This window comes from Lontra canadensis, unplaced genomic scaffold (assembly GCF_010015895.1).
Source record: "Lontra canadensis isolate GAN:19392208 unplaced genomic scaffold, GSC_riverotter_1.0 scaffold48, whole genome shotgun sequence".
In the NCBI taxonomy this organism is placed as follows: domain Eukaryota; kingdom Metazoa; phylum Chordata; class Mammalia; order Carnivora; family Mustelidae; genus Lontra; species Lontra canadensis.
The window spans coordinates 1,864,546-1,936,634 of NW_022631042.1; the positions used below are offsets into that span (position 1 = coordinate 1,864,546).

General features: G+C 33.5%; 1 protein-coding gene across 1 annotated transcript; it reads left to right on the forward strand.

Annotated features, from left to right (window-relative positions):
* Positions 1 to 37,695: 37,695 nt before the first annotated feature.
* LOC116876856 (transmembrane protein 126A-like) lies at positions 37,696 to 38,497 on the forward strand. The gene has a single exon (XM_032873227.1). The coding sequence runs from the start codon at positions 37,851 to 37,853 to the stop codon at positions 38,385 to 38,387; it is 537 nt and encodes a 178-aa protein (XP_032729118.1). The 5' UTR covers positions 37,696 to 37,850; the 3' UTR covers positions 38,388 to 38,497.
* The last annotated feature ends 33,592 nt before the right edge of the window (positions 38,498 to 72,089 follow it).

Below are 72,089 nucleotides of genomic sequence, written 5' to 3' on the forward strand. Positions count from 1 at the left end.
AACATGTTCTGATCTTCTTCATTTGTATGTTAACATTGGAGAGCTCCAGGGCTTAGACCAGTTTGCAAAATTGAAGTTCCTGTATCAAAAGATATTTTAAGGGTTATTGAGCATGTTTTCAGCCATATCAAGCAAAATTAAATCTCTGATCTAATTTTTGCACACAGTATCATAGAAATAGCCAATACTCCTGTCATGCCTCTGGGTTATTTTAGACAAGTTACTTAAACTTTCAGTTTCCTTGTTTTAATATTAGAGGAATATAATCTCTGTCATACAAGTGGAATAAGGTAATAAATTTAAGACATTAATTGTAGAAGTACAAAATTAAAAAAGAATTATAAGCATTAATTAACCATATAAAAAACTTTAGCTAAAATTCACCAGCTGTAAATTCGATTCCTCCAAAAAAGCTCTTTTTCAGTATCTTATGTAACACATAGCTTTCATATTTCTGAGCTAGTTCCTGTTACTAATAATCTGAGTAGTTGATGAGAAATAAAAATAGTTCTGGAACATCCATGTGGAAGGTCAAATTCTGAGTTCTTAAGAGAAGTGGTATGTAAAATTATTATACTTCAAAATAATCATATCCAAATGTGCCTTGTTTAAAATTTTCCCCATCTTAAAGAGGTTTACTTAAAACCAAGCTATTTCCATAATAGAAATGTACATATATTTTCATGTATTTCTAGATGCTATCAACCAAGAATAGAATTAATGCCTGATAGAATACATAGGAAGAATATAATCTCACTGGTGCTTAGTTTGAGCAATTTCATCAAAGGCAGTATAGCTAATACTTTTGGGTGACAATGAAATATTAAATGTATGTATTTTTAGTGTATTCAGTGGAACTTATCAGATAAAGGCAGAAATATTGTTAATAAGTAATCTTCCATGACTTAAGTATTATTAATGGGATTTGGAGACCTTGAAGACAAGTATAATTCTGTATTTGAGATCTGTTCTTTTCAGCTACTCAGGTTGGATTCCCTATGTGTGTTTTGGCATTCTGTGCCGGAAGACATGTCACAGATTTCAGTTCCAGCTCATCTCTACTTATTATCACTAGACTTGTCAACCATATGAAATGACCCCCTAATGCATACCATGTAACATAAGAGAGGAATGTATGGGGGAAGCTCAAAAGCTACCACCTCAAAGAGCTGGTTTCTATTTCTACTCAACTTTTTCTGCTACAAGCCTACATTAAAACTTCTCTGAGCCTATTGCCTTAATGTACTCAGTACATGATCCATTTCTGTTTCTCATGGGTCATTTGGAGGGATGTGTTCTACTGTGGAATATGCCTTTCATTCTTTAGTTAGCTAGCTGTCAACACTTCAATCCTCTTCCTGCTGTCTTACACACAATAGGAAGCAAGTGGAGTTTTAAACTTGAATTAATGCACGGAATACTAAATGCAGTTTTATGTCATTCTTATATTTCTCTAATTTTGCTAAGTGTTTACATTTTACTTTAAGGTTAAGAAATTACAGATTCAGTACAACATTCTCTATTTTATTACTAGTCTTATTTTTACCTTATGTTAAGGAGGGAAGTTCTTTGCTTGTTAAAACAAAACATAGAACCTCCAGGATTTAAAGGAGTGGAACCTTCAGGTATGGTGAAGTAGCTAATCAGGCAGCTAAATACTTGATTTGTTGCTTCACCAAATCTGCAGGATTCCTTTCTTTCTCCAAAATCTTGAGGGTTCTATATTTTGTTTTAATGAAACTGACTTTTGCTATAGATTCATTAGCAAATCTACAGGCCCAACCTTTAAAACATATCTACTAAATATAGGCTACATGAAATGCCTGTCAGATAGTAGATGATCAATAATTATTTGTAATCAGGATGAGTGACTGAATGTACCAAATGCAACCCTAGACATCTCCACCACCATTTTGTTCCTGCTAAATTACTGCATTTTCCTCCTTCTTTGTGTCTCTGCTTCTGATATTCCCCTAAATTCTGTTCTCAAAACAGTGGCCATAGAGTTTCTTTGGAAGTGTCATTGGATCCTGTCATTCTTTTGTCTAGAAGCCTCCTGTAACTTCTCATTTCAGAGTAAATGCCCGACTCCATGCAATCAACAAAGTGTGGTATGCATTCTAGTCTCTTATTACCTATCTAACTTCTTCTATACTCTGCTTTGCAATCACCCTGTTCTAGCTCTTGGCTACTTTGATGCTGTGATCTCATTTCTTTATCTTTGTTATTCGGTGTTCCCATGGTCGGAAAATTCTCTTCCTCTAATATTGATTGCTACTTTAGTTTCATCAGATCTTTGTTAAATGGGATAATTGGAGGGAGGATTTATATGGCAGATTACAGTTTAGAAATATTTCTCCCTCTCCTCAAGCCATTTGCATAAAAGATGTGTGCTTTTCCTATTCATCCCCCTTGGCTTTTGGCCTTTGTCATGCAAATTGCTGATGGAATATTACACAGATCTTTCTTGTTTAAATATCATCAGGCTGGTCCATTGACCCTGTGAGAATAAGAAACATTTGGAGTAGAGACAAGCCCTGCCTAGCCCAGACTAGAGCACCATGCTATAGCTGGCCCCCAGATCTGTTAGCTAAAGAATATTTATGGTTGTATGTCACTGAGACTTCTGTGGTTGTTTTTACTTAGCACCCTGTGTTAATAGCTAACTGATACACCTTCTTTGACCATCCTGTATAAAATCGTGCACAAGATATAAAACCCAAAGTGAACAGATGTTTTTGCATCACGTCATCTAAAAAATTCTCTTTAATTTATTGGCCATTTAAAAATTTAGTACATTACTTTTTTTTTTTTTTTTTTTTTTTTTTTTTTTAGCAAAAATGTACCCTGCTTGCATGATTTTCCATGACAGTTGAGAATGCTTGCATAGTTTGCTCATGCCTTTGTGACCAGTCAGAGCAACACAGAGAGCAGATGCTTTGGATATAATTTCCCATTCATCTTAGTTTTCTCTTCACAACACTTGATTCTTGCAGTTGCCTCAATGATTTCCAGAATGAGATTCATTTTATAAGCTCTGAGTCAGGAATTTTAGTATTTTGAAATAAACAAATGCACACAGATTGTTCCTGCAGAATAGCCTTTGGACCCAGAAGTTAGAGTAGTCTAACCATTCTCATGCCATTTTTAGTTATTTCAGAGTGTAATGAAATAAGCTTTTTCCAGGCATTCCATGCATTTCTTTGTCCCTAGTTCACCAGGCTTTGTCCACAGTTCTCTTGGGTATTCTTTTTAGAACTTAATATTTAAACATGGATATAAAAAGAATTTGCAACATGAGATTTAGCTGTGTGTGCAGCATTTTATTTATTTATTTTTTACATATGGTTGAGAGAGTTCATAGCTTTTTATTGATAGCCTGTTATTGCCCTAAGTGAATCATTCAGGAAGTTCAGATCTTATATTTCACTCATGTGGTTCTCTAATTTTTACTTCTTGTATCCTAGATAATTTAAATTAAAAGGTTTCATATTGTGGCTCTAATGACCTGATATATTTTCATTGATTTTTTTTTTAAATAACCTTCATTGTAAGAAATGTTCCATTATTACATTCAAATGTTTCTTTGATTAAGAAGGAAATGCCTTACATGTATTTAAGGCTTTAAATTCACCACTACCAAATCTAACATGGTTCATTTTTTTTTTCATTCTCACTCTCTTACTCTAAGTTAAACTGAAATTTCTTCAATTTACATGCACAAGTGTATAGACAATTCTCCATACAGATTCATATCATAGACACTAGTGAGCAATCTACTACACAGTGTCATTTAGCCAACAGCTGATTAAATATATTTTCCTGAAAATACAAAAACAGAAAAATTAGGACATGGTTTAAAAAAATCCCTACAACTTGTTTCAAATTACCAGTAACATTAAATTTTATATTAAAGCATATATTATTATTTGTTGGATGACCTAAGAGAGAAATTTGTGTTGTGTTGTCTCTGAAAAATCTTCAGTTATTTTCTTAGGCCAATATTGAAATTTTATTGTGTGATTATTGTTTATGAATATACTAATCTATTTTCATGTCATTCATGAAGACAATAGTTAACATTTTGTTTTACTTCTTTTCTGCTAGTTCTTTTCAACTCTTTTTAGCTTTCCAGTTAACTCAAACGTACCAATGGACACATGTGCTTTGTGCTGTCTACTAACTTGGAAATGGATAATGCTCTTCACCCCCTTTGAATCTATAGGTATTGTCTTTAGTGAAAGGCAGCATGCTGCTTAATAAATCATTGTTATCAGCAGCTTCACTGCATGTACCACACTGAGGGACAGCTCAAGAGCTGATGTTTCTCTCCTCCAAGCTACTAACCTTACTAACTAGGTCATGCTGTCAGCCTCAGTTTTGGAACCCTATTAAGACACACACACAGAAGCAAAAAGCACATTTCTCTATCTCTCCCATACCTTTTTATCTCTGTGGTGCATGTGTGTGTGTGTGTGTGTGTGTGTGTGTTTAAACATGATGTATTTATTTAAATGCATTTAATCACATTTAAACATAAAAAAGCAATAAAATTAAATATTTTGTGGTGTGTAATATTTTTAATTGATGATTTATAACAGAACATTTAGACTGAATCTTACGTGAAAATGTAGAGGACAAGTGATTAGTGATTATGAAGAGATAGCAAGTAAAATGGGCTGGACCAACATTTGTAACAGCACAGGACAGCTAAGACACACAGCAGCTCATCATCTTTTATCTGTATACAGGGACACATTTTGAATTTTTGTATGCCTCAGTTTCTTTCCTGTACAATTGAATATCAACACCTTAAAAGATCATGGTGATGATTACTTAGAATAATGTATAAAAGCAGTAAGTGTAATGCAAAGGATATAATAAGTGTTGAAAGTCTGTGAACAAAACTGGATAATTAGCTTTACCTTTAGATGAACAAGAACTAGTGGTATGCCTCAGAATATGTATTTGTTGAGAATCTTTCTAAAGAACAAGATTTCATCTTCTTTCACGTCAGAAACAACACATCCATCAAAATACTTGAATGTTAGCTATAGGAATGTGTATCTTCGTTATTTGAGAATTCTCAATATTAATGTTTATGATTTGAGCTGTTCGGTGAGACCAAGCTGTACGTTATCATATCAGGTATGGGCCCCCTGTACTCCAGAAGAATAATAGTACAAGACGTAAGAATTGGTATGTTGATAAATCATTCAATATTTCTAGTTAGAACAGTATGATATTTTAACTTGTAAAATACTATTTCTCAAAGTGTGCAGTTTGTTGTCACATACCTCAGGATGGATTAGGTTATATAACAAGTAACCCCAAATACCAGTGGTTTAATTCAAACTCCTTGCTTAGGTTATATGGTCAATGAGTGATAACAGGAGAGCCTAGGGACTCATTGGAACCCACAGCAAGGGAAGTCCCCATGTGGACACATGCTTCCATAATCTTCAAATAAAGGAAAGGTAGCAATTCACTCACATGTTCTTAAAGTTTCTGCCCCAGAATAAAACATGGTGCTTACGCTTACCATGTTTTGGATAAAGTAAGTCACATTGTTAGAAAGGGTGGAGAAATGCCCTACTAGATGTTTAAAAAGTAAGAGAAACAAAGTATTTCTCAAGAGCCTTAATAACCACCACCGTAATCATTTAGGATTTATATTCCTGATTATTTTTCATTGTTGTTTTTTAAATCAATGGGAATTAAAATATGTAACTTTAATTACGTGAGCATTTGCAAAATAATCTTCAAAACTTTCTCTTTTCAGAAAGATAAGTGTTAGTGAGGATTAAGCGTTCTTTACAAGCATAAACAGTAAATGCTCCAATGTGTCCAACAGAAAATCATGATGTTGGATTAAAAATTGTGGTCCAAGTGTACTACTCAGCTTTGTGACTCCAGAGTCTTGTATTTTTCAGTGATTCAGAATGATCAGACTCAAAAACTCTGGCTGAGAATAACCAAATTTATTGCAGTTGAGTCATAAGCCATGCTAGTTCTTTAATTAACAACTATTCATCAGGACAGATGTAATCTTTCTGAAAAGCACATTCTATATTGTTAGGCAAAATACATAGAATAGCAAATTATGATTTAAAGTGTTGTTTAGTGAATATGGAATCAAGACATGTAGATTAGACTGTATCTGTAGCTAAAACAATAATGTTATGTGTCTCTGTTACATGTTGTGATAGATGCATTTGTCAATACCATACACATATTTCTGTAATACAGACAGTATAATTAGGGTCATGGGTCAGGATGTCCTCTCCATTAGAGCTTTAGTATCTATCTATCATCTATCTATCTATCTATCTGTCTATCCATCCATTTATTTATTTACACTTTTTAGAGCTTTTGTCTTTAGAAGTATAATATAGATAATGGGCTAATAGATTATCAGTTATTGATTTTATCTTGAATCATAAATTGGCTTTAATCCCACTCATAATTTTCCAAGGTCATTTCTAGTCACCTGGAATTAACATTAACGTAATTTTTCTCTCACATGTGCCAGAAGTTGTTTCTAACTTAAAGATATTACTGTTACTACCGCTGTTAACACCTACCGTTTACTAGATATGTACTGGGGGCTTTATGTGTTTCATATCATTTATTTCCCCCACCATTCAGTGATACAGGGATTGTTATTTTTAGAGATGAAAGAGAAATAAGAATTAGAAAGACTAATTCATTTTACTACTTACTCATCCAATGAGAATTTGGCAAAGTAGCAGAAATTTTAATAAGGATCTATGTGGTGCCAAACCATACTCACTCTAGTATAATTCACTGGCGCAATTCTGTTTTAACTATTATGAATTTCACTAAGAAATGAACTAAACTTTACTATTATCACAATCCACATACCTCTCTTACAATCCACAATGAATGAGCAAAAATACAAATAGATGGCTGAGATGACAATGTGATAGTCCAGTTTAAGGTACAGCTAAAAGTTAGAACGTTAAGATTCGTATATTTCATCCCTCATTCCTTTGGTTTTGTCTTGTACAATGAGTTTTCTCCCTTTGTGAATTGTTATAGTTGTTTGAAGTTTCCCATGTTCTTAAGAAATTCTTTTTTTTTTTTTTTAAGTTTTATTAATTTGAGAGAGTGAGAGAAAGAGCCCATGGGCAGGGGGAGGGGCAGAGGGAGAGGGAGACAAGCAGACTCCCTGCTGATTGAGGATCCCCTGGCAGGCCTAGGTCTGAGGAACCTGATATGACGTGAGCCAAATCAAGAGTCAGTTGCTAAACCAACTGAGCCATCCACATGCCCCTAGAAAATCTGGTCTTCACTGAGCGTCTCAGGTACACACAGATCAAGGTTTCTTCATTGTTTGAAGATTAACTGTGGTAATCACTTCTAAATTCTCAAAGAGAAAACCAAGTCCCCTTTAATCTTGGCTAAGCCTACTTACTATGACAGAGATCCTACCTACTAAAAAGCTGAAGAAGAAAATCATTGCCCCCATCTTTCACTTCTATCCTATTTCAGAAAATCCAAGCTCAGTCAAGGAATAAAGAAAATGCAAATGCAGTCAAATCACTAGTATGTGGAAGGGTATGGATGATGGCCACATATGGAAGAAAAAAAAAACCTGTTTCATCAAGAACTCTAGAGTTCTCATTATCTGAACAGAATTAATGATCTTTTTTCTTATTGATTATTTGATTAACATTTGTGAATAATCTGTGTTGTTACAATGTATGACCCGCTTTTTAAGATGGCATTCTTATAATCAATCAGATTCAATGTATGATTAGTCATTCAAATGAATGGCAGTTGGATTTAGTCTTCAGGCGAATTGAAGTTCATTAGATTTTTATTGTAAAATTGCATGCCTCCTCAGGACAGGTAAAGGAAATGATTCTATTTACATGATAATCAACTATGCTCAAGATCAACATTTGTATATTTAAAAAAAAGATAAAGCAGAGTAAATCGTATAAAAATTGCTAGACAAGATGCAACTTGATTGACAATTTTAAATATATATGGTCTGTGTGTCTTCAATAATAAATATTCCCAAGACACTGTAAACTTTGAACAGCCATTAAACTGGCCAAGGCTAAATTAGAATTTAACAGTAAATCTCCAAAGAAAGATTCTGGGGGATTATTTCTTTTTCTGGCTGAGTTATCTATTATTGACTATCCAAACTACAGTAACAACAAACTGACAAAGCCCTTATATTCTGTACATTTACCACTGTTTGATGAATTTCTGATACACACAAAAATGGGAGGGAATTTTGATAGAATAATTTTGAAAGTTGCAATTCTTAAACATCTAATCCCTTTCTAATTCAAAAATTAATAGGGGATATATCATCACACATAAAAGTTATTTTTTATAGTTACGAAGAAAGCTGAAATACATATTACCATTTTTTTCAGAGCTTGCTAATATTCTTAAGCATATTATATCTGTGTTCAGTAATTATTCATTTATTAAGAAAAAAGTGCAGATAAATTTAAAAAGGGAAAAAAATCAAAGAATAATTCAGTTTGCATTTCCTTGGGCCACTTTTTATTGTGTGGCCTTATTCCTGTTTAATGTTAATAACAGATGTGGCTTTCACCTCTCCCATCATAGCAGGAATTTCCTTTCATGTGTCATGTTGTTTTCAAGTTTTCATCACCATTATCTTCTTCAGTATTCCCCGCAGATGGGTAGGACTCAAATCCTTGAGAAGCATCCAATCCGATTGTTTAGATACACACAAATTTTTAACATTTTAATTTCAAAGTGAATTATGTTGCCAGATTTGCTGTATGCCTGCTGGGTGAGTTAGGGTGTGTCACAAAACTTCTTTATGTTTCAGGATCTAGTGCTATAAAGTAGTCAGTGGTATCGATTTGTTCTTGGGAAATGTGATACATCTGTGTAAAATATTATTCAATTGATTTGTTACATGAAAAGGTATATTGCTGCATTAAAAAAAAAAAAAAAAAACTTCCTCTAGGAAACGTAGGCTTCCGTGGCTGTGAGATATTTTCTTAGCACTGCCTTAAAGACCCCTTTCAAATATGTGTATTCTCATTTTTATTACTTGAAGTGAATGTTTTGTAAATATTATGGTGAAAATTAAAATATTTGCTATTCTGTTTACTAAGAAGAATTCAAGAAAATAAACAAATGAAAGCAAGACTTGATTCTAATTCTCAAGATAATCATAACAGAGGAGATAAATGTGGATATGAAAAAAAAGTGCAGAATATTTTTTATTGGATTGATTGTCGTGCAATGTGTAGTCTGGCTCACTAAATGTATTTAAGATGGTTAATGCAAATATATAGTGCTACTTGATGATATAGGTAAAGGGGGTTTAATTATGGGGAAATAAGGGAGAAGAATAATACACCGAAGCCAGGAATAGAGAGGTATATATGATAAATCATAAGTTTATCATTAAGCTTCCCAGGAGCCAAAACCAGGAAGTGAGTATGATTGGCAATAAAAATTTGAAGAACAGTAAAGTAGTGATATAATGCTAATATAAAACAAACGTGTTAAAAATTTTATCGCACTCGCTACAAGAGGAAACAATATATTAAGGTCAGTTCAAAGAGCCAAAGGCTTTTGAGAAGTGTGTGTGTGTATAGTATTAAGTGTGTGTGTGTGTGTGTGTGTGTGTGTGTGTTATAATAAGTTTTAAAAATTCAGAAAATTATGTAAATAATTAAATATCATAAGACTTCTGGGTCAGAAGCAAAACTGGTAGATGTTTTCTAGGGCAAGGCATTAAAATTTGGACTTGTCTTTGCTATCATACAGAAAAAATTTCTGTCTCTACTGGACAAAAATCTGCAAATTTTATTAAATATGCTCTCTTTAATACATTTTATTTTTTTAAAGATTTTATTTTTTTATTTGACAGAGAGAGACCATGAGCAGGGGGAAGGAGCAAGGTAAGAGGGAAAGGTAGGGTCCCTACTGAGCCCGATGCAAGACTTGATCCTAGGACCCTGGGATCATGACCTGAGCCAAAGTCAGACACTTAACTGACTGAGCCACCCAGGCATCCTCTTTAATACAATTTAAACAAATATTTTAACTAAATATATTCTCTTGGAAAATTCTTTGGTGATTTCAATACCATGTAGCATTGAAAAGATATATATGGCTCATGGTTTGGTCTTATTTCAGCTTTGTTAATTTTTTTATACTGTTAATTAACATTATGAAAAGATTATATTTATTTGGTCCTGTGTGTTTAGCATTTTGTTCATTTATTTACATGTATTAATTCACTTTTTAAAATTCTCTTATAATGCAGATCCTGTTATTATTCATATCTTATTTTATTTTTATAGCTCTATTTTATTTTATAGCTCTATTGAGGTATAACTAACAAATAACAATTGTATATATTTAAGGTATACATGTACATTTAAGGTGATATATGTATACACTGTAAAATGATTACCTCAATCAAGTTAATTAACATATCCATCACCTCACGTAATTATTTTTATTTTTTGTGGTGAGTACACATAAGATTTACTGTCTTAGCACATTTCAAGCATATCACCCAGTATTACTAACTATAATCATCCTTCTGTATATCAGATCCCCAGAAGTTACTCTGTAACTGGAAGTTGGTACCTTTTGACCAGTATTTCCCCACTTTCTCCATGCCCTGTTCCTGGTAACTACTGTTCTATTATCTGGTTCTGAATTCAACTTTTTAGATTCCACATATCCCTTCTATGCTAAGCTAGAGAGCGAGTACATATTCTCTCTCTAGCTTAGCATAGTATACTCCGATTCCTCCATGTTGTTGCACATGGTAGAATTTCTTTCTTTTCTGTGGTTAAATAATATTCCTCTGTGTGTGTGTGCACGTGTGTGTGTATCACACATTTTTTGTACATTCACCCATCTACAGACATAGGTTGTTTCTTTATCTTGACTGTTGTGACTAATGCTGCAATGAACATGGGAATGGAGATAACTCTTCAAGATCCTGATTTCATTTCCTTTGGTTATACCCAGTAGAAGGATTGTTGGGTTGTGTTGATAGCTCTATTTTTAATTTTTTGAGGAAACCCCATACTGTTTTTCATAATGGCTCTAATAGTTTATGTTACTTGTACAAGTACTTGTACACAACAGTGTACAAGAGTTCTCTTTACTCCACATTCGTATCAATACTTACTTTTTGTCTCTTTGATATTAACTATACCAATAGTTGTGACATGGTATGTCATGGTTTTGATTTGTATTTCTGTGATAATTAGTGATCTTGAGTACCTTTTAGGGTAATTGTTGGCCATTTGTATGTTTTCTTTGGAAAAATGTCTATTCGGGTCTTTTACCCTTTTTTTTTTTTTTTTTAAGATTTTATTTGTTTATTTGAGAGAGAGAATGAGGGAGAGAGAGCACAAGCCAGGGAAGGGGCAGAGTGGAAGGGAGGAGCATAGACCTCCCTGAACAGGGAGCCTATTGTGGGACTTGATCCCAGGACACTGGCATGACCCAAGCTGAAGGCAGATAGTTAACCTCCTGAGCCACCCAGGTACCCCTTTTGCCCATTTTTAAACAGTGCTACTCGTTTTTGTTGTTTTTATTTTTATTTTATTTAGTTTTTTGTTACTGTGGTGTATAAATTCCTTATATATTATGGATATTAACCCCTTATCAGATAAATGGTTTGCAGATATCTTCTCCCATTCAGTAGTTTGCTTATTCATCTTTTTTTACTGTAGCCTTTGCTGTGTGGACACATTTCAGTTTGATGTATTCCCACATATTTATTTTTTATTTTGTTTCCTGTACTTTTAGTGTCATATCCAAAAAAATCACTGATAAGACCAATGTCAAGCAGTTTTTTCTTTGTTTTGGTTTTATGATTTCAGGTCTTACATTTAAGTTTTTAATGCATTTTAATACATTTGTTGGGTTTGGGGTTTTTTTGTTTTGTTTTGTGTTGTTTTGTATATGTCACAAGATAATGGTCCAGTTTTATGGTTATGTTAATTTCTAGTTTTCCAAACACCACTTACTTAAGAAATAATGCTTTCCTCCATTGTGTACTCTTGGCACCCTTGTTGTAGATTAGTTGACTGCAGTCTATATATATATATATATATATATATATATATATATATATATCTGTAGCTATATCTGTGGTTTTATTTCCTGGCTCTCCACCAATCTCTTCCATGGATTTATGTGTTTGTTTTTAGGTCAGTACCATATTGTTTCATTACTCTATCTTATACTGTAGTTTGAAATAATAAACCGTGATGCCTCTGCTTTGTTCTTCCTTCTCAGGATTGTTTTGGCTATTCATGTCTCTTCTTGTTGCATACACATTTTAGCATTTTTTTTTTCCATTTCACTGAAAAATGCCATTGGAATTTTGATAGGGATTGCATTGAATTTGTCGATTGTTTTGGATAGTATGGACACTTTAACAATATTTATTCATCCAACCTGAGAACATGGATATCTTTCCATCTTCTGTGTGTCTTCTTCAATTTCTGTCATCATTATAATATGGCTTTCACTACATGAATCTTTGACTAGCTTGCTTGAATTTATTCCTAAGTACTTTATTGTTTTTATCCTATTGGAAGTGGAATTGTTTTCTGATTTCTTTGTCAGATATTTTATTGTTAGTATATAGAAACACAACTGGTTTTTGTACATTGATTTTGTGTCCTACAATTTTATTGAATTTGTTTATTAGTTCTAATATTTTTTTGCTGGAGCTTTTAGAAGTTTTTACATATAGTGCCATGTCATTTGCAAATAGTTAAAGTTTTACTTCTTCTTTTCTGATTTGGCTGCTTTTTATATCTTTTTCTTACCTAATTGCTCTTGGTTTTGACTTATAATAATACGATGTTAGAAAGTGATGTAGTGAGCACACTTGTCTTGTTCCTGTTCTTAGAGAAAAAGATTTCAACTTTTCACCATTGAGTGTTCTGTTAGCTGTTAGCTTATGTAACCTTTATTATGTTGAGGTATATTCCTTTTATACCGAATTTACTGAGAGTTTTTATCATGAAAGGAAGTTAAATTTTGTCAAATTTTTTTTCTGCAGATACTGAAATGATCATATGATTTGTATACTTCATTTTGTTAATGTGCTGTATCACACTGATTGATTTGTAGATATTGAACCATTCTTATATTCCTGGAATAAATTCTACTTGGTCATAGTGATGATTTTTTTAATATGCTGTGGAATTAAGTTTCTAATGTTTTGTTGAGGATGTTTGCATCCAATCCATGCATAAGGGTATTGGCCTGAGATTTCTTTTTCCCATACTGTCATTACCTGGCATTGTAAATGTGTAAATGTGTTACAAATGCTGGCTTTGTAAAATGTGTTCAGAAGCTTTCCCTTCTCTCCTATCTTTTGGAAGAGTTTGAAAAGAATTGGCATTAATTTTTTTTTCATATTTCATGAAAATACACCCATGAAACCATCCTATCATGGTCTTTTCTTTGTTGGAAGGTTATGGATTACTGATTAAACCTCTTTACTTATTGGGCTGTTTAGGTTTTCTGTTTTTTATGATTTAGTACTGATAGGTTCTATGTTTTGGGGAATTTATTCTGGAACGTTTTCACAGCGTTTATTATCAATATATTAACAAACATAAAACATGTCACATACATAAAATGTCTAATGTTAACAATTTAAACTTTTTTCCTTTTTTTTTTAAAGATTTTATTTATTTATTTGACATAGGGGTTGAGAGAGAGAGCTCAAGCAGGGGGAGAGGCAGGCAGAGGGAGAGGGAGAAACAGGCTTCCCGATGAACAGGGAGCCTGATTTTGGGGCTCTTGACCTGAGCTGAAGGCAGACGCTTAACGGACTGAGCCACCCAGATGCCCCAGAAATTCAACTTCTAAGATAAACTAATTTCAGCATATACCATCAGATAATAAAAACAGAAACAATAAAATCAGAAGAGCAAAGTTTATCTGCTCCATTGGACTGTTTGATATAAACCATGTTGAAAACTTATACCATGAATGGCTACTTGTATTTAAACATTTCCTTTTGGACAGTATACATTTATATTGCTCAAATAAACCAATAGACTATAAAGACATTTATTTACAAAACAGGGACAATGATATTTACTACACTGGGTTTGTCAAGTATTGAATGAGATTCATTATGTAAAGTAACTAACAATTGGTATGTACTGAATTAAGGTATTTTCTTAACTCCTTGCTAACTACTCAGCTAGATTCCATTGAGCACGCCTCATCAGAGGTTGCTTCAGAAGCCAAATATCTTTTCCAGTTTTGTCTCTTGTTGTTCCGAGTTCTTGTCTAGTCTCTGCCCCATTGGCTTATCTTGCCATATGATTGGCTCCTTAGCACTCGATAATGCATGTGCTTTGATTTCTGGGGTGTTTCCTTAATCCTCACTGCTCCGATTTCATCTAGAATCAAGTTTCTTAAAACATCCCTCTTACATATGAGGTGAGACACATATATAGCACTCATTGTTTCAAGAATCAGAGTGTTGTAATATGAAGCTATGAACACATTATAGGTAAAGTTGCAGGACAGGCACTTTAAAGGACAAAGATATCTGGGTAGTTGAACAGAAATCAAATAATTATGTAATATAAAGGCCACCTATAATGACATAGTATATAAATAACGTGGTACATACTATGATGTCATAGGGGTTCGGGGAGGAAAGACTAACCCAAAGTAAACAAGATGAAGAGATTTTGGATAAATATTCGTTTTGAAGAGTAAAAGTAAAATATTGGCTATGTAGTAAAGGTGAAATATTTGGTATTCCGGAGCTGAAGCATCTAGAACAAGAAAAGTAATATTAGAATAAATGTGGTCAGTTCATGAGCAGTGTTTGATAATTTTATTTTACTCATTCTTTCTTTTTTCTTTCATTCTTTTATTCATTCAGTCAAATATTTATTGAGTGACTACCCCACAAGACACTGTTCTAAGTACTAGTTACTCATCAGGAAAAACAAACCCCTGTTTTAGTGTAAATGAGGATTAAAAATATAATGGCAACTAGTGAGAAATGTTGCTGCATTTACACCATTAGGGATTTAAAGCCAAGAAAGTGAGCCTGGCCTTTTTCTGGTTCCTTTGCTTATGCTGTTCCCGCTACTTAAAATGGTGGCCTTTTTTTATCATCGCTGTTTACCTTGCTACTCATTTTTAAAATCCCACTCAGGGAAGCCTTTTCTAACTCCCCAAATTTAGTGAGATTTTTCTTGCTGTCACAACACTGTGTGATTATCTTTCTTAATACTTAATATTTGCTATTTTACATAGTGTTATGTGAACTTTTTTTGGTATATCTCCCTTCCTGTGAGTTTTATGAGGGTAATGACAATCTTTGCCTCCTGATTCCTAGTGCAAGAGATCTTTCAGTTAACTTGTATAAGTTTTTAGATGCTCACTCCTTAAATAATCAGCAGAGAAGAGCTATTATGGACTCTTCAATTGAAAGTATTCAGTCTTTGAAATCCAGGTAAATAATATTTTAGCCAAAATTAATTATAGTTACATTAGTAAAATGTAACCAGTAAATGCAAGTAGTAAAATGTAATTGATAAAATGTATTTTTCCCCAGAATTTAAATAAATAGAAAATATAGCAGAAGTAGTAAGCATCTCAATTTTAAAAGTAAGGAAATGATTCAAGTTCAAAAATACCTAAGCCACCTTTAAAGTCTTTACTGGGTTCCTGAGCATATGGTTTAGGTGTGCTTAGGAATGTAGGCAATGCTAGAAACCAGCATGAATTCACTAGGAACAAGTCATACCAAACCAGCCTCATTTCCTTTTTTTGACTGTGTTGTTAAGGTCTTAGATCACATGATTGCTGAAGACATAGGCCATAGTAGTTGTCAAAAATCTCTCATGATATGCTAATGGATAAAGGAGACAAATGTGTCTGGATTATAGAAGACTCAAGTGCTTGAATAACCTGAGAATGTATATGAGTAGATTCCAAACTGGATGAGGTTTTGTTGTTGTTTTTTTAAATATTATTTATTTATTTTAGAAAGAAAGAGCATGAATGGAGGAGGGAATGAGGGAGAGAGAGGTAAAGCAGCAGACTCCCCGTTGAGTGTGGAGCCTAATGTGAGGCTCCATCTCAGGACCCTGAGATCATGACCTGAGCCAAAGTCTAGATTTGGATGTTCAACTAACTGAGCCACCCAGGTACCCTTGGATGAAGTTGTTGTTGTTGTTGTTGTTGTTGTTTTAAAGATTTTATTTATTTATTTGACAGAGAGATAGAGAGCACAAGTAAGCAGAGTAGCAGGCCAAGGGAGAGAGAAGCAGGCTCTCCGCTGAGCAGAGAGCCGGATGCAGGGCGGGATCCCAGGACCCTGGAATCATGACCTGAGCCAAGGGCAACCACTTAACCAAGTGAGCCACCCAGGTGCCCCACCTTGGATGAAGTTTTTAAATGAAATTAGTGTTTAGTTTTCTATGGCTCAACATTTTTATCATAAGAGAAGGAAAGAAAAGAAGGCAATTTAATTGCATTTGCAAATGAAAAACAGTGATAATGATAGTTTATGTAGTGGGTAACAAAATCAAGATGCACCAAATGTACATTCAGTAACAGGAAATGCAAAGATCCATATTTAAGATGAATTACAAATATATTCTATTTTATACCAATATAGGTTAAATATTTTGAGTTGAGATTACTTCACATATAAAAGACTTGTTGATTTTAATTTGCCATAGGTTCATGGTGCACCTGCAGGAAAATCAAGTGGCAAAAAATCAGCAAAGGGTGTGATTAAAAGTCTGGGTCTCAGAATAAACTGAGTTAAGCCTTAATTAAACTTCTCCTCTCAGCCATGATGGAGTAACAAGGACCTCATGTAACCTTTTGTTATAAACAACTAGAGCGTGTGACAAAATATATGAGATAACTCTTTTAAGATTTTTATAAGAGGAAGCACAAATCTGATCTCTGTAAGAAAGGAAACAAAGTAGGTGAGTTGTATAACCTCCCTAGCTTTCTTCCTAGAACCAGTTTCTGAATATTAGGTGTACAGGAGGGGAGTTTAAACAGCCCAGCATTTATCACTGAATTGAGGAGGTAAAGAGTAGTTGAGAGCATCTGATATGGCTGTAAACTGCAAGGTAGATTTTCAGAAAGAAGGAATATATGCAGGAAAAAAAAAAAAAGGGTTTTAAAATCTGGTTTGAACCACTTAAGTTTTGGCTGACTTTTTTTTTTTTTTTTTTTTTTTTTTTTTAAGATTTTGTTTGTTTGACAGAGACAATGAGAAAGAGAAAGGGAACACAAGCAGAGGGAGCAGGAGAGGGAGAAGCAGGCTTCCTGCTAAGCAAGGAGCCTGATGTGGGGCTTGATCCCAGGACCAGGATCATGACCTGAGCCAAAGGCAGATGCTTAACGACTGAGCCACCCAGGTGCCCCAGCAGTATGTTTGTTTATGAAAAAATAATTCCAAAATAAAAAAATATATTGTTTAAGGTTAATATCATATTAGGTGCTTTAAAAGAAAAGTATCAATGGTCCTGAAGACATAAGACCGGAAACTCTCTAAAATGAAGCACAGAGAATAAAAAAGACACCCTAATGGCAAATGGGATAATATTAAGCTACCTAACAAATATGTAATGGCAATACACAAAGTTAAGAAATGAGCACAGAATAAAATATTTGTAGAAATAGTTTTTTTTTTTTAAATTGATGACAATTATAAATTTAAAATCCAAGAATCACAATAAATTCCAAAGAGTTATAAACACACACAGGGGCACCTGGGTGGCACAGTCAGTTAAGTGGTCGACTCTTGGTTTTGGCTCAGGTCATGATCTTCGGGTCCTTAGGATGGAGCACTGTGCCAGGCTTCATGCTCAGCATGGACTTGGCTTGGAATTCTCTGTCCCTGTCTCTCTGCCCCTCCCCTATGCGCTCTCTCTCTCTCTTTCAAATAAGTAAATAAATTGTAAAAAAGAAAAAAAAAATACCTGCAAACACACAAACACAACAAGCTGCATCATAATCAAATTGCTGAAAACCAGTATAGGGAAGAAAAGCAGCATAAGAAAAAGCACACTTTTTGAACAATAGAATAAAGACAAGAATTTTAGCTGACTTCTGTAAGAAATTATGCAAGCTGTGAAGGCAATACATTATTGAAGGGCTAAAAGATAAATTAAAAAGATCATTGTGGTATTCTGTATCCAGAGAAGTTATTTAAAAATGAAACCATATAAAACCATTTTTTAAACAAACAAATGCTGAATGAATTACTTTTCTGAGAAGATCTATAGTACATGAGATGTAAAAGAAGTTTTAGGCAGAAAGAAAGAGATATCAGATGGAAACTTGGGCTTATAGAATGGAATGAAGAACATCAGAAATGGCAAGTATATGGATAAACAAATGACTTGTTTTTACTATTTTTATTTTATGGAAAGTTAGTATTATCATAAAAGCAAAAATTATAAACTATTAAAAGAATTATAATGAGTGTAGAAGTAAAGTATATAACAATAATAACACAGGGAATGGGAGTAGGGAAATGGGAACATAATGTTTAAGAAGTCTTATATTTTAATTGAAGTGATACAATATTTCTGAAAGGTAAATAGTGATAAAGGTGGATATTTCAAAACTCAAGCAAATATATAAAATAATTAGGAGATACAAATAATTGAAAATAATCCAAGCAAATTCAAGGAAATAGAAACAGATGAATAAAGAACAGATTCTATAAATAGAAAACAAATAAAAAGATGGTAGAATTAAATCTCAATGTACCAATAATTACCTTCTATATAAATGGTCTGAGAAAACGCAACACACACAAATATGCTGTCTATAAGAAATTCACTTTAAATACACACCCACCAAATATTAAAAGAAAAGGATGGAAAAGGCGGTATGTAAAAAACACAAAACAAAACAATCAAAAAGCAACCAAAAAACAACGCAAAACCTTGGACTGGCTAAACTAATATCAGAAAAAGAAGATTTAAGAAAAGAGATATTATCAATGATACTGAGGGATAATTAATAATGGTAAAGGATTAAGTCATGAGGAAAATATAGTAATCCAATAACAAAATGAATACATGAAATAAAAACTGATAGAATTGAAAGGAGAATAACATAATTTGCTAATATTTGGGGACTTCTACAATTTTTTCTGAATAATGAGTAGAACAGTAAGACAGAAAACCAGCAAGGATACAGAATAAAAGAATTACATGGTCAGCTAAGATGATTTTCCTGATATTTACAGATCTGCTCCCAAGAACAGAAGAATAGACACAATTTGAAAGTGTACATGTAACATTAATCCAGGTAGATTATCTTATGGGCCAGAAAAACAAATTTGATAAGATTGGAATCATAGAGTTATATTCTCTGACAACAAAAAAATTAACTATAATTCGATATTGGAAAGATACATCAAAAATTTCCTAACTAAAGAATTAAACACACACACACACACACACACACACACACACACACACATTTCTAGTTGACCTAATGTTCACTAGAAATTTTTTTTATATAAAAATGTTATCATTATACCGTGGAGGTTTATTTTATGTGTCAACCTCGCTCTGCCAGGGTGTCAGATATTTGTTCAAGCTTTATTCTAGATATTTATGTGAAGGTATTGTTTTGATGGGATTAAAATTTAGGTGGATAGATTTTGAGTAAATCAGATTGCCCTCCATTATGTGGGTGGGATTATTCAATTAATTGAAGGCCTTATTAGAAGACTGATTACCCTTTTGAAAAGGGAACCCTGCCAGGAGACCGCCTCAGGACTCACACTGGCTCTTTACTGGGTCTCCATCCTTCAAGGTTTGGACTTGCCCAGTCTCCACAATTGCATGACCCGGTGAATCTCTTAAATCTCTCTCATATGCAATATCTCTATGTGTGCATTCATGTGTGTGTGTGTGCTTGTATACGTCCTATTGGTGTTGTTTCCTTGGGGAGCCCTGACTTAGCATATTAAAATTCATGAGGTATAGGTAAGGTTGTGCTAGAAAGAAATTTGCAGTATTAAATTCTTATAAAGAACAGTGTAAAACTAAACAAACAAACAAAAAAAAAACCCACAAAGCTTCTAGTTTAAAAAGATAAAACAAAAGGCAAATGAAGCCATAAATAAATAAAGGAAATAATAAATATTAAGGGCAGAAAATAAAATAGAGAAGTGATAAACAACAGAAGAAAAAAAGTCACAAGATATTTTAAAAAATGAATAAAACGTAAAAACTCCTTTTTTTAAAAAGATTTATTTATTTATTTATTTGACAGACAAAGATCACAAGAAGGCAGAGAGGAAGACAGAGAGAGAGGGGAAGCAGGTTCCCTGCTAAGCAGAGATTCCTGATGCGGGGCTCCATTCCAGGACCCTGAGATCATGATCTGAGCTGAAGGCAGAGGCTTACCCCATTGAGCCACCCAGGCACCCCAAAATTTAAAACTTCTAACAAAACTAATCAGAAGAATTCAAGAGAAAAAATGCAAATTACTGATATTAGGAATAAAAAGTGGGACATTATTAGAGATCTTGTAGTCATTAAAAGGATAAAAAGGAAACAATATGAATATAGTTATTCTAGTATATTCAATTTAAATGAAATGGAGAAATTCACTGAAAGAAAAAAATAAAACAAAGCTGGCTAAAGAGGAAATAAAAATCTGAATAACTCTATAACTATTGCAGAAATTGATGGACTGATTAAAATCGTTCACATGAAGAAAATTCCAGGGCCAAATGTCTTTACTAGTAAATTATATTATACATTTAAGAAAGAAATAATAACAATTCTTTACACATGTCTTCCAAAAATATACAATTAGGAAATCTTCTCAACTCATATTATAAAGCCAAAATTACTCTAGTGAAATAAAGATATAACTAGAAAATCAAACTACTGTTAAATGTCTTTTGTAAACATTAGAACTAAAATCTTTACCAAAATATAAGCAAATAGTATCTAACAATATATAAAAAGGATAATTCCATCCAGATTTTATCTCAACAATGCAAGCTTGATTTAATATTCCAAAATCAATCAGTATAATTCACCATATCAACAGAATTAGAAAGAAAAATAATGCAATTATTTTAATAGCTGCAGAAAAGAATTTGATAAGTGTCACTCAGCAGAAACTCAGCAAAAAAAAGAATCAAAGAGAATGTCTCCAACCTCATAAAGGTCATTCTCAAAAATAAAAAAAATAAAAAAAAAACAAACATCTAAACATCATGTTTAGTAGTAAAAGACTGAATGCTTAAGAATTAGTATAGGGAGCAAGGCAAGTTTGGCCACTATCAATATTCTATTTACCATTGTTCTAGAGCTTGTAACCCAATGTAAGAAGGCAATGAAAATAAACACAATGCATATAAAATACAAACAAAAAAGGAACATTATATTTACAGAAAAAATAATCAGGTCTACAGAAAATCCTAAGGATTAGTAAAAAACAAACCAAACCAAACCCAGAAAAACCTAACTGCTATATCAAAAACAAGTTTAGCCATATCATAATATATAATATGAATATACAAAAATATATAGTTACCTTTCTATATACTACTATGTGAACAGTTGGCAATTGTAATTAAGAAAACAATAATCATTTACTATAGTATCATAAAACAGGAAATATTTAGGCATACATTTTACAAAATATGTGCAAGATCCATTTAGTGAGAACCAAAAAGTATTGTTTGGGGAAATTAAAGATTTTTAAGTGAGAAGACTTAATAGTGAAGGTGTTTTAATTCTTTCCAGAATTGTTCTGTATATTAAATTTAGTATCAAATAAAATTTCAGTAGGCTTTTTTTTTAAATTTTGTTTTTTGAGAGGTACCATGAATTCACAAACTGGTAGAAAATGTTGGTAGAATATACATGCAGATACATATATATGTATATATATAATATATAATATATAAATATTATATATAATATTTTATGTAAATATATATAAATGTATAATAGAATTACATCCCAAGACATACAGAACCTTTGCAATTCAAAGATGATAAACTACCCAATTAAAATTTTGGCAAAAAAAATTTTTTTGAACACACCCGTCTCTAATGAAGACATACCATACAAATGATCTATAGGTATATGAAAAGATGTCCAACAAAATTGGTCATTAGGAAAATAAGAATTAAAACTTATTTTCTATAAATACTTCTGTGTCCTCTACAGCTAAAAATACAATTATCATATGGCCAAGCAGTTTTACTTCTGAGCATTTATTTGAGAAAAAAAAATATATGTAGATTTATATATTCCACATAAAGGCTTGACACAAATATTCATAGCAGCTTTATTCAGAATAGCTAAAACCCGGTAACAACCCAAAGTTTCATCAACAGATGAAGAACTATACATATTTTAGTGTATAGATACAACAGAGGAGTACTTACCAATTAAAATAAATTATGCTGATTTGTACAAGAGTTGATATAAACAATATAAATAGCATACACTAATAAACCCAAGAGCATGAATGAATGTTAAAAATAGGGTGAGGTATAGAAGGCTGTTAAAAAATTTCCACAATGCGGGATTCTGTTTATTAAGCCATATATTAAACCGTAAAATACAAAATTATAATGATAAAAAGTACGTCGAAGGCTTTTGGGGGTTGGGAAGGGATGACAGTTGATTGAAAAGGTGTACTAGATGGAGCACTTGGATGACTCAGTCGGTCAAATTTTGGACTCTTGTTCTCAACTCAGGTCATCATCTCAGGGTTGCGGGATGGAGCTTCGCATCAGGCTTCCCACTCAGCAGGGAGTCTGCTTGTCTCCCTCTCCCTTTGCCCCTCTCCCTGCTAGCTCTGTCTCTCTCAAATAAATAAGTAATCTTTAAAAGAAAGAAAGAAAAGAGTACAAGATGATTCCTTGGAATGATGGAAATGTTTTATATCAATTTAATTCATGATGGTGGTTACATACACATATACATTTGTCAAAACACATCAAGAAGTACTTTTTAATGAGCATCTTTATTTGTATACCAATTGTACCTCAAAAAAAGTTTTTCTAAATCAGAAATAAAGACATTTTTATAAAGACCTCATCTAGAACTCTGGAATCCTACAGATCAGAGTTTGAATCTCAGCTCTGCCGTCAACTTCACACAAGTGTTATTCTCTCTGGACTTCATTTTTCCTCATATTTAAGGCAGATATGATCATGAACCTTAACTTTTAGAATAAGGAGAGGGAAAAATGAAGCCCTGCATCTAAAATACATAGCATAATGACCAGTATATATGGTATATAGTTCAATATATGCTAGCTCATATATTGAACTACATTTGGAGGGAATTAGACTCATGCCTAAACTACCTTCCAACAAAGTTACAGTAAGTTGAGCATCTCTAGTTCATGGTTGAATAAAATGTGACTGTACTCTAGAGTTTATTTGTATGCATTCTGAGACACTTAATATTATTCAAGGGAGTATCTCAGATATCCTAGGGAGACCCTCTTAGCAGATCCATAGAGCTGCAAATTACTTTTGTGCACAAACAAGAGCATGACTGTGATGAGAGAGGAAAAGCTTGCCCAGTCACAGCAGAGTTAGCCACGGAGGTTAATAACACTCTCTGCTAAGAAGCTGTAGTTGTAGGATAGAAGAAAACTATAGTAAGTGTTATCAAAGAGCCTGCCTTGAAAAATCAAGGCTATATAATAATATATATGTAATTATATATAATTGGATAGACTATTGTGAATTCAAAATCAATAAATGATTTGATAAATTCTTACTCAGAATAAACTAGAAATGATGCAGCCCAGTATGTGTGCCTAACACACATACAAAGAAATTTGTACAATGGACTGTGATCCATTTTTCTGTTTTTCTCATGTTTAATTTATCCTCAGTCATTTAAAAAAATACTAATTTTACCCATGTGGAGGAAAAAATTAGATAGGTAGTTCTGCTTTGACACTGTTTGAATTGACGTTTAAGTTTGGCCTGCCCTTTGTTTATGTATATTTGCTTCCAACATTCATTGGATTTTATGGTTGAGAAGCGGGCTTTCTTCTCTCAATATTTTTGTGCTATTTTTAGGTTATTGATTATTGAATAAATGCTGAATCTATCATTATTTAAAGTGATGATCATGTAAAAATTAAAGATTATACTTCTAGAAACAGAAATAAATGGGGGCGCCTGGGTGGCTAAATAATCTATCATTATTTAAAGTGATGATCATGTAAAAATTAAAGATTATACTTCTAGAAACAGAAATAAATGGGGGCGCCTGGGTGGCTCAGTCTATTAAGTGTCTGCCTTTGGCTCAGTTCATGATCTCAGGGTCCTGGGATGGAGCCTCACATTGAGCTCTCTGTTCAGTGGGGAGTCTGCTTCTCCCTTTCTCTCTGTCCCTCTCCCAGCTTGTGCTCTTTCTCTCTCTCTGTCTCAAATAAATAAATAAAATCTTAAAAAAAAAAGAAATATAAATAAATTAGATTATATTTTGATGTGATTATTTGTTAAAGGTACTTAAATTCTCAAAGGAAAACCAGAAGAATGTTTTTTCTTTAATGGAAGGAAAATACTTATAATTCTGAGGAGTTTTTGACTTCTTATATTAAGTCAATGAACTTCTGAAAGGTAGGATAGATATTTCTGGATTTGCCATTGTATGAAATAATTGAATTCTGTTTATTCAATGAGATTAAAAGATTTTCGCTTCTCCATGTTTCAGTGAATGTATCTAATGTTTTCATAAAATACAGGTTTGTAAAAAGATGTGTATATGTTGTGCTGTTGATTACTTTTTAACTGAATACATGAGAGGTTGATCAATAAGTAATAATCTGCTGCTGATAAAAACACAGTAAAAAAAGTGTCATGACTTAATACGGGGTACATAGCAAATAAACTTTTAAGTGTGTCATCTCTTTGCTTGCTTTAAAATGACTTTTACATGTATTATGTGTTTCCCATAAGCATCATTTTATTTTAGTTTTCTATATTTTTCATAAACATCATTTAATTTTTTTTTAACAATATGCTTCTACCTAAATGTAAGACAGGAATAAAATATTTTTGTTTCTTTTATAATTCTAAAACAATAATATTTAATATATTATTTACAAAATAGAATACCTCTTTAAAAGCCATCAAGTTATATGCATGAAAATACATTATTAACATGTAAAAAGTTGTTAGAAAATAAAGAATTGTCATAACAAAAATGAGTGTCAAAGATCAAGGAAACCAGGAAAAGTAAAGACATGCTAGAATGAATGTCTGATACCTGAGAGTAATTAGACTTTATTTTATGACCTCCTTTAGATTTAATATGGGATATGTGGTTCACTTGTTTTCTTGAGACCTTGACATCACTTATATAATTCATTATACAATACATAGGTCTTTCTGTAAGCTATATATATCTATGTCTTTTGCACTGAATGCATAATTTTGTACTCCTCTCCCCAGCAAAAAAGATCACTGCTCTTTTTCTTCTGACCTAGAATTTCTATAGTGTTGTTTTTCCTTAGATTCAAATATAATAAAGTGTTCAAAGTGAGACTAAAAATTTATTTACATAAGAGTTTGAACATTTAAAAGATTTATGTAGCTGAGTCTAAAGTTGGTAACCATTTATTCATTCATCAAATACCTACAAGTCACAAGTATGCAACAGATACTGTGTTGGGCAGTGAGAATACCATGTTGAGGAACCAAAGAATCACTTATACAAAACATCTTCTTTAGCAATCTATCAGGAATTTTAATACACGTCTGTTAAAGGGATTTTTTTTCCTGCAAAAATTTACATAACAAGCTATGAGTTATAATTTTACAACACTTTGATTTGGATCAAATAGTTGATGGAAATGTTAAGATGTGTGACCACAAATAAAGAAAAATAATTTTACAAAAATCTGATTAACATTATTCTAATTCCAGAGTAATAAATGATTCTGAGGATAGTGTAAGATTTTGCAGTGATAATGCATAAAAACCTTAATTTTTATTCCATATCAAGTCATTATTATAGCTGTCCTTTCAGAAAATTTTCTTATAAAAATATACCATGACAACTTAAAATATCAGTTGGCATTGAGTTTTTAATTATTTATTTTCAGGAAAGTTGGTGCTTTATATAGAATACTACATATTATTTTCCTCTCTCTTACAATGATTTTTTTTTTTTTTTTCCTGAGAAATCTTGGATGCTTTCATCACAACTTTTGGTCTTGCAACCCTTTTCAGACATATAAAATAAGAGAACACACTTGGGGAAAAAAGGAATTTCTCAAAACTCCCTAATGTTTCACATATTGGGTTACAGTGTGTGTATATGCGCTCTTTAACTTCCTTTTCTGGGAAACAAGGTATGAAGTAAGTAGGATGATTTTCCTCTGAATTTATGTTACAAGAATCTAATCATCATGGTAAATTGTTAATGACTAATAGCCCTCTAACCTGCTTTATGTCTATACAGCCACAGGATCAGGTTAAGTTCACTGAAAATTTCATGGCTTTAGCATTTAATATTAAAGTTGGCAGTGAAAAAGGAATATTTTGAGTGCCACTTCTGTATTGAAGAAAACACACATCATAAGAAACCTCTTGTCTTTAATTTCTAATTCATTCCACATCACCAGAACATATCCATTTTTAATGTTTCTCAAATATTTTCAGCTGGGAGAAGAAACAGTAGGGTTAAAATTTAATGTAAAGATCCTTTCTGGTGAAATAGTGTGCTTGAAGGAAATCACTAGAGATTAGCTGGATGAGTCTGACTCATGACAAGGGGCGATCTTGACAGGAAAACGATGACCTACCCTCCCAAAACATCTTTAATAAGAAAAATGTGTGCTTAATATCTAGGGAGAGAATAGAGCACTAGAACAGAAGTTATAAATTTAAGGGAATCTGCTAACTCTTTTTCTCCCTGGGACAAACTTAAGACATCTTAACCACCATAAGTTCTGGAACACCCTAACGTACGGATACACAGACTTATCTGTAGCAGGAGCTCTAAATACAGAATTGCATTTTACAATGATTATAAAGATGGATTTAAGTGTAAATTCATATTCCTTGAAATCTATAAAATTCTTCTTCTGGTGTTTCTGTTTGTTATTTGGATTTAATGGGTCTGACCTATGCAGAAAAGGATTTCAGGGGATTGAGTATCTGTTTAGGGAGAGCAGCCTGGCTTAGTAAACTAAGAATTGGAAATTGTGACTAACAATTTCATAGTGATTTGATTTATAGCAGAGTTCCCTGGAAGAAAGAGTATATAAATTTTTTATTAAATCTTGGAAGACATGTTAGTATAATACAGGGTTTCCTACAAAGCTGATGGCCTTGTGGAATGTAAGAAATTCTGTAATTTTATAATTTTTTTGCCGGCAAGTTCAAATAATTATTTGAGTGTTCAATTAATACAAACTTTTATATCTTTGTGAGTCAGCATTTTCTTAGTTGAAGAAAGACATGTCATTTGTTTAATCTGATATCTGTTTTGCTGGCCAAACACTGTGGCTATTTATTTGCTTATTTATTTAAAAGCCATTATTCAGACAGATTCCTTTGTAAGTACTCTTTATTTTTGCTTGAGTACTGAATTCCATTAGAGATAATCTGTCTAAATAAACACTATTGCAGTGAGTTGAATGTGATCCAGTTTGCATGTTGAGTGCAAAGATGAAGTTGCTTTGAATCAGGAGAAGACTTTTACAAGTTGCAAATGTTCTTCTGACTTCTTTCTGACTCATGAAAGCTTTTATAAATCTACCCAAATGTTTCTTACCCAGAGGGACAATCACTGATTATAGAAAGGTGACAGAAGGCAACTGGTTGAACTCTGTTGTCTTAAGAGAGATCTATAAAGTAATTTCTTAGTCTTTCCATAAAAGTCTCTTTGATTATCATCCACTTTTCTTAATAACCAAAACCTATTCTTTAACACTTACACTCACTTGTACATAGGAGGCAGGTGATTATATAGCATTAATTTTTGCATCAAAACATTTCGTTAGATTGCAACTTCTAAAAGATCTTAAAATCACTAACATTCCAGGCAATTTTCATTGAATTATAAACTTTGGCAAATCTACTTGTTTATCAGTTGCACAGAGAATTTCTAAAAATAATAAAAATTACTTAACAGGAAATTTTCTGGCAATTATGCAAAGCATAAAGCTTTTTTGATTTCTTATTAAATTTTTGAAGACTATATTGTAAATCTCAAGAGACTGAATGTAATAAATGCAGTAGTTGTTCTAATTGCTAGTTACCTCTACCAGAGCAATAAAACAACAGCCACAAATACAATGAGTGGGATTGTTAATTATGGAACTAATCTCACAAGTACAGTTCCATAATCTAGAAAAATATATAATATGAAGTGATTAAATTAAAAGATGGAAGGTATTGAATGACAACATTAGTTTAATAAACCAAACGTTCATAGACAACCCTCTCTCCTAAAAAATAAAAATAAATATATGGAAATGTTGAATTATATATGTAGTCCTCCATGCCACAGAGTGGAAACTTAGTAGCACAGAGAGCTGAGTTTGAAAAAATATGTATATATATCTTAGTCTAGATATAGAAACTTAGAAACACCTAATCAAGAATAAAGTTTGCTGTTGTTTCTCTGTGGCATTGATGCTGTTGACCCATGACCATGAGGACATGCTCTAAATTGTTTTCTTTTGTTTTAATACAACTGATGAATCCCTTTGCAAAGAAATATATTTTCCTGGCCAGAATAAGGTGTCTGTGGACCAGAAATAACTGCCCTGTTTTCAACTGAGTTAATAATAACAGAAACAAAACGTGTAAAATTTTGTCAGTTACTAAATTTCTTACTTAAAAGTTAAACCTTCACTAGCATTGATGGATGGGGATGGGAAACTTGTTGCAATCAAAATTTAAATTTAGATGTCTTAGCCAACAACAATGTTATTAGTACTTATTCCTGAGATTTTCAGCCTTTTTCTGTAACAAGCTATGATGTTTCCAGTAATGCCAGATATCAATAAGTTTTCAAAACCAGTAATATTTAACTGCATGGATTAAAATTTCACATAGCTTTATTAGTATTAGGTAGAGAAATTAAGAATAAAACCATGAAAAACATGGAACTAGTGAGTCGTGGTAAAAACTTGTCTCCAGGAAATATAGTATTAATTATGTTTCCACAATACAAGAGATTAAAATCTATTTTAATAGCAAATGAAACACACATGAAAATACTAAGATGGCACATGTCTTGGTATATGTCTCTAGAGATAGGGTAGAAATGGTAAAGAATTAACAAATTGAAGCGTTATTTTAAATGAGGGACTAACTCAGTCATCCCTTCACTTTGTTCTTCACTGTCTTCATCAACGCATCATCTGTACATTCATTACTTCATTAAACATTTGCTGAATCTTGGATTTATGCCAGGCCTCAGTGTGGTTATGTAGGATACCTCGATGTCAAGACACAATCTCTGACCATTAGAGTACATAGTTAAGTGGTGCCTGGGTGGCTCAGTCATTCAGCATCATCAGGTCATGATCCCAGGGTCCTGGGATGGAGCCCCGCATTGGACTCCCTGCTCAGTGGGAAACCTGCTTCTCCCTCTCCCAACCCCCTGCTTGTGTTTCCTCCCTCACTGTGTCTATTTCAAATAAATATAATATATTTTTTAAAAAGTACATAGTCAAAAAAGAGAACTAGACAAGCAAACCCTAAAGTTGCAGTAGAGAATGAACAATACAACCATAGAATCATATATAGAAATAGAGAAATAGAAGAAACCAAGGAATTGGTAATTCTATTGGATGGGTCAGGAAAGGATATTTATGGTTCCACATTGCTAGAACAAACCTGTATGTTGAGGAATCTGAAAGCTTAAAAACTTTAAGAAATACTGATTAATAGAAGAAAGAATTCTTAAAATTGTTTATTGGAGTTAAAGAGGATGTTCACAGAAAAAAAAAGAGGCTTGTACTAGTTTTAAAAATATAAATATCCATGAAAATGCTAGGATGAATCACAAAAGGTTGGTGGACAAAGAAGCTCACAAAAGGATGGTGGATAAAGAAGCTTGATAGTGTATCAGTTCTGTATTTTTATATTAAAAAAAAACTATGCAACCTTTAGTGACTTAAAATAACTGTAGACTTAATTATTGTTGATGATGCTATGGATTGGAAGTCCGGGCATTTTTTCTGCTGATGTCTTCTAGGATCACTCAAACAGCTGTGATTATCGGAAAGCTTGAATGGGTTGGAGGGTTGAACATGATCTCAGTGCTAGCAGGTGGTTGGCTGTCAGATGGGTTGCCTCAGTTTTCATCCATATGGACCGTTATCCTTTAGTAGTCTGAGCTTTTATCACAGCATGACAGTTTCAGGGTTCCAAAGGATCAAGAGTGGAATCTGTAATGTCCCTCTTTTTTTTAAGACCTTACTCTCTTTAAGTAGTTTCTACACCCAACGTGGGCTCAAACTTACAATCCAAGATCAAGAGTCACATTGCTCTGTGGACTGAGCCAGCCAGGCGCCCTTATAAAACCTCTTAAATATAGGATCTGAAATTTCAACAGTGTTAATTCTGCTACACCCTATGACACAAAGACAGTTTTAATTCAGGAGAGAAGAAAAGTAGACAAATGAGAAATGATTTAGGTCAACATTATATAGAAACTCTCCAGTAAGTCAGAATTTTAAGTTAGGAGTGGTAAACCAGTGGGTATAGAATTGAAAGCAAGAAAAGGACAAGTTCTAAATTATAGGCATGGGGACACTGACACTGGCAGCAAAGGAGCCATAATGTAGCCAGAAGTCAGCTAATGGAATGAATTAGATGGTGGATGACAAAAAAGTGGAAGATATAGTCTGTCAAGAATGAAGTTTACTATACCTGTAAGAATTGAAGAGAACTCACAAACAATTGTTTGGTGTTTGAGATTGAGTTGCCTGAGATAGAAAATTTACATTCCTTGTCTTACCAGTTTTCTGATGGCAGCAGTCTTAGACTAATAATGAGTATAATGTGAAATTTAAATTGATGACAGAAATTTGTCTCCCTTAAAATTTACTCTACCACATTATGATTGGAGTATAAGGCGTCTCTTCATTATCAACAAATTGTTTAACTAGCGAATTTAGTCTAGGATTTAGATTAGTAACATACACAGCAACATTCAAAGAACAATTGACTAATTTTAAGAAACTATTTAGTACAGTAAAATATTAGCAAACCAAATCTACCAACATACAAAATTTATACATTATGACCATGTAGGATCTATTCCAGAAATGTAAGTTTGGTTTAACATGCAGGAATCAATTAAAGTAGTAAATTGTATTGGTAGACTAAAGGACAGAAATTGTGTAATTATACCAATAGATGCAGAAAAAATATTGACAAAAAACAGAACTCATTTATAATAAAAAAAATCTCAATAAACACAATCTGATAAAAGTCACATATAAAAGACCTACAGTTGCAGTATCTGGGTGGCTCAGTGGGTTAAGCATCTCAGGGTCCTGGGATAGAGCCCTACATCGGGCTTCTTGCTCAGTGGGGGAGTCTACTTCCCCTTCTCTCTCTGCCTGCTGCTCCTTCTGCTTGTGCTCTCTCTTTCTCTCTCAAATAAATAAAATCTTTAAAAAAAAGACATACAGTTAACATCATAATTATGAAAGACTGAATGCTTTCCTGGTAAGATCAGAGAAAAGGCAAAGATACCACTTGAGCCAATTTTTTTTTTTTTTTTTTTTAAGTAGGCTTCAGGCACAGTGTGGAGCCCAAGGCAGGGCTCCTACAATCCTACACTCATGACCCTGAGATTAAGAACTGAGCTGCAATAGAGTCAGACACTCAACTGGCTGAGCTACCGAGGCATCCCCCCACTTACGCCACTTCTATTTGACATTGTTCTGGAGGTTCTAGAGAGTGAAATCAGGCAAGAAAAAGAAATATAGGCATTTATACTGTTAAGAAAGAAGTAAGATTTCTTTATTCATGATAAGATGGGTCTGTATATAACATTCCTAAGGAATCCTTCCACCAATCTATCTAGAACTAATAAGCATTTCGGAAAGTTTGTGTTACAAGATCAGTATATATTAAAATCAACTGCAAGTGGTAAATAATCCAATAATGAAAATAAGAATGCAGTTCCTTTCAGAGTGCTTTCAAAAATAATAAAATATCTAGGAATAAATTTAACAAAAGAATTGCAAAAACAGTTCATTGAAAGTTACAAAACAACACTGAAATAACTTACAAGCTTAAATCGGTAGAAACATCCTCTGCTTATGAATTGGAAGATTTAATATTGTTAGGATGGTAATTCTCTCCATTACTCAATAGATTTATTTTAATCCTTACTGAAGTTACAACAGGCTTTTTTATTTTTATTTTTTTTTTGCAGAAATTGGTAAGCTGATCTTAAAAATTTAAAAAACCCAAGACCTAAAATCATCAAGAGAATTTTGAAAAAGAAGAACAAAGTCAGAGTGCTTTCATCTCCTGATTTTAAAGCTTATATAAAGTTATATATATATATATATATATATATATATATATATACACACACACATACATATATATAAACCATTTTTAATTTATATACTATTATATATTTTATGTACCCTATATTATTTACTATACTAAATATATATGTATGTATACCAATAGTATGTAGTACATAGTGTAAGATATATATATATGTATATACACACATAGTTATAAATATAGATACCTTTGGCATAAGGATACACATAAAGATCAATAGAAAGGAAGTCGAGAAATAAACCCTAACATTTATGGTCAAGAAAACTCTAACTTTTCAATAATCAAGGTGCCAAGGCAATTCAGTAAGAAAAGCACAGTTTTTTCAACAATTGAACTCCACAGGCAAAAAGATTAACTTTGACTCTTGCCTCATACCACAAACAAAACAACTCAAATGGATTATAGGGGCACCTAGGTGTTGAGTTGGTTAAGCAAATGACACTTAATTTTAGCTTGGGTCATGATCTCAAGGTTGTGAGATAGAGCCCACCACCAGGCTCTGCACTGAGAGTAGAGTCTGCTTAAGATTCTCTCCCTCCCTCTTCCTCTACTGCTCCATCCCTAAAAAGTAAATACATATATACATACATACATACATACATACATACTAAAAAATAAAAATTAAATTTAAAAAATGAATTGTCAACTCACATGAAGGGATAAAACTATAATTTTTTTTAGAAGAAAACACAGGAGAGAAATCTGAGACCTTGGATTAGGCAAAGACTTCTTAAGGTAAAACACCAAAACCTTTCTACATAAAAATAAATAGGATCTTACCAAAATTCAAAATGTTTGTACTTCAAAAGAAAGCATTATGAAAACATACTAACAAATAATAAGCTGGAAGAAAATATTTGAAAGCACAGATCTGATAAACTCCTCGCATTTAAAATAAACAAAGAATAAACCACTCAATAATAAGATTAAAAAACTCCAGTGAAAAGTTAGGCAACAGATTTGAATAGTCACCAAAGAGAATATATAAATATATATCCAACATCATTAGTTATTAGAGAAATTAAAATTAAAATCACAATGAGATATCATTTCCTACCCAGTGTTATGGCTAAAGTAAAAAGAAGAAAAAGAAAAAGAAAACAGATGATAGCAAATGTAGTTGAAGATCAGAGAAACAGGAACTTTCATACGTTGTTGATGGGAAGGTAAAATTGCACAGCCAACCTGGAAAGCAGTTTGCCAGGTTTTTTAAAAAGTTAAACATGAATTCACCATTCAACCCAGCATATTCCCCTCCTAGGTATCTAAGAGAAATGAAAACATATGCCCACATAAGACTTGCATGTAAATGTTCGCGGAAGCATTACTCATAATAGTTACAATTGGAAGTGACCTAAATGTCCATCAACTAATGATGACATAGACAAAATGTTGTATATCCGTGCAATGGTATATGAGTTGCAATAAAAAGGAATGGATTGCTGATCAATGCTACAACATGGATGAAATTCAAAAACATTTTGCTCAGTGAATTTTCAGTCATAAGAGACGAGATACTATATGATTCCATTTATATGAATGAAAACTCAATTATGGTGCAGTTTACATAACTCAACAAATTTACTAAACAACAACTTAATTGTATTCTTGAAGTAAAAAAAAAAAAAAATACAAATGAAACAAAGGCATTTTATTGAACACCCAACTCTGAGTTGGATCCCAAAGAAAAATAAGACTGACAACCAGTGGAAAGTTCTCTAGACTGGATGTCAAAATATGAGATTCTTGGTGCCAGCTTCTCCTTGCCAATAAAAATGTTGTGTTTGCAAGTACCTTAACATTTCTGAATTTTAGTGGTTCCATCTATTATAAAAGTAATTTAGGATAGGTGATTCCTTAAATCCCTAATTACCTATAAAATTCCATGAGTCTACTCACTTCTTAAAAATTATAGGAAGCAACAAAAAATTATAAGAAGCATCCATAAAAATCACAGGATGCAGTGTTAAACTCTGAAGTAATAATTACTATAACTTCACCAATTTTCTTTCTTTAGCAGTTTTATGTTTTTAGAATGCACTTGGGTATATAATTTCTAATTCTTTGGACCAATCACATTTCATTGAGTACCCACTATACGTATAAAGTATGAATGCTATGGAAATAATTAAAATATATAATACCACCTCAAAAGAATCTTTCATTCTCAAAATAGATGCCATAATAATGATATACAACTTGCAGAAGAATGTTAGATGTGATGGCTCACCAAAGCAGTACAATAAAACACTAGAGTATTTCAGGGCCAGAAAAGATTGCTTAAAACTGGAGGAAAAAAATAAGCCTTTGTGGGGGTAAATATAATTTGAATTGAACGTTGAAGAACAGATAAGATTCATATATGTGAAGAAATTATATCCATTTGGAAAAATTACATGAGTAATATAGGAAAATTCAGAGAAAAGACTACAGTTTGGCTGTATAGGAATGAAAAAGTGAAGTAAAAAGGTATAAAGTTGGATAGTAAGTTTGGAACTGGACTGTGGAAGATTTTGAATGTTAGGAGGCTTTTTATTGATTCTTTTTTTCTTTAAGATTTTATTTATTTATTTGACAGAGAGAGAGAGATCACAAGTAGGCAGAGAGACAGGGTGGGGGAAGCAGGCTCCCCGCTGAGTAGAGAGCCCGATGTGGGGCTCAATCCCAGACCCTGGGACCATGACCCGAGCTGAAGGCAGAGGCTTAACCCGCTGAGCCACCCAGGTGCCCTTCATTGATTCTTGATGGATAAATCTCACCAAATCTTTTTTTTTAATTAAGACTTTATATCTTTAGGACAATTTTAGATTCATATCAAAACTGAGAGATGCATGCACATGCATAGACTCCCTCATTGTCAAAATCACTCAGAAACACAGTATTTTTTTTATTTTTAAGGATGAACCTACATTGATATATCATAATAAACCAAAGTCAATGGTTTATATTAGGGTTTACTCTTAGTGTTACACATTATGTGGATTTGGACAAATGTATAGTAGCATACAGGGTAATTTCACTGCCCTAAAAATCCTCTATGCCTCACTTATTCATCTATGCCCCTCTTCAGCTTTGGCAACTAATGTTTTGTTTTGTTTTGTTTTGTTTTGTTTTTACTGGCTCCATACTCTAGCCTTTTCCAAAATGTCATGTAGTTGAAATAGAGATAGACTTTCAGATTGGCTTCTTTCACTTAGTAATATACATTTTAGTTTCCTTATTAACTTTTCATGACTTGATAGTTCATATCTTTTTTAACACTGAATCATATTCCACTGCCTGGATGTACCACAATTTATTTATTTACCTACTGAAGGATGCCTTAGTTGCTTTTAAGTTTTGGCAACTATGAATAAAGCAACTATAAATATCCATGTGTAGATTCTTGAGGCTGTAAGTTTTCAGTTCTTTTGGTTATACTAAGGAGTGCAACTGCTGAACCATATGCAAGATTATGTTTAATTTTGTAAGAAACCACCAGACTGTCTTCCAAAGTGGCTATACCATTTTTGCATTCTCAACAGCGGCTGGAGTTCCATTTCTCCACATCTTCACCAGCATTTGCTGTTATAGTATTCCGGATTTCAACCATTCTAACAGTGTATAGTGGTATCTAATTGTTGTTTTAATTTGAATTTCCCTGATGACATAACACATGAAGCATCTTTTTATATGCTTATATTTCCATCTGTATTTCTTCTCTGGTGAAATGTCTGTTAAGATCTTTGGACCATTTTTTAATTGGGTTGTTTTCTTGCTATTGAGTATTAAGAGTTCTTTCTACATTTTGGGTAACAGTCCTTTATTAGATGTGTCTCTTGCAAATATTTTCTCCCAGTCTGTGGCCTGTCTTCTAATTATCTTGATACTGATTTTCACAGAGCAGGAGTTTTTAATTTTATTAAAGTCCAGTTTAGCATTTACTTTTCTCATGGATTATAACTTTGGTGTTATAACAAGTTGTTGCCATACCCAAGGTCATCTAAATTTTCTTTGATGTTGTCTTCTGAGAGTTTTATAGTTTTGTGTTTTATTTATGGATCTATGATCCATTTGAGTTAGTTTTTGTGAAAGGTATAAAGTCTGTATTTAGATACACTTTTTTGCATGTGGATATTCAGTTGCTCAAGCACCATTTGTTGAAAAGATCATCTTTGCTCCATTATATTACTTTTATATCTCTGTCAAAGATCAATGGACTGAATATATGGGAGTCTATTTCTGGTCTCTATTCTGTCACATTGATCTGTTTGTCTCTTCTTTCCCCCATTCCACACTTGATTACCATGGTTTGAAGTTGAGTAGTGTCTGTTCTCAACTTTGTTCTTCTTCAATATTGTGTTGGCTATTTTGCATCTTTGCCTTTTCATGTAAGCTTTGTTGGTATCTATAAAATCAAATTGTTGGGATTTTGATTGCAATTGTAATGAATCTATAGATCAATATGGAAAGAACTGACATTTTGACAATATTTAATTTTCCTATTCATGAACATGGAATATATCTCCATTTATTTAATTAGTTAGTTCATCAGATTTTTGTAGTTTTCCTCACTTAGATCTTGTGCATATTTTGATCTGCTAACTTTTGAGTAGCAGAGTAAGTTTTTCAGAGGTTTGCTTTAAGAAAATTTATCTAATTGTCTTGAAAAGGGAGAAAATGGAAGTTATAAGCCTGGTTGGAATGCAAGACAATAAAGATGTGAAGTTGATTAGTTGTAGTGAAAACAAAGAGTGTGACATGGAGGTAACTGATGTTGCCAAAGTAGACCTAATAGAATTTGTTATTACTTATGTAAGACCAAAAGATGCTGAGTTAATAATGAACAATAGTCTAAATTCTTTAACTGTTCTCTCATTCAGTTCTCCAAAGCACTGAATAGAAGTAAGAGCTATCATCCTCATTTTATAGATTGGAAAACAGCAGAGAAAATAATCCAAGGGTCATGCCTGTAACAGACCATGGTGGGTTTTGTTGAAATCTAATAGCTGAAGCCTGTTCTGAGTCCTCTCCACAAACTGTGACTTGAACCTTAGTTACTAGAAATATTGAGGTACACCATATGAGCAAAATTCACTTGATATAGGCTGACTCGAGTCACGTGCCAGCCAAAGATGGCTGCGTTCAGGGAAGGAGAACAAAAGTTGGAGTGAGCTCCCAGCGTGGCCTGCAGAGGAACGGTGCAGGCACCGAGTGCTGTGAGGAGAGCATAAGATATATACTATTGAAAAATATTTTAAGGCTCAAGATGGAAAATCATGAACCACATGATACTGTCAAGGAAGACTTAATATTCAATATCATAACCAGAAAAATTAACCAACTCCCAGAAGCAGAGAGGAATCTGCTCGAACATGGATCAGCATATGTTGGACTTAACGCTGGTCTCTGTAGTCTAATAGCAAATAGTCTTTTTCGACGCATCTTAAATGTGACCCAGGCTCGTATAGCTGCTGGCTTACCAATGGCAGTGATCCCATTTTTGACTGCAGACTTATCTTACAGAGGTTTTGTAAGTTTACCTTTGATTACAGGTGATTTGAATTGTGAAACCTGTACCATAACACGGGGTGGACTGGTTGGTCTTGTTCTGGGTGGTCTGTACCCTATTATCTTGGCTATACCTGTGAATGGTGGCTTAGCAGCCAGGTATGAGTCAGCCCCGCTACCAGAGAAAGGAAACATCTTAACTTACTGGACTAGAGTTTCTAAGCCTATCTTTAGAAAGATGTTATTTCCCATTTTGCTCCAGACTATGTTTGCAGGATACCTTGGATCTAAATAATATAAACTATTTATAAAGGCCCTTCAGTTACCTGAACCTGGCCTAGAAATTCAGTGACTGTTAAAACAAATGTGTACACAAAAATAAAATTATAATGTATGAAAAAAAAATTCACTTGAGATAGAATAAGAAAAATGATTTTGGATAGCTTGTTTTTCTTCCCTTAACATGTATATGTGTATGTCTTAGTTTGTGAGCTCAGTGCTCATAAAGCATTGGAAAAAATGAATTTCATACAGAAGCTAAGAATTTTTAATTTATTTTTATTATTTTTTAAGATTTAATTTATTTATTTGAGAGAAAGACAGAGATAGTGCATGATCAGTGGGGAGAAGGCAGAGGAAGATGGAGAAGAAAACTCCCCACTGAGTAGGGACCCTGGCATGGGGCTCTAGATCATGACCTGAGCCTAAGGCAGACGCCTAACTAACTGAGCCACCCAGGGGCCCCAGAAGCTAAGATTTTTTAATAAAAATCCCTATTGAAATTCTCGGATTATATATTAGCTAACTGAACATAATAAAAAAAGTCTTTAAAAAAATAAAGAAATTCTCGGACTATAGAGCAAGTAAGTCACATGGATCATTATCATCATCTTCTTCATAGTAGAGCTTTTTAATAAGAAATTCCATCCTCCTATAAATGGGCAATGCCTTCTATACTTTTCAAGTTGTATATGCTGTATATATCATTAAAATCATGTAAAAAAATGATACTGTGAAAAATGTCTTATAATTTTTATGAAAAGAAGATTAAATAAATATATTTATAAGCTACATGTGCATGTGTGCACATATGTGTAAATCTAAAAAAAATAAGGAAAAAAATACACAAAATTTTAACTTCAGTTATCTCCTTGTAGTGAGGTTATAATTTTTTTTTTTTTCCATTTTGGGCTTTCTTGGATTTTCTAATGATCTGACATTTATTATGTTCATTTTTTTTAAAGGGCTTTAAAGACTTCATTCTATCCAAAATAATTGATGAACTGTTGATGAACTATATAATTCAATTATTGAAGTTCTGTGCTGCTTCTAGTTACTTTGTTCCTAAGTAGAATTATCATCTTTCAAAGTTATACCTCTTGCCTCTTGCTTTCCTGTGTTATTTCATTTTATAGAATTCATTTTTGCATTAATTGCATTTTGCTGATTTTGATTTTCACCACTATAGCTAGGACTGCTTGTTGCCTATTCAATATCCATTCTGTCCTTTTTCCTTAAAAATAGAACTTTGATTTTGTTGGGAATGGCACAGCACCCAGTTAAAAATCAAACAGAAAAATTGAACAAAACAACACCACAACCTATGCATCCATATCTGCCTTGAAGATAAACACGTGTATAGTCTGGTCGATATGCTGTGTGTGGGAGTAGTTGGTGGGAACTTGCCATAAGCTACTTAAAGAGGATTCAGACTCAGCAGACTCATGTCCTAAATTATGCCTTTGTATTTCCTTTTTATTTCAATATGAAATTCAGACATGATGGCTGGTGATGCAATAAGTGTCTTATTTCATTTACTTTGAAAATTACTCTTAGAACTTAATCTATTTTCATGTTATATTCTAATTTAACATAATTATACTTCTATGGGTTATACTTCTATTAGGCCATAATCACCTGCCTCCTGTTGGATACCCCAGGATTAATTACTCACAAAATATACTCCATGTGATGGAATAATTGAACACTTAGGTGGAGTTTTTATCCTTTACATTAAGGCTACAGAGGGAAAACAGCAGGAATTTTACTTGGGCACAGTTGGTGCTGAGATGTTCTTTTGAGTAAGAATTAAGCATCTGCTTTAATTTTTTCACAAGGATATTTTGATTCATGATGGTAACTGCATAATTATAAGAAAGAATGATAAAAACAATAATAATAACTATAGTTTATTATAGTAGTTGAGTACTCTAAGTTGGACACATTAAGTCCATCATACTATTTAATTCTTATACCAACTGCTATTAAGTAGTCATATTTATTTGCACATTTCATTAAGAAACAGAGGCACATATATACTAAGTAACTTGGCAAAAGTCACACAACTAGGAAATGTTAAAGCAGGAACTTGGTCAAAGTTACATTTGAATTTTAAAGATTTGCTAAGGTATGAACCACAACGCTATTCTCCTACCATGTTTCCATTTTCTTTTATCAAAGTATATTCTTCCAGTTGATCTAAAATGGTGTCAAATTGGGGAGCCTGAGTGGCTCAGTCAGTTAAGCATCTTCCTTTGGCTCAGGTCATGATCCCAGAATCCTGCAATAGAGCCTGGCACCTCGGTGGAGGGAGGGAAGGTACTGGGGAGGGTGGTGGCACCCTCCATGCTCAGCGAGGAGCCTGCTTCTCCCTTTCCTTTTGCCCCTCGCCCCCCCAGCTAGTGCTCTCTCTCGCTATCTTTCTCTCTCTCAAATAAATAAAATCTTAATTTTTTTTAAAACTGTGACAAATTATCTGCATATAATTTAAAACAAAGGGAGTCTTTAAAACAAAGGGAATCTTTTGTATACTTGTATCCAGTGATAGTGAATCTTTTGTATACTTGTATCCAGTGATAGGATTTACAGCCTAAAGAGGCATAGGGAAATATGGGCAGTGTGAATTCTATATATGTAAAATAAAATTGTTTTGCAGTATATCAGTTGAACTGTGATCTTTTGATTTCCGAAATATACTAGGTTGATGGCTGTTCATACTGTCAGCACCTCCTTCTGGCTTTTCTTATCAACGGTTAAAGAATCTTGAGCCTGCATTGGCAGTCAGTACTCTAAATTCCCTCAACAGACATGCATTCCATAAAAATTGGATAATAATGTAATAATAAGGAAGAGTATATACAGTTTATTTGGAGATAGCACATGATTATCTTTTTAATCAGAGCCTGATTTACATTAGTTCCACCTTGCTATGTTATAAGACACTATGCTAACTATGACTGACTTTCCTGAACCTCGGAGAAAACTAAAGGATGTAGTATAATCAATAACAGTGAAATTGAATTTTTTTAAACATATGGTGCAGATACAGAAAACATGTATAATTATAGCTGCTGTAATAAGGGATCTAATAGAATCATGAAACTTTCTGAATTATTTTCTGTCCCATCTTAGCACTTTGTTTTCTACCTAAATTCAAACATTCACTTGCTTTTCATAAATGCTGTTTTTGCAGAATTTCGTGCTCACAGCCTCGTGTTCCACATCTGTGTGGAAAAGCCTACCCAGGGAGTTGCTTTAGCATTAGACACATGATTAGACACTGATAGACACATGGCATTTAGTAATACCATTAACATACTCTGCACCACACAATGGCAACAGATGTCTTAAGTTCTAACAACTAATCAAAAAGTAAATCAGCCAACATAAAAAACATCTGGAATCCTAGAAATGGAAGAATTTAGTCAGAGATCATTCAATATTCTATCAAATTTGTGTTAATTTGTGAAAAGCTGTGCTGGATGTTTTTATGCAAATGAGGCCAAATATACATTTTACTCTGTGATCTCCAAAACCATTTACTATAGAAAGCACTTTGTCAGGTTCCGAAGCCCTTCTTCCAAGGCCTGAGATAACTCAAGCTTTCAGAAATAATTCTCTTATTAAAGCAATATGTTCAAAGTGAGCAATGCAAGTCCACAGGGAACGCTGCTGAGAAAGTAATGGTCTGCTGGTGAGTTGATGGACTGCATTAGTGGTCCCAGCCAATCCGGAAGGAGGACTGACAGCAGCTCAATTTGTAATGTATTTCATATGGAGAACATACTCAGCAAAGAGCCCTAAATATTAGAACTGTGCATTGGCTAATTAAACTCTTTGCAAATCATGGCATTGCACCCGTGAATTATACTCGGGCCATTACTCTCTGATCTTTGGGAACATTCTTATCCACATATGAACAATAATCATAAAGGCAGATAGATTTACAGAGAATGTATTTTCAGTTTAATTTTCACTTACAATATTAACTTAATTTGTGGTCCCAGAAATTCATTTCCTGAGAAGGGGGAGACTTTGTAGCATGTTGTTGCTGTTAAATATTAAAAAAGAGTTAAGAATTTGAAAGTCTCTCAGGTGATTCTTAATGTTCCAAAAAAATTGGTATGGTGCCTTCAGAAATTAGTAAAATGCTATATTTCAATAAAAAATCGTAATTATTCCAAATGAGGACTTTCAGTACTGTGTTTTGCAGTACTGAAAGTCCTCATTTGGAATAATTACGATTTTTATTGAAATATAGCATTTTACTAATTGAATCTAAAATTAAGATTTTAGACAAGGTTGCAGTCCTCAAAAATTTTAGTATTTAAAAGGACATTATTTTTTCATCTTTTGGGCAGCTTTGCCTGAAAATGGTCATTAGGTTTATACTCTTTATCAATAGGTAAATAAAGAAGAATAAATAAAGATGAATGTTGCCTGTCTTTGGAATTTTCTTTTGTAAATGGGATGAATATTTAGCTGTGCTAAGTTGTTTCCCTGCATATTGGTGGCATAATGACATAATTCATTAACATAGCAAATATAACAAGAAAGTTGTAGTTATTAGCACACAATTTGCAAGTTGTTTTTTATCTTGAGTTATCTTAAGGCACATGTTAAACTGTGAACTCAAATTTAACACTGCATTACTGCAGTGGTTTTATATTTTGAATATAATGTAGCAGAAAAGAATTTTCAGGCTGCTCCATAACAAAACATGCCAGTGAGTTGTTATGCTTGTGTGATGTCCAGGGTTCTCCCTTACAGCGTTATTTAATATTTACTTAGATGGGAAAGGTAGATTGCAATTATTTCCCTCTTAGCATGCCATTTTCTGCTTTACATATTTTTATTTATATATTTTATTCCACCTCTGTTCTCCAGAGCATATAAACGTTAAGAGTCTTCTAGAAGTACCAAGAAATGCTTAGTGGTACAAATCTCAAATGTACACAAACACGAGTCTTAATAAACTACACTGTCAGAACATGAAAATTAGCTCAGAAAACTGACGCCCATGAAATGCTTCCATTAGATGACAGATTTTATTTTTCCTAAAGAATAATCGATGATTAAAGTTTATCTCCAAATACAGAAAATTTGCATCAAAGAGAATGCTTCCTCAGGAGAAGATATACGGGGGAGTATAATTAATACTCTAAATGGTCATCTTTTTAAGCATACTTTTAGGAGAAAAAAAAAAAGAAACTGAGATAATCCCAAACTATTAGACATGGGAATTTTATAGTCTTTGCATAATCATAGAAGCCGTAATGATCCCCTGATAGTATTAATTCCTCTTACAGTTTTTATAAACTTGTCAAGTCCTGCACTTTGCTTCTCTTACAGCGTTGACATTGAAGCTGAATGATGCTCAGATTTTTATCTCCTGGCATGAATAAAAAACTGTGTCACAAGGGTACATAATAAAAATGAATGTGAGGTTTACTAGAGATAGGGGACTTTTTGGATCAAAGCATATCCATTTATGAATGTTATAAACTTTTGATAAAACAAGTTGTCATGTGATGGCATGTTTATTTCAGAAGTATGGATGAAAAGATAATATTTTTAATTAAAAATAATAAGAAATTTCTTCTAGCAGACAGACAATAGTGCTGGGGCATGTGGCTAACAGCTGGACGTTATTAAATATATATGAATTTGAGCATCTCATTGGTGATTCTTTAATAGAGTTCCTTTTTTTCTTTTATTGCTAGTGAGGAAGGGTCACACATTTGTACTCAAGAGGACAAAACAGATGTCGATTTTAAATTTTTTTCTCTAATTGTTGTAATCTTTCTCACAAACCACCTACTTTTTAGTTAATGGAGAACCATAAACTTGTCAATAAGATTATCTAGTCATTCCTAGTAAAGCTGTCAGTCAATGTAAGGTTCTGGTCCCTGAGGGATTGTTTCTCTTCTTCCCTTCTCCTTCCAAGATGCATAGCTGTGAGGGGAACTTTTTCCAGTTCTTAGGGGGAAGGTAAGGTTCATCTCTGGTTCTATCCTCATCTCTGCTGTCTGTCTGACTCTAAATGTAAAAGCTGACCATGTACTCTGTTACTCTTTTCATTCCTGCTGTAATAGCAAAAGTGCTCTCCAAGGCAAATTATGCAACTAAAGTGATATTATCCTCATCCTACTTGAGCATTCCAAGCAGCATGCAGTTGTTGCCAACTAAGTTTTTCACTTTTATTTCCAAACAACGCTAGAAAAATTTGGTCATCATATGAATCAGTACAATACAGTTCCTAGAGACCAAAACTGAAAACAATTTAAACAAACAAAAAGATGAATTTTTCAAGTCACAGGGACAATCGTTGAGTAGGGCAGAAGGTCTCATTGATGACTGCATTAAGGACCTGAGAGCTTAAGGACACCCTTCATCCCTTTTCTGTCTGTGCTACGAGTGTGTTGATTTCATTCTGAAAACTTCTCTAAAAGGTCAGTAATCTCTCCCCTGGTTAGCCGTGAAGATGTGGTATTCTTAATAAACTGTGTACAGGCCCAGTTTGAAAAATACCTGGGAAGCCCTTCAGTTGCTTTACCTAAGGCCATTCACCTATCATTTAGCAAGTAGGCAGTTTCCAATGCAGGTCATACAAGAATCACCTTCTTTGAAGAAGCATTTCACAGGGGAAAGAGTAGGAGAAAGTGTTGAAATAGACAACAGGATTATACATGCCCCTAAGTGTAAATAATTAATCATTTCATTGCCAATATTTTTATTAGAATGTATCCACTTTCCTTAATTTCTTCCAGAATCTTTGACTTGTAACAGTCTTATGCCTTAGACCATGTACCCTTTTCTTAGTTTTTAGTGAAATGTCACAAGATCGGCTCTCTTCAGTCTTAAAATGAACATGACTTGGCCCTGCTTTCTCCTCCAACCTCATCTCTACAGTTTGTAGATCCTTTTTCTTGTTTCTGAAAACATACTGACCTCTTTCTTGTCTGAAGTCTTTTGACCATACTTTTTACTCTTCCTGGCATGTTTTTCCCATTGGTTATCTCCTTCTCAGCTTTTGTTTCTAAGCTAAAGTATTATCCCAGAGAGACCAACCCTTATCGCCTTAAGTATGATCTTCATTTACCTGTTGATTCACTTTTTTTTATCTTTTTAAAAAGGTTTTTAAAATTTATCTCTTTTTTATTATTTATCTTTTATTATTTATCTCTTCCAGTGGACAGCAAGATCTACAAACATGAGGACTGTGCTTCGATCTACCATTCTATCCTCAGAGATTTGCCTTAAGCCAAGCATATGGCAAGCTCTAAAAGCCATTTGTCAACTCAGATGTAAAATGTTAAATTTGACACTTGCCAACTTTCACCTTAATCTGTTGCAGCATTTCTTCTTTGGCTTCTGTATTAATAATCTGTCCTACCTTCTCTTGGTATTTAGGTTCTTATTCCTTTCATTTTTTTCCTCTTCCTCACAAAACATTAGTCTTCTGGCAATCCTTATTTTCTTCTCAAACTATGTACTTTAACAAATCTGATTCCTTTTTTATGGTTTTAACTACTGTTCATATGCTTAGTGTTCAGCAATATTTGTTTTTAGTTCTCCCGATCATCAGAATCATTCTCTGTTTTGCTGATTGACTCTTTTGAGTATTATTAAATGGAATTGAGCATTCTCCACCCTTTTCAACAACCTCACCCTATTTTCCAAAACCAAGAGGCCAGTTACCCAAGCCAGAAACCAAGAAGTTTCATCCAGTGTTCTCACTCCATTCCCTCATTTGCTAGTTATGCCTGTATTCACATATTCTGTCACCAGTATTCATTAAGTTGTCTTAATTTTGCCTTCTCTATAATTCTAAAATGTGTCCTCTCCTGTAACAGTCCCTAAGTCATCTCCTTGCCTCATAGTATTGCCCGTGATGAGCATTTCTGGGTCCTGCCACCAGAGTGGATTTTCAGATCATAAATTTGCCTCTCGGGATTTAAATATTTCAGGTGTTTCCTCTTGTCTTCAGAATATTTCTCAGTAAGCTATGTAAATTCTAACCTAATTTCCAGATAGTTGCCAACAAACCTGGTGTTAAATATACACCACGTCATACTAATATCTTAAATATTTTAAGTTCTCTCATGTTTCTGTTGGAGTCAGTTGGCTAATCGAAATATTACCGGTCCAAACTCAGTTATGGGACACCTTTCCCATAAAACCATTTCCTGGTTGTGATGTCTCAAGATGACTTTGTGTCTCCTCTTTATTATCATAGGATTCCATGTGTCTTCCTAGTAAAGCAATTTATCACCCGTAACTAAATCAGTAATTTGAATTCATGTATCCTCTGCAATAATGAGCATTTAGTTAAAATCAGAATTTTGTTACAACTCTAAGTGACTGCTCGCATTCTCCATTGAACTGGACTTGTCCAGTGTAAAGAACATAACTCATTCAGAGAAATTAAAATGGAAAAAAAGGCTTAATATTATATAGTCTCAGGAATCTTATCTCTTCAAATTCTGGAAAAGTTACATCAAACCCCTTGTTAGGGTCCGTAATCAAAGGAGCAAGACTGATACAAAGCGAAGGTCAAGCAAAGCTTTATTTCGCGCCAAGCATCGAGAATTAAACTGACCAGTCAGGGCCGTCTCTTGCAAAGAGGTGACCCCTCCCAGCCTCACAAACTAATTTTTATAGAGGTAGTTTAGCCGGGCTATACACAGGTGGCCAATGAGATTGCAATACACAGAGAAAACTACACAGTCATGCTAAGTCTGCCACACACAGAAGAAAACTGCTAGGTAACACACTGGTGGCCAATTGAATTTCAATTTACCCTAGTAGATATATGCGCGCCCCACTGATTGGATGTCTTCACCTGGCCTGACCCACCCTTATATCTAGGCTTTGCAAGTAAGTTCCTTTGGGAGGGGCAGGGTCAATCTAAGTTTACTGCATAGGGTCAATCTAAGTTTACTGCAACAAAATGGCTCCCTCTGGCCAACCAGGCCCTTACACCCCTCACTTCCAGCACCACAGTAAGTCCAGGCTGTCCCCCAAGGATTTCTTGTAGGAAATTACCATATCGATGCAAACTTGAAAACCCACCTCTTCTCCATTGCCCCCCTACACTGGACACATATACAAATATATACACAATCTCTCTCACACAAAACTTCACAAGTCTATTAGATAGTAGTAAAGTACCAGGGGAGAGACTATATTTCATGCAGAAGAAATTTATAATCTCTATTTGAAATTTCTATTACAACAGTCCACCCTTATCCATGGTTTCACTTTCTGTAGTTTCTGTAGTTCACTTACCTGCAGTCAACTGTGGTCCAAAAGCAGATGATTCTCCTTCTGACATGTCATCAGAGTGTCAATAGTGGCCTAACACTACATCACAGTGCCTACATCATTCATTTCATTATCTCATCACGTAGGCAATTCATCATTTCACATCATCACAAGAAGAAGGGTGAGTACAATAAGGATAGGATATTTTGAAAGAAAGACCAGAGTCAAGTAACTATTATTATGGTATATGGTTACCATCATATTATTTTATTATTAGTTACAGTTAATTTCTTATTGTGCCCAATTTATAAGTTAAACTTCATCAGATTATGTATGTATAGGAGAAAAAATGTAGAGGATTTATGGGGTTTTATACTATCTGCACTTTCAGGCATCCACTGGGGGTCTTGGGACATATTCCTTTTGGATAAGGGAGGAGCTCCTGTACTGAAAATCTCTTTAAACCTCTCCTCCACCAAGAATATCTTTCTTTGTCCTTTTTGCTTTCCTGCAGTTTTTAACGTCTTCTTACTACTCTCTCGACTATGTCTTTCTCATTGGGTTTTCTCAGGAGCTACAAATTTCTCTTCTCCTATTAATAAGAACAAGTGAGTTAAACCCAGATTGCATTTTTAAACTTGCATTCCCAAACCTAAGAAGCTGTTTTACGTATTTTGCCAAAGATTAGTTACTACCTCCTCCATGATATAGAGAGTAACTTGGGCGAGTTACTTAAACTTTCAGTATTTTGGTATTCTTATCTGTGTAATAGAGATAATAGTATTAATCCCTTCATGTGTTTATCTTCCTGATTAAATTATTTAATACCTGTAAACTTAAACAATGCTAGCAGTTATGTGCTTATTCAGTGTTAATCGTTGCAATTGCTGTGGTTGTTTATACTCCTTGGAAATCTCTATGGTTATACAAACTTTTTTTCTTGCTATTATTATATCTTTCTCTTTATCCTTTCCTTTCTCCCCCTACTTCCCTTACCCTGGCCCTTTTGTGCTGTTAAATAAAACTAGTATGGAATCTCACAGAAAATTACAGCTTGAAAACCTGGGTCACATGAGAACAAGAAAACAGCAAGCAATGCATTTTTTTTTTCTTTGTGTTCTTATGATTTTGATCTCTGCTTCTCTGTCTCTTTTTTTTTTTATTTTGTATGCTTTATTAATCTTTTTGCACATGACACAAATATAATGCCACTCCAAGGTGGTGGTTTAGAATCCCAAATCTGTATATCCTTATCTACTCTGAGAGAGGTCTAATTAGCCCATGTTATGTCAAAGGTCTACCCCTACTCCAGTTACCCTGTTTTTGAGATGAGTAAGTTCTTTAAACAAAAACAGAACCATTGGCTTCTTTTAAAAACACTCCTTGTACATAATTAAGCACCTGACCTTTAGGAAATGTCTCTTGTTTATCTTTTATCCCTAACATTAAGCGCTGTCTTGGCCTATAGATGATAGTCAATAAATGTTTATTGGGAGAATCAGGTATTTGCTTTGTGCAGAATTTCACTCACTAGCAATTTTGTTAAAGTAACATTTTAGGGTTTTTAATAAACTGAGTTATTCTTACATGTGTAAGCGACTTTAATAAAAAAAATAGGTGTGGTTGATGGGGAAGATTGAAAAAGCAATCAAGGATGAAGTAAATTAATAGAGAATGAGAAGAAAATAAAGGAAAAGATAGAATATTCCAACAGAAGGGGTGCCTGACTGGCTCAGTCAGTTGTGCATCCAACTACTGATTTCAGCTCAGGTCTGATCTCAGGGTCATGGGATTGAGCCCTGTGTAGGAATTAGCACTGGGCATGGAACCTGGAAGAGTCTCTCTGTCTCCCTCTGTCCCTGAATGGGTTTTCTCTTTCCCTTTCTCAAGTAACAGTAATTTGTTATCAATTGTTCTCAGTTATCCAAAGAGTTATGAGAATGAGAATTATAAACATTTCTTTTTTTATATGTAATAAGTCTTAAAAGTAATTTTTATGTAGTACTCAAAATATACATAATTCTTTCTCTTACCCATATCCAAATTTCTAGGATCATGTTTCATTTTACCTGTTTTTCTAAATATATTAGAAATTTTATTTTTCTAAGATTTTATAAATTTCATTTCATCTCAAATCAATCCATGCAACATGACCAGTATTAATTTAGAAAAATTCATTTATAAGGTCTTAAAACTAAACACACTTTGTTGCAGTTCAAGGTACTTAATTTTACAATCGTCTGAATGGTGAGTAGAATATAACCAGAAGAAACAGACAGAAGAGAATCTTTAAATATACACATAAATAATTATTTAAATTTTTAGTCCTTATTCTTAGTCACACTTGTTACCCACAAAAGTCAAGCCATATTTTCATTATTAATGTATTGGTAAGGAAAAAAAACAAACTATAAACTAAACTAAATAGGAGCCATGGAATAGGAAAAAAGTGATTAGCAGCTTCTAGGGGATCAAAACTTTCACTACAGGAAATGAATGCCATTCCATTTAGATTTTACAAACAAATAGCTTAATTGAAAAGATTCTTTGTCTGTTGGAAAACCTTATCTCCCATTACATATTTCTTGTTCCATGTACCATTCCTAAAATATTTATTGATCAAACCTGGTTAATAATACTGAAATTCATCTGTCTTCAGAAATGCTTACAGATTTTTCAGATAAGTGGTTTGAATATTAGTTTTTAAGTGAATGAAGTTTGTGTGCATATGTATACTTATACATACACACTTGTTATATCTATTAGCTTTGTTAAAATAAAATCAATTACTACTTTTTAATCACTAACATATATATAACATAAATGTCTTCCTAAACATTTTAGGTTGTTGAACCCCCTCTCTATTTTGTCTCACAACTTAGAAACCTACTCCTAGATGATAAGAGTACAATATAAACAAATACTTTTGCTCTTCCACATTTTTCTTTTCCTAAGGGACTCCCGGAAATTGCCCAGGGAAATTATCACTTGTTATGTTGAAAATCATTTGAAATCCAAAGAACTAGTTAACTTTTGTCTAATAACTTCTTTTTGTCTAATAACTTTTGATTAAAATTTATGTTATATTTATAATTTATATTTATTTATATATGTTGTGTTTATAATTTATAAGTTATGTAGCATAACATAAAACTGTCCATAGACAAGTGTTGTGATAAGCAAGTTTGCAAAACAAGTTACATTTGTCTTGCAGTAGTCAAAATACTTGTTGTTTGTTCTTCTTTCCCTCTGATGTCGGAATCCAAAATTTCCTAGAATTCACATGAAGGAGATTCTGATAAATGCCCCACAGTTGACACCTCATCTCTAACACATTCTTTTCATCAATACATCTTACCAGTTTCTTGATGCCATGTTTTCTGCATTCTAAGATTATTTTCTGGTTAAAATATTCTGCTTTTACATTTCTAAACAAAAAAAGAGATAAAAATGGGTTAGCCATAGAGTGGTACATAATCCATAGTCACTATTTGGTGACCCAAAAGAAATACAAAGCAATTCCATGCTTTGTTTAGGACACCTGAAAGACGTGGCTGCAAATCCAGCATCATTTATAGCAATAGCTTACAATATCTTATTTTTCTCTCCTCTCTTTTCCCTCTTCCACCTCTAATAGGTGAGCTTTCTTCTTTGGTCACTCCTCCCCATTCATACTGTTATCACTTCCCTCTCTCTTAGTATTTAATTGATGATTCTCCTTTCCTTCCCTATTTTTTTTTTCTTTCTCACCCATGGATGCTTTTTCCTAAAAGACTATTCTCAATCTCTTATCTCAATCAAAATCTCCATTTGCCTACAATTATATTTAGATAACCATTTAATCTTTCTCTCCAGACTGGCGTTTGACACTATATTCTATACTCTGCATTTTAAGGGCATACTTTGATTGGCTCTTGTATCTATTCATAAAGTCTCCAGGCTATCTAGTTTAATTATCACTTGGCTTTGTTAGTTAAATTATCATTTTCCAAACACCTGTACTTTGAATTCTTCACTAAAAATGACTTGCTAATTTCTATAGATATAGCTTACTAAAGCTTACATTTGCTCCGTCTCTTCATTGATATGAATGTACCAATTTATTAAAAGTTTTCATGACTGCCACCTACATGTTTATAGTTCCTTCTTAACCCGTCTGTCAGTTGTCACACTCTTACCTCTTCAAGTAGGACTCTGAGTGTCTCAGATAGATATTATTAAGCACATAGTACTAGCCCACTGAAAACAATGAGAGACAGAGGATTTGTTCATAATAGCAAATTAAATTTGAATAATACAAAAATCTTCAAAATATCATTCACTACTCCTATACCAATAATCTCTAATCTGTCAAGACATACACTCCCAAATTTGTCTTTGCTTATAATATTGATATGATCTAGAATGCTCTCCTTATCTTGGTCTTGTAAAATCCTATCCATTAGTTTAAAATGATTTGAATTGACAATTGCATTATGGAGTTTTTTTTTGTTTTTTTTTTTTTAACTCTACCTATTTAGAAAACGTTGTCCCCAAAGCATTTTTCATTCTTTTTTTTTTTTTACTTTGTGTAATGTATTTAAATTTTATTCCATGGCTGCCTCTATGGTTATTAAAATAAATAATGCCATTACCAATGTAAAATCTTACTTAGTTCAGTATATTTCTTCTTACTAGTATCTCTCAAGAGGTGAATGGGAGAAAGAGATTTGAGGATTGAACTGATGAGAACTGTCTGATAACTTTAATTCAGTTTCCCCAAATTTCAAAATTCTATTTCATGTCATGTTAACAGTTTATTATACATAAATACAGCACTTAAAACACCTCAACTTATTTATTTTAATATTTTGAAACTAAGTATTTAGTTCATGACTTCGGCCAATATTTCCATATGGAGTTTTTATATAATACATCATAAATTTAATTGGAAACAGTACATAAAATCTACAAAATATTTTCCGAGGTAATATTTAGCTGAACATATTATTTCTTGCTATGGTGCTTTTAGTCTCCAAGAATCCATAGCTGTAAAATGAGAAAGGAACAATGCTTATTTGTTGCTGGATAAGACCAAAATACTGTCAGTTTATGTATACTAGTTCACTGATTTTGCCCAGTTGGGATATAGTGATCTTCGGTTCTATACTAGAAGAACCTGAGTGTGAGAGAGATTAAGTAACTTTTGCAGTATTACATGGCTTCTGAGAATCCCAAGTGACATCCCCAAGTCTGTGGTTTTCGCTGTACTGTTGTCTTATTTAGACAGGGACACTATACCTTTTGAAGGTGAACACCTAGTAACTGAAAGCCAAAGCTTTTCTTGTTTGTGGTTGTTATTTCTACTTTCTTATACTATACTTATGTAAAATTAATTGTGGGATTTGGGTAGTTAATATATCAAGATTCCCATCCACTTATAATGATTAGCTATTTTGTGGATACTTCCATGTTAGTGGACATGAATTTCTATTGATTTTTCACTTGATGTGTTGTGGTCAGAAAACATACTCTGTATGATTTTAGTTCTTTTGAATTATTGAGATGTGTCTTATGGTCCAGGATATAGTCTGTATCAGTATATGTTTTGTGGGTGCTTGGAAAGTATGGGTATTCTGCTGATGTTGGATGAATTGTTGTACAGATGTCAGTTACATGCTGTCAAATAATGGTATTGCTGAATTCTTCTGTATCCCTGCTGATCTTCTGTTCAGTTGTTCTATTGATTATTGAGGGAAGGGTCTTGAATTCTTAAACTGTATTTGTTGATTTGTCGATTTCTCCTCTCAGTTCTATCAGTTTTGCCTCATATATTTTGCACCATTTTGTTTGATGCATACGTATTTATGATTACTATGGCTTCTCTATGGATTGGCCCTTTTATCATTATGTAATGTCTTTTATTTTCTCTGGTAATTTTTTTCACCCTTAATCTCATTCATCAGATATTAATATGCTGCTTTTACTGTTCTTAAAACTGTACAGTGTTAGAGAAGTACAAGTACCAGATGATTTCACTCATATGTGGAATTTGAGAAACAAGACAGATGACATAAGGGAAGGAAAGGAAAAATAAAACAAGATGAAAACAGAGAGAGAGGGGAACCATAAGAGATTCTTAATTATAGAAAACAGACAGGGCTGCTGGAGGGGAGGTGGTAGGGGGATAGGGTAACTGGGTGATAGGCATTAAGGAAGGAATTTGATGTGATAAGCACTGGGTGTTATATGCAACTGATGAATCACTAAATTCTACCTATGAAACTAATAATACACTATATGTTAACTAAATTGAATTTAAATTAAAAAAATTTTTAAAAAGAAAAAACTGTACAGTGTAATAGTTTTTCTTATAGAGTATGTATCTATTGCCATAATCAATTATTAATAGTTATATGTAACAATCATTATATTAATATAAATATTAATATGGAATAGATGCTATACTGATTATAATAATAAAATAAATCATCCTTCTTCTTCTTCTCTTTCTTCTTGTAATTAAGATGGCATCTCTGTATTTCTATCAGTATTACTTAGTTAGGTATGGCTGACTCATTAGTCTTTGCTTCTGTACACTGTGCTGCTGTCACCAGAAAACTATACTGTCTGGACACCCAAAAGTATTAAGGATTGTATCCATGGAGACCATTGGTCTAATGTCTAATTTTAAGAGGATAAGGGAATGAGAATACCTTATCCTGCACCTCCCAAAACATCAGCCGAGTGACTCAGTTACTCAATGTCCAACTTCTCAGTCAATATGCCTGAGCCTTGTTACATACCACATTGTATCAACATGTGAAGGGACTAATACTTCTGCAGGGGGGGCTGGCAGTCCCAAGGATAGGCTACTATAGCTCTCTTAAAAGCAAACCTGGATCCCTCCAAGATGGACTGGAAAGCCTTAGAAGGAGATGGTTGATTATGAGTCAAGACCTGGAGACTCCCTGCCCCATTTCCCTGTAGCCACCCAAAGAGTCATGCTAAGAGTTCCTGGAAGATGAAAAGTAAGAAGTGAGAATAGTGGCTAGAATCCCAAAACAGGGAAGGAAAAAGGGAGATTGTTAGGAAAAGACTGGCCAACCTGGAGGGAAGGCAGAGTCCTTTCAGAAGGAAATTCAGAGCTGTGTTTTAGGGTGGTTTCAATCTGAGCATCTCTGGGTTGTGGACCCAGTGTTCTTTCACTGCACCACACTGTTACTTATTGGTTTGTTTCAACAAAAGCCTAATACTTTGGGTTATAGGAGAAAACACCAGTCATACCCTCATGGCACAGCAAAGGGACTAATTCAAACCCAACTTATGCCAGGTTTGGAGGCAATAAAACACACAGCAGTTGTCAGGGAACAGTTCCCTAACCCTGACAGTATTGACTTGAAAATTCTAGGGGGAAAAATGTATCAATACGATCCATGTGAAAAGCCACCACCCCTCTTCAAGTATAACCAGTGTGCTGTCCTCCCCCAGGAATTAAAGAACCCTGGTAGCAGGGGGAGCATATTAGAACAAAACAAAACAAAACAAAAATTATACTGTTTATGTGTGTGTGTATATATAGCTCAGCCCAGTATAAAACAGAGCCACAAAAGCATGACCCACATCACTCCAGTGGGCATCCACTTGGGAAGAATACCCTAATTCTACAGTCTAGATGATATCGCCCACCCCTGGTACAGGAGCTCACTACAGGAGAGAAAGTTACCCTGGACACTGAGACCACTGCCTTAACAATGCTCAAGGCTGCTTCTCCTAAGACTCTGAAACTTTGGACATCAGGAGTTTGTTTTGCTTCCTTTGGTGTTAGGGATTCTATGACATTTTCTCGGCTAACTCTTTCCTTAGCCATGATAGCTGCACTCTGTCAAAACATACTAACCTATGCTCCCATGTCTGAAAGAAAATCTTACCGTGGTGACTGCTATCTGTGCCATTCTAAAAATTAATGGAGATTACTGCTCTCCTCAGGAGCAAACTGCCTCATATGGGTCCAGGCCTTGACCCAAGATGACCTCTCACTTCCCGGAGTCCTCTTTCTCTCCCCACCTCAGCTTTTCACACCACAGCTTCTGGCACTGCATCTCTGACCATGACCACCACAACTGTCCCTTTCCTCTCGGCTACACCCAAATTTTACAAAGACTTTACTGAACTATCAGTTCATACTCTTCAAAAGTCTAACAACTGGACCTGACTCTCTGCCTCAAGGAATACACCAAGATATTGTCACCATGGGAATATAACTCAGACTTTTAACACATTTAATAATGCCATCAAGACATTGTTAGAAACCTCAAACATTTCAGGTCTGGTTTTCTTGACTAATGCCATATAAATGGGGAACTTGGTTATGGGCTGAACTACAGGGATTCCTTATGCTTCTACTTATTATCTTCCTTTTTACTCTCATAATAAAATATTTTCTAGAAAGATAAGGGCAACTTATGCCCTACTTTCTGGAATCTCTTACTATTTGGGCCCCTCAAACAACCCCATAATTACTCTCAGAACTGATGTCAAGTCATCAAAGAGTCAATTGAAATATTGTTTTGTTTTGTTTTGTTTTGGGGAACGTGGCTAGGGACTGGATGAGTTCCTCTTCTTGAGCAATTGATTATGTCCACATCCCTAACTCTTCAGTTATTAGGCTGTCATAATTAATGTCCACTGTGCACCCACCCTAATTTACAGGACTTGGATACCAGGTAGCTGTGTACAGACCCTATTCCTTAGAACTTGTGATTTATTCATATTAGATAATCTACAAAGAGCTCACAAAACATGGAGCTAACTCCATCCCACTTATCACATAAGCTGCCGTCTAGAACTCCAGCGTGCTGCTTACAATGATTCCAGGTCCAACCCCCTGTATGGCAGCCTTCTCTTGTTTGGAAATATAAGTACCAGAGAGTTTTGCCTTTCATCAGTGTTGTGTACTACTCTCAAAAAAGTTCTTAAATCTTGTAAAACAGTTGTGTATACCTCAAGTCTGATATACTATGTTATTAATTTTGACTATCTTTTATTAAAATAATAAAAATAAATTAATAAAAGGTAACTTCTGTGAAAATTAGAAAATTCCTTATTTTGTTTACCAATATTATTCTTGTCACAAAAATTACATGTTTATAAAATCTTTTAAAAAATTAAATCTTTAACAAAAATTGCATGTTTAAATTTCTTCAGTTAGAATAGATTACATATTTTCGCACATTTACTGCACAAAGCATCAATGGTATCTGCATTAATATAACAATTAGAACATTGAGAAATTATGTTTCAGAAATTGAATGTTTCAGATCATATTTTTCTTTTTCTATAATCTTTCCACTCTAGCCATTAAACAATTATATATAGCCTAAAATAATTATCTATCTGTAATTACCACCTAACAATATGACTTTAATCATGAAAAATTATGAAAGTCCACAGATCAGAATTTAACTCACAAATGTTAGTAAAAGAAATAAATTTGGCATTGAAATTTTTCTTAATTGTTTACAAATTAAACGAAATAACTAACAAAAAATACTCTGTGTATATATTATATTGTTCCATATGAGAACTAGTAGAATGAGCAAGAGAGAAAGAATATATAAAACTAAAAAATATGAAACTATGGAATTATATTATCATTCATTTCACTGTCTTAAATAATCAAGTAAATTAAACTTTTACATTTTTTAAGTTGACCCTTAAAATAGGGTTTTCTTCCATTTTTAGAGAGGCAGAAAGATGAGAGAAAATGGCTTAAATCCAGAGAGAAACTCTCACCCTGTAAATATACACCACAAAACCACTGCAAAGCCCTGAAAATTATAGAGCTTTGGAGGGGCCCAGTATTCTGTGTAGTGGGGTTTTAATAGACACCAGTGAAGCATTCTGGAAGAATGACAATTCCATCAGAATAGTGGCTAAAAAGCTTTCTACTTCCAGTAACATTTTATTTGTAAACTCCTGTCTTTTAGAGTTACGAAGATGCTGTTTTGTTTAAATTTGACAATAATAAGCCAAAATTTAAATAGAGAGATATAGATTTTAACATGTACTATGTTACTTTCTTACAGGAAACTTTATATATATATTATATATATATATATAATATATATATATATATATTTTTTTTTTCCCTCTCAAGTATCCAACTACATTTAAAAATAAAGTTGGATACTTGAGAGGGAAAATTTAAAAGACGTAAACAAAGAAAGCATCAACTATTGCATATGTATGTTGATTTAGAGTGTTCTAGTTATGTGCAAAACAGTTTCCCTCGTGTCAATATGATTTATTCTGTTATATCAGTATCTTGTTAATTTTTCCCTTGAAATATCTCTTTCCCTTCATTTGCTGCATATGCCAGGTATTTCTCAGTAACATGTACCCTTGGGTAAATGAATCTTATTTATATAAACGTGATCTAGACCAGAGAAGTAAGCAAACTACTGCCCTCATGCCGAATCTGACCTGCTGCCTGGTTTGTAAATCAGGTTTATTGGAACACAGTCATCCCCGTTCCTTTATGAAACGTCTATAGCTGCTTTCTGACTGTAACCGTAGAGCTGTGTAGTTGCAACAGAGACTGGCCAGAAAGACCAAATAGTTACTCTCTGGTCCATTACAGAAAAAGTTTGCCAATCCCTGATTTAGACCAAGTCTCTTCAATAGAAGGATCTGTGATGATAGAAATTTTGTATCTGTGCTGATAAAAAGATAGCTACCGGCCACATGCAGTTAATGAGCAAACTAAGCGAATATGGCTACAGTGATTTAGGAGTTTAAGGTGTTTGATACATTTTTAATGCCCACATTTTATTTTGGCAAATCAATTCTAGTGACTTTGAGAAGTTTCTACCAGTAAACTTGTGCATATAAATAACTTTCAGCACTAATACTGAAATGATTATTGGTGTTGTGATTGAAAGCATGTAGTAATTGTAACTCTGATTGTTAATATTAAATTTACCTAGTGAATATTCTTTATTTCCTCTTCTGAACACTAACTTATACCTTTCTCTTTCCTCAGACCTCCAGATTGCCATTCCTTCCTTCACCATATCTCAACTTCTGAACTCACCTTTTAATTCATTGGGGGCAAAAAAAAAGAAGGTTGAAAGCACCACCATCTTCCACTATCAAATCTGCAAAACAATTCTTCCTTCTGCACTCTAATTTTTATATTCCTTCCTATTACACTCTCTATCCATTCATATAGTTTGTTCATTCATTTTAATCCCTCCAGAACACTTTTTTTTTTAAGATTTTATTTATTTATTTGACAGACAGATCACAAGTAGGCAGAGAAGCAGGCAGAGAAAGAGGAGGAAGCAGGCTCCCCGCTGAGCAGAAAGCCCAATGCGGGGCTCGATCCCAGGACCCTGAGATCGTGACCTGAGCCAAAGGCAGAGGCTTTAACCCACTGAGCCACCTCTCCAGGCACCCCTCTCCAGAACACTCTTATAACAATATCACAGTTTATCTGTTTTGCTGCTAAGATACATAAAAATATTTTCTTACAAAGCTGTGTACATCTAGGTAGGCTGACATGAGTTATTTTAAGCTACATTCCTAGAAGTGAGATTTCTGCATTGTAGGATTTAGACCCTTTTAAGTTACTTGATATTGCCGAAGTGGTCTCCAAAATGATTGTGCCTATTTACCTTTCTCCTACCAGTAAATGAGAAGTTTTCCCAAACCCTGGCCAAACTTGATATTGTGGCATTTTTAAACCAATTTCTAGGAATGAAATGCTACCTTAGTGTTTTCATTTGCATTTTTTAAAAATTCATTAGTAAAATCAAATGTCTTCCCATCTGTATAGCGCTAGTTCTTCTAGCATATCACTTTGCTACGTGAAAAAAAATCTATATACTTACTGATAACATTATTCTCTTTCTAATAGTGCATTATTACAAACACTGTTCTAGTGAAAATACAGAAATATCTTGTTATCTGTACTCTCATTATCCAAGTATTTGGTATAACTTGCAAAACTTTCTATTCCAAAGTCATTTTTTAGGGGTGGTGGGCATGCAGAAGGAGAGGGAGGGAGAAAATTTCAAGCAGACTCCCTGCTATGCCCAGAGCTTTACACAGGCTTATTCTCACCACACCAAGATCATGACCTGAGGAGAAATCAAGAGCCAGACACTTAACCACCTAAACCACCCAGGCATCCCTATTTCAAAATCATTATTGAATCAATAACCTGCATCTCAGTCTGGCATATAGAATGCATCACAAATAAACCTCAGTTGTTCATTAGGTAGGATCAGGGTTATGCCTTATGAGTGTTGTTTAAAATATCATGAATCAACACTCATCTTCTCAGGACTTTTTTAGAGGGTATAGCCTTTCCTAGGCCCTAGCATGAACCTTTCAGTTTCCTGAACTACTTCACAACTTCTCTTCCCTCTTCAAAATGTCGACAACTTTGTCCAGACTGCAGTCTCAGTAATGACCTTCCTTATAATACCACTGATTTAAAAAAAAAAAAAAAAAAAAAAGGAAATCCACAAAACCACTTGCATCTATACTTACATATTAGGTCTTTTCCTGTCCCTGTGTACAAAACATCACTGCTGATATTGAAGACAAATCCCTCCACAGCCTTGCTAGATCTTGTCATTGAACTCCTCAGAGCTTTGTTTCCTAAAATGTCCAATTTGTTTCTACTACATAATCAAATTTTCACTCTTTCCTGGATTATTTCTATCAGCATATAGCCATATTCTAGAAAGCTTTCTTGAAACCCACATTCTTTAGTTACAACCCTATTATTGTACTTCTCTATAGCAACACTCTCGGAAGAAATTCTCAATTTTCTTGGGTCTATTTCCTTAGCTTTCACTATTTTATCTTAATAACTGCACTAAAAATCACCAAATTACCAAGTCATCCGTCCTTATCTTAACTTCTCAGTAACTATTAATTTCCTTTAGAGCACCTTGAACTTCTCTCTCCAATTGGCCCCTAAATTGCATTCCTACTTCATACGCTAATTATTCCATGATCTTTGCAGCTGACTTCTCTCCCACATGTCTAATTTATCAGGTGCCTCAGAGGTCACCCTTGGCCCTTCCTTCTGTAATTTCACACACTCCCTACAAAACTTTATCCAGTCTCATGACTTTAGATACCATCTATCTATTTTTGACTTCCAAATGTATATCTCCAGGCTTAACTACTTTCTTGATTATGATGACCACTAAATAATACAAAGAATTATAAAATTATTATATTGTGCACCTGAAACAAATATAACACTGTTAGTTATACTTGAATTTTAAAAAAAGCCACAAAGTAGAACTTTTTCCCCACATATCACCCCAGTCTTTTTTTTTCTCCCCATCTCAGTGAATGGCATCACACTTCTCTTATTGTGTTAGATCAAAGGGCAAGAAGCCATGATTAACTTCTCTTTTCTTAATATCCTATATGCCAACAACCATTTTAAAAACTATTTAATATGTACAGGGTGGTAGAAACTTTGTCTATCTGCAAAAGCAAGAGTGGTTTACATTATAGGTGCTCGTCAAATATCTGTTGAACAATGAATGAATGCAACAATAAAATTATTTTTTAGGCGAAATATGTAAATCTTTTCTTAAACCATAGTGAGGTTCAGAACAAAGGGAATGAGGTGTAGCATTGCTTTTATATGCTTATGTAAAAAATGCTTTAGAAATAGTCAATCGAGATTGTGATTATTTATGTTTTAAATTGATATTCCACTGGCATAATGGTTACTTCTCTACTTTTTCAGGTGTGTTGTTTTTGGCTTCCCTTCCTGGGTGGATTTCCTGATATTTTATGCCATTTCCACATCTTTCAATCTAAATATATAATTTAAGAAAAATTAGCCATTTATGGAGTAAAGATAGTCCCTGGTGACATTCCCGGGTATCTAGCAAAAGGCACACATAATTATCCAAGATGGATGTATAGTACTTCTGACAGCACAGGTTAAACAAAGAGTTGACAAATTCAAAACAGAGCAATTCCAATTCTTCATTAGAACTCTTGAGTTCTGGTGATGAAATATACAGTAGTAGTTAATTATTCTGATTTAGACTAGTAGGAAGGAAAGGACACTATACATTGTTATATGAATAAAAAAATATTTTGATGGGTCACAGAATCTTTCAAATACTGAAGTTTGAGCCATTTAGCTAATATACACTGGAGTAGTGTAGTGAATATCTGTTATTCTTATCTTGCTGGCACACTTTGCTTCTTTTCCTTTAAGAAGGACAACTACTTCTTTCTCTGGGTGGAATCTATAATCACCTGGCTTCACTTCCTCAGTATCATTGTACATATGAAGAAAAGTGTCCAATTTCCTTTTTAAATATTGATAAAAATCTTGGGAAAGGGATGCTATGCACTTTCCTTTGGCATTGCTAAGTGTAAGTATAACCCAAACTATATCTGGCGATGGCAAGGACACAAACTACTTGAGCATGAAACCATCATAGAGTAAGATTGAGCATGGAGAGGGCACAAAATAGAGGCTTATTTTACAATATTTGGTTACACTACTACATTATTTGTATTCTTGGATCTGGCTATGACTAAACAATCCTTAAATTTTTATGTTCTGGGCCAATATATTCTAGTACTTCTTGATTTTTTTGTCTCTTGTAACCAAAGTGTCCTTATAAGCATAAATAAAGATAAGGTTTCTATGTAGATATTTATGTGATTTTAAAAATAATTTGTAATTAAAATGCATTAAAGTTATTTTCAAAGTATTCAGTATCACTAGAAACAGAAAATATAAGCATTTAGAACATTTGGGTTTTATTTGAAATGACAACATAGCAAATTGTTTCCAAAAAATCAACTAATAACACACAGCCTAAATGTAATTCTCACATTGTGGATATACTAAGAAGAGAAGAATTACATTAAGTGATTGGATTATTAAATGCATGATTTTCTTTATTCTGTCATTGTTACTTCTTAGTATTCTTTCTGCATCTTTTTTTTTTCTCAGTTGCTTTTATTACTCTTTAAACTGTGTGTTATTTCATCCACCTATATGATTGCACCCCGAATAACATGCTGACTTCCGAATTTGTATCTTCTCCCTGATTTTCAAGTTTCTGTATTCCACTGTTGCTGACATTCTTTCTTACAAAAAAGGTTTAATTTATTGCTGTTATCTCTTAGTCTCATGTGAAATCATTATTAATATTACTGGGTAGATATCAAGAGAGAGGAAATATGAGAGAGTAACAGCTTTAAAATCTGTTAGTGTACAAAATGATATAGCTAAATAGCAAGTCAGAAGAGGCTGGGCATGCTCATTAACTCCTTCTCCCCTGGCTCCCTTGCTGATCTGCTTATGCTGGATAATTAAATCTAACATTAATGGAACAGGTATGTCCAACTCGTTTCCCACCTTCTCTTCTCAAAGCTTTTCTAGTCATGTAGGGGCCATCTAAATTAATAGCCACCATATTCAAATTCTGGGGGTGGTTATTGATTTGTCCCTTCCCCAAGTCCTAACAGCTAATCAAAGAATTTCCCCCTTCAGTGTTTCTCCAGTCATTTCTCCATTCTTTAGCCTAGATCCTACTGCCTTCATATTTTGTCTAAAAACTGCAGCAACAACAACAAAAAATAAAAATAAAAACTGCAGCAACCTCACACGGATCAAATAAGTTTCTGACTGATGTTTTCATGGAATCCTCCTTGGAGTAAATTAGGAACCCCTTTTATATACTTTCCCAATTACCTGTATATTTGGTGTCATTACATTTAGCACATATCACTTTATGTGTCTGTCTATTCCTCTAGATGAGGAGAAATTTCCCTTATTATTATTATTGTTCAGTGGGGAAGAGGTAAGGGATCTTGAGTCCTTTCAAAATATGGCAAATAGCATTTACCAGGTTTTATTTCTATTTTTATTTAAAGGTAAACTTTTCTGGTAACTGACCAATGAAAAATCTAGGGAAGTTATCTAAGTTATTAAATTTTTTGTGTATTTTAAGCATTATATCTAGAGTTAATAATTTGCTTTATGATCCTCAGCCTTTTATACACATATTCTTCAACTAATGGCTCTGTGATAGTATTCCTCAGATTCTGTGATTTTAGAACATGTTCAGAGTCATGTTTAATCCTCTGGATTATGAGATCTATAATAAACCTAAATGAAATTCCTCTTGAGCCTTATATAATTTCAGATTTTAGAACCTGAGTCCAAGTGGAGATGTTCCCTTTGATGGAAATTTCCTTTTCCTCATTTCGCTCTTTATTCAAATATCACATCTTCAAAAAGTCCTCCTAAACCATAGTTGCAAAATAGCTGTCAGGCCACTGGGTGGTTCAGTCTGTTAAGCATCAACTCTTGATTTCAGCTCAAGTCATGATCTCAGGGTCCTGGGATCCGCTCCATGATGGGCCCTGTTCAGCGCAGTCTGCTTGTCCCTCTCCCTTCCACTCTGCTCCTCCTCCTGCACATGCTGTCTCTCATAAAGAAAGAAAGAAACAAATAAACAAACATATAGCTTCCTGTGTTCTCTGTGCTGAAAATCTTCTGCAAATTGTTTTGTGTCTTCTTACCTTATTGCATGTTCCTCAAAGTATTAATTGTTAACTGACATAATGTGATTTTCAATTTGTTTGTTTGCTTATTGCCTTTCTTACTAGAAGCTCCTGTGATCACAAATTTTATTCTCCATTTTATTTCCAAAGTCTGGAACACAGTGTAGCATATAGTAGGGCTACCATGGCTATTTTTTTTAAATAAAGAACAACTGGAACATCAATTTGTATTTGTTTTATTTTCCACTCTATATTGTTCAATAAGGTATATTTTTAGTTTGTGTTATTAATCAGTAGAGTTATTTCTCCTTTCCAATTTCAACTGTATTATTGAGGTTATCGTTTCTCCATTTAATCTAAGCATAATATAAACATAATCATTTTGCCTTTTGCCTTACCATTTTGTTTTCCTTGTTTTTATCTCAGCATCTAGTGATATCCTTTCCTTCCAGTACATTAATTAAGTATTGTTCTTTTACTTATTTTTGATATATTTAATTTTGATAGATCTTTATTGAATTATCTCTTTTATTATTTTATTTCTTGGCTAAATTGCAGAGGATGTGCAAAAACTGGTTAGTTGTAAGAGAACATTTGTATTTGGGAAAACTGTTCTCTCTTGGTTTCATCTTCTAAATTTAGTCTTATGGGGCAAAAAGGAAAAAGATAAACCATCAGTTTCACATCTTAAATTACACCGTCTAAGAATGACAAGTAAAAATACAGCAAAGGATTTGTATAATGGCTGTGGAATGACACCCACAGTCCATTCATTTCTAAACAAAAGCAAACTCTGTATAGTGACTAGAATTGAGCAGGGTACTTTCAAATTATTGGTTAACCACATTAAAGGTGATGAACTGTAAAAAGGCAGTCACCAATATATCACAGTTTACAATGCATAGACAATGCATTCATCAGTCACTCTTTATGACTGTTGTCATGCTTCCATTTTCTAACTCTCATGGGAGCTTGAGGTATAGGTGTTGGAAAAACAACAAGTAAACTCAGGAAACGTTTTCTGCTCTTGGGTACCTATCACACTTCTGTACTTTGATTCATGTCAGGATTCAAAGGTAACTCTTAAAATCTGCCAGCTATTGAATCTTTCTTGAACTATGGCTTTTTGTCTTTGGGTTCATCTATTTCCTAACTAGTAGAAAAATACATATACCCATTTTAGCCTTTTGAGAGGAAAATATGAAGGTACTATGGTATTTGAAATGGATATTTTCCAAATTGGAATTTGATTTTGATTTGACGGTTTAACATTCTCTCTGTCTCTCTCTGGATTTAGAATGAAGCTTTCTTAAAAATTAAGTATTTTTGAGTATGTGAAGTTGGTTAAGGGCATGGATTCTAGAAAAAAATTGTCTGTATAAAAATCTTTTCTTTGTTCTACTGTCTGTGATGATTCTACTGCATGTGATTACATGACAAGTTATGTTTTCTCATTCTTTTAAACTATAAAATTAGTTTAATATTGGTACTTAAATAATAGTGTTGTTGAAGGACTTAAATATGTTAAGAGGTGAGAGTAGGAATGACATATTAGGTGCAATGCAAGTATTTGGTGTTATAATTACTTTTCAGATTTGCATAGGTACTATTTAGGGAAAAAATAGAAGCAAATCAAGACATGCATTTAATATGGTCAATAATCGGACGGGTAAGGAAGTTTTTAAACTTATACCACTTGGATGTCAAACTGAGTTATAGGATGTTAGATCTACTTATGGAATATGAATTTTTATATAGTTCATAGCATTTAAAATATTCTATACAGTTTAAAATGATTATCCTATAGAAAATAGCATAATTATTATTGACATATTTCCATATTCCTATTTCTCTGCAATTTGGAAGTTTGTCTAAAGTAGTAGTGAATATGCCAATTTGTAAAAATATGATCGAGTAGAACAAAGGATGTCGGCTGACTTGAACTCTTTAAAAGAGATTAGTGGCTCCCTATCTTGTAAATAAATTCAAAGTAATATTTGGTTTTGATAGAGGAGGAAATTTCTTATCTTAATGTTAATTTGTTAAATCAAATATTGATAATAATACTCAGCAACTGAAATTAAATTTTTAAAAGTGTTTTTATTTAAAATACTGAAATTGCTTTTTTGGGTGCCTGGGTGGCTCAGAAGGTTGAGCCTCTGCTTTCGGCTCAGGTCATGATCCCAGGGTCCTGGGATCAAGCCCCACATTGGGCTCTCTGCTCAGCAGGGAGCCTGCTTCCCCCTCTCTCTCTGCCTGACTCTCTGCCTAATTGTGATCTCTGTCTGTCAAATAGATAAATAAAATCTTAAAAAAAATACTGTGAAATTGCTTTTTAGAAAAAGCATTGATATCTAATATCTCTGGGTACTCTGAAATACTTTTCTCAAATATGTATCTTAAACTTAGTACCTGTTGATTTAATTGGATAAATCTATAAAAAATGTGTAGTAAATCTTAGAGGATATACCTGGGTCTTAAGAGAGGTTTGTTCTAGGGACACAGTGGAAGATATCTTGACTGTAGAAGTGCCTGGCAAATCTCGGGAGATTTTAAATATTTTCTTCAATAGTATTACTTTGAACAGAGGAGGGAATCCAAGTTTTGTGGAGCCTGAAGCCTAAACAACCTTGAGAATCTTCTTTAAGGGGAAAAACAAACAAATGAAAAAGCAAAGCAAAATTATAACTACAACATTGTACTAATGGATATCTTGAAGAGAAAAAAATACAACAAAATATAAATACTTATAAGCTTCAAGTCTATAAGGATCATATTCATCATCAATAGAATTCATCATAGTCAATTATAATATTTTGTCATTAAAATAGGGATGTTCATTTCAGTTTACATTATTTTTATTCAATGATGAGATAGTGATGATTGTTTAGAGGTGTGTCCTGAATTTAATAGTAACTTCATCAATGTATTTTATATCTAATAGCCAATAAAAATATTTTTCAGGTATTTTCATGTATTTCATTCTTCTTCATTAGATTATCAAAAATCACATAGCATATTTATTAGTTTCTTTTGAAATAAGTATCTTCTTAAAGAATTACTACATCTAGTATTATCTTTTAAAAAGTACTTTTATCATTCATCTTTACTACCTTTATATCTCATTAATATTTCATCTGCATTTTTCTCAGTTCTTCAATCAATAAACTTTAAATTGACAAAAGAAGACAAGCTACAAGAAAAATAATGTGATGTGAGTGACTAAGTGTTAAAATTAAACTGGATCCATTAAGTGTTCAGAAAAACACTAATAATATGTGAATTATGAAACCAGTGATATAGTCTCAAACTGACCTCATTTTTTAGAATCTAAGTTTAAATGTTACTCTCTCATGAAGGTTAGAATAAGAACTTTTCATTCTGTATGTTTATATGGCTTAGATGATACAATATTCAATATACACAACTATGTCATGCCCCAAATTCCTTCATTTTGTAAATGTTACTGACATAAAAATATAATAAAACTCAGGTCAAAAGTAATGCTGCGATGAAATAAATATTTAACCAGTGAGTAAATTTCATATAACAACTCCAAGCAAACATAACAAAATGGTTACCTTAAAAAAAAAAAAAAAAGTATTATCTTTACTAAATCCTAAGAATACATTCATTCTCAAAATGAATAGTGAAGAATATTAGCAGAACACTGCATCTTCTTTAGTACTGTTTATAACCTAGGGAAACATTAAACAATTGATTCTAATCTGAACAGGGAAATGTTATTTTGAAAGGAAGGTGAACATGTTGATAATCCCATTAAACTCAAATGATATAATTAACTTAAATTCAGAAAATTAAAAAGGTTTGTTGGCTCAGGGAGTTGGTTTTTAAAAATCAGACCTTTCACCTCTAGGTTACCATTTTGAATCCAAACCAGATAAATAGAGACTGAAAATTGCTAACATATGATGTAAAGTGATGGCTTATAGGAAATGGGTTGGTGGTCTCAAGTTAATCCCATGGACAGGTACCCACATCATTAAAAAGACCATCAGAGTTTGCAGTAATTTATCTCTTTACATACAGGCTTAAAAGAAACAAAGGAATTACTTGTAAAAAATCTCTCAAGGGCAAAAAAGCAATTGGTTAAAATAGAATCAGCAAAAAAAAATGTTTCAAAGTAAAATGTATTTTTACAAATGATATCAGAACCATAAAAATTCTAAGATTATTAGTTCAATTATTTTGATAAATATACATTTCAAAGCAGAAAATGATCCCTTGGATTTGTCAGTATTGGAAGATAATGAAGGAAAACAGAACAAAAGATATTTGAGCAGAATTAACACAAAATTCACGTGTGTGTGTGTGTGTGTGCGCCTGAGAATGAATAGATTTTCATAAAATGTATTTAAATTTTATCAAAATATCCAGTGTAGCATTAAATATACTCATATATCTCTTAAATATAATGATTTTAAATTCAAGAGAACTACTTTATAATCATCTGTGTGATGAAAACGTTTCACATTCAGTAAACTGAAGTTTGTTCCTATAAATTAAAATAGTCCTGAAATTCAATATAATATGCACTTGAACTAGGATTTACTTTAAGTCAATTCAATTAAACTCAAACCACAGAAGCTGAAAATCTTGGGCTAGAAACATCTTTCACTATTTCCTCATGCAACTTTCCCTTTTTCCCATTTGACATTTGAATTTCCTTCTTTAATTTGTGGTCATTTTTTTTTCTCTACTTCAATACATTTAGGGATGGACAAATTATTTTTCATAAAACATTAAGTTCTATTCTGACATTGCTTGAGTGAATATTCTTAAATGTGTTGCATTGAAAATGTATATCCCAATCATATCCATCAGGGGGTCCTAATTCTGCCTTCTTTGGGGACATCAAAAAAGTATTTTGTCTTTTCCCAAAAATAGTATTTCAAATTGATCTTACCTTTCAGGCATACTCAGTTACTACCTAAAACTACATAGCTAACAGTTAAAATAGCAGAAGGTTGAGCCTCTGCTTTCGGCTTGCCACCTTCACCAAGTCCTGTGCTTTTAACCAAGATGCTATCCTGTCTTCACACTCCTGATGAGGAGGAGCACAATGATTTCATGAATGAGAAAGAAATAAATGCATGTTGCATAAATGCCACTCTGAAGGCATTTGATAAGGTTTTAAACGGACAAGGCTTGGACAAATGGCTGGTTACAAAACTACAGAATATTGGGCAGGAGCAGGCATGAGTAATTTACAAATTGCATGACTTGTTAGGTATTTCAGGGTCTGGGAGGAAGAGGAAGTAAACAAACTCCAAAATTCTACTTTATTACATTAAGAGATGTGGCACAATCAGCTGAATTAGGTTCCCAAGAGGAAGTACAGAATGCCCAACTTGGTGGAGATGAGTTTTCCTTTTAGTCTTATGTTACCTAAGATTGAGGGAAGAGAGGACTTCTTTTTTTCAGCTTTATTGAGGTGTGACTGACCAAGAAAATTATAAGATAATTAGAGAATACAGAGTAATAATTGATACAAACGTACACTGTGGAAGAGTGCCCCTCATTGACTTCATTAACACATTCATCAACTTAGGTATCTACTCCCTACCTTTTGTTTCTTCTTTTTTTGTTGAGAACATTTATGTTCTACTTAAGCTTTGTGAATTTCAATAATATAATACAGTGTAACCAGTTGTAGTCATCATGTTATACATTAACCCTCAGACCTTATTCATTTTATAACTGAAAGTTTGTACCCTTTTACCAACCTCTCCTTGTCTTCCCCCAGCTATTGTCAACCACTTTTCTACTCTCTTTCTGTGTTTGACTTTTTCTTCTTTTTTTTAGACTCACATATAATTGAGGTATCAGACATACATTGCATTTTAATAAATCTAAACTTTTAGATAATTGAAATAAGGATTCTAATATGAAATTCCAAATGAAATTGAACATATTCTGGTGAACATGTATTTTTTAAAAAATTAATATTCCACTTGTGAAACAATAGTGGATTCAGTAATTTTCAGTTCTTTCACAAGTTCTTTCACAAAATCATTCTACTGTAAATATTTGAGTTGTGGCCAGGAATTGCTAATGTGTTAATTATGGAGACTCAAGTTTTTAAACACCTTCGTGGATCTTTAGAGATGTTATGGAGCTTTAAGATAATGTAAAAATTTAAAAAATTGAGGTCCACAGAAATTGATTCATCCACACATAATAGTTAATAAATAGAAACTCTAGAAATTAAATTTAGAAAGGTAAGTGGATCAAATCTGAAACATTTTATTCCAATGGTTTTATGCCAGTAAGTCAAAGACCGCAGATGCTTGATGTTTCCATATAAAACCGCATGTCTGTCAGAGGACTCTCACCCTGCTTTCCTTTGTAATAAATACCCTTAAAAAGATCAAAGCATTTTTGGTACCAAACAACATAATGTAATTGATGGTTTTCTTTATTGAACAAAAAGCCTATATCCATAGGGTCAAAGTTCTGCACTTTAGGAAAGCCTACAACCTGGGACATATGTAACTACTGAGCAGGTCAGTTCATGTGCAAGTTATACTTGACAATAAGCAGGATTCTACTATGGAGGAACTTCTCTTCAGTAGGATGTAGGATTTGGAGCTTAAAACCATTTGCATGACATATCAAGATCATATCGTGCTTATTGCAGGTTATTTAAATGCATACAGGAGCCAGCAACGATCTCAGATGAATGAAATGAGCTTGGTAGGTAATAGGGAATGGTGAAAACTGTGGCAAACTAAAGAAACCACATCACAGCTCAATTCCAGTCATGTGAGAAAGTAGACATAATGTTGCCAGATCTTTTGATTTTCTTTTGATCATTTGGAAATTCATGGTTTTTGGTTTTGGTTTTGTTTTAGGTGGGAGGTGGGATAGAAAATACACTGGCTTTGCATCTTAAAAACAAATATACTTTAATAACATTTTATCAACCTAACAAAATACAATCTAAATTGCATTTAATCTAGAGTTCTTTAATTTTCTATCTCTATTGTAGCTATATCAAATATTTTTGAAATGAAGGAAAATAATGACAGTGAAAGCAAAATATGGAGATTCTTTTTCTCAGTTATCTTAAATCCCATGGGAAATTATGAAAAAACACTAAGCATCTACAAGAAATAGTTTCTATATAGGGAAGGCATATTCAGGTCTACTCTATGAATATAACCAGTGCATGTTATCAACTAATGAGATTGAGAAATATTGTGATTATAAATGCTTTATTTCCATTCATTTGGTTGATATACAAGAACCTGCCAAAAGTAGTTTATGTCAGTAGCATAGCTACCTGGGGGAATGCATCTTCCTGGATGAAATGTGGGGCCTGGGCACAGAGAGCGGGTATTTGTGCTTCCACACTGCTGGTGAGCTGCTATGTCTTGGATAACTGGAAGAAGGTTAAGATCTGGAGACAGAAAAATAAAACTGAATTATCTGTCAGGGACAGGAGACAAGATACCAGGCAATGCTTGGAAACACAGAAATCAGGTTTATATTGTAAAACAGATGCAGCAAAATGAAAGTGAGACTGAACTCTAGTAGCTTATGTCAGATTGCACAAGGCAGATGAGATACAGGGGAAGTCAGAGGGAGGAGGAGGTGCAGGAGAAACTTGGGCTGAGGCTCAGAGACTGAAAGAATTTATAGGCAGATCATCAAAAGACAGCAGAGTATCTGGAAGGCTTGAATACCTGGCAGGATATTGTGGTGAATCCTCCACCAAGTCTGGTTCACATTAAGATGTGTGTTTCAACTTGTGTACTTCCATTCTTGGCCGGGCAGGACAACCTGGACCTAGAATAGAGGTGAACACATGGCAGTATTTTTATACCTTCTCTTAATACTAGGTTCTGAAAAACAGACAACAAATCTACAAATA

Excerpts from the sequence above, each read along its gene's own strand:
- LOC116876856 (XM_032873227.1), top strand. The coding sequence starts at position 37,851 with ATGGAAAATCATGAACCACATGATACTGTCAAGGAAGACTTAATATTC.